The following is a 70569-nucleotide window of genomic DNA, read 5'->3' as shown; positions in this document are numbered from 1 at the left end:
ACCCAAAAAATGACACATTCGTAGATATAAATGATAGTTCAACTCTAAAACTATTGAAACAAATTCAAATCTTGCTGATCCTAAAACATGCTGATGACTCTACTCCGGTCCACAAGTTTGTAAATTCAACTAATAGAATTCTTTCCACGATTTGCTTATAAGAGGAAACCAAGCTAATACACCCATCTCCGACATTTATCCCCAACAACCACCCATATTAGTACCGCTATCGACGGATTATGGGTGGCAAAGATGTATGCATTCTAATCCTTATTCATTGTTATCCCTACTAAAACTGATCCACTGATTCAGCTGATACTAGTAGCAAAGCTGTTTCCAACACACTCATATTCAAAGCATTTTTCTTAAAGGGGATAGTTTAAAGAGGGAAAAATTAATACAAAGTTGACCCCCATTTCCCAAATTCTCCAATGACCCAAATTTTCAATCCCTTCACAGAAATTAGCTCAAAAGTTTCAGGAAACTCCCAATTACATGTCACATTTAAGACATAATAACCCTTATTTTCCTCCCTCTACTACAAAAAAAGGTCTTATAACTTCAGATTTTCAAAGTGGGCATCTCAAATTGTTTTCTCTCCATTTCTAATATTTCAGGTCAATAAATATACAAAACAATCATATTAACATCAACTGATGATCAAATGAAAGACCCATGAAATACCCACAACACAAGTTACAAAATTTCACACAATAATTCCAAAAATATCAAACTAAGAATACATTAAACTACTATAACAATTCCAAATCTAATAACTTTTCTTGCAATGTAAATCAAAACTAACCTCCAGAAACCGCTGATTTTGCACAAACTTTGAACAGATCAATGAGTAGTATTGAATCTTCTTCCTAAGAGTCAGGATTTTGGGTTTTTAAATGCAAAAAATGTGAAAGAATCAGAAATTAAAGAGAGAAAAACAGTTGGGTGGGAAAAAAATAGTGAAGTGAATGAAATTATGCAGCGCATATAGAGTGAAACTTCTTCTTCTTCTTTCTCTCTCCTCTTTCTGCTGGTGTGATCTGATCTCCGTGTTTCAGGAAGATCCAACGGAAGCAACCCACATCAAAAAAAAATCCCTTTATTTATTACTTGTAAGAAAATGATTTTTTTTTTGGAAAATGGTGCTTTATGAAGTATTTTTGAGTGGGAATTTTGTGCGGAAAAAGGCAGGACAAAGAGGAAGGGGTGTGGTAGTATATGAACGTGTGAGATTGAAGTCAAAATTATGAAATTGGAAATTTTAGGTTTTTTTTTTTTACTTTTGCCCTTAAATGGTGGATTTAGGATTGCTAATTGCTATGTTCATAATAAAAAGTAAGTAGTATAAATTAACATGTGATTGTACTATTTTACTTTTGATAAGTATTTTTTGTCTTTGTTGGAAAATACATCTATCATATACTTGGGTGTACTGAGCAGCAGGTGATAGCCGAGTGGTATTAGCATCACCTCCGATCCCAGAAGTCAATGGATCGAGTCTCACCCCTTTAAAAGGAGAGATTCCTAATTTTCGCCCTTTAAAACTTGGGTGTACTGAAAGTGAGAGATAGCCTAGTGGTTTCCCGGTTTCAGAAGATCCTGAGATCGATTCTCACCCTTGACAAGTTGGGATCTCCTTTATTTCTCCAACTTGTTAAGGTTTATTTTTACCTTATTAAAAAAATTATATATGCTTTGTAATAAGAGTTTTGAGCAAAATAGTAGATTATGTTGTATATTTAAAACTAGATCATACTTGATTTCCTTCCTTAAAAAAAATATCATAGTTGATTTTTAAATTTATTAATGGAAAAAGGTTTAACTCTTAAACAAATTATTTAAAAACTGGCCCACTATTTAGATTAAAGATTGTGAAATAGCCCACTAATTAGAAAAAAAAATGGCCCACTATCGTGTAGATTTTAGAAAGGGATTGTGTTATATATTGGCTATTTTGTTCTTTCAAGCACAATGCAATTCAATCTCGTGGGATATAATTATGTGAAAGTATTGGGTCAAACCGTCTGACCCAATACTTTCCGTCGGACGAGCTGAGCAAGATAATGTCCTCGACGACCTTCCATCTGCAAATAGCCGCCTCTCCTCTTTCCCACCTTTTTTCCTCCACTGCCATTCTTACACTCACTTTCTTTCTCTTTCTTCAACCTCTTCAATAAATTGTTCGCAGGATGTACATTATTGCTGTTGAGATTTCTCTTTCTTCAACCTCTTCAATAAATTGTTCGCAGGATTCTCATATTATTACAGTTGGTATTTGGCAAAGAAAGCAGAACATCTCTACCATCAGGTTCACACTTGGCAAAACATAAACTAATTAAAGTTTTCAAATGTCATAAAACTTTAAAGAGTGGAGTATTGAATAACAAATTCGTTCATTCATGAAGAGTAATAAAAAAAAAAAAAAGATGTTAGAGAGAGAAAATGCTCCTCAGCCCTTGAACCCTAGCAAAAAGCCCCAATTTAATTTTTCCCCAAGTCATGCTTCCGATCTCCTCTTCTTCCTCAATTTTTCATCATATATCTTGTCTGCATCTTATCTCTGTAAGTGCAAACGTCTAGTTTTTTGGTTGCTTCTCTTTGCAACTCTTAATCTTCTCTTTAGTCGCCCTAGTTATTTTGCCCCAAATCAATTTTATAGCTTCTGGGCTAATTCATCATCATCTCGAGTCTCGAGGTGTAATTATGATCCTATTTGGAGTGTTAATGTGTTTAATTCATCTCAAGTTATCTCTCAAAAGTCGTTTAATTGGATTAGAGGTTTTCTTTTTCTCGAATTTATCTTTAAATCCGTCGGGGAAATTAGGGTCCTGAGGAGCTTTGCATTTAATGCTTGTGAGTGGTCTTTTCTTTTTTCTGGTTTGGTGTGCTGCAGTAGAGTTTCCTCTGCTGTTATTGGGCTACTTTTGGTGTTTCTAGGGTGTTCGTCTGCAGACCTACTGTTGCAGAGGAAGTTCGGTAGTCTCTCTTCGAGTTTGCTTGCATTAATTGTGATGGATTCACTCATTATGCAAGCTGTTGCCCAATCCCAGGCGATTACTCAAGACAGGTATATCATCAGTTCTATAAAAGGTATGATTTGGTAAGAATTGTATTCATTCATTCTATTCTCAGTTTTTTCTTCCTTAATATGCTCTCTGTCCACCTTAAATTCTTTCAGAATTCGTTCTCATTTATTATGGCTACTCCCCCCTCCTTTAAAGATGTTGTTACTTCTAGCCCTAATTCTGCTCCTGCTGATTACTTATTTTCTGAAAAACCTTTAACTCCCCCCTCTGAAAACCCTTCTGGTAGGCTGTCTCTTGCCTCTGACCCTCCCCCCCTCCTTCCTTTCCTGAACTTGTGGTGTTAGATGATCTCCCCCAAGTCAAACTTGATATAGAACACCTCTCAAAATCATGTTTGTTTGCTAAAATGCTTTCGGCCCCTCTTGATGTGCGTACTATTAGAGCCCGTACAAAATCTGATTGGAAGTTCATCCAAGGTGAAGTTGATTACCTTGAGATGGGCAATAATTGGCTGCTTTTGAAGTTTTCTAATCCCTCTGATGTGTCTCTTGTCTGGAACGAGCGCCCTTGGCATGTTCAGGGTGATTTGCTTATATTACAGCCTTGGAAACCCTTTTTTGATCCTTATCTTGAGGAGATAAAATGGGTTGACCTGTGGGTGCGCATTCCCCGCCTCCCAACTGAGTTGCTTAATTATGATTCTATTGCTAACTTATTATCTGCTAATGACATTGGGGCTCTGATCAGGCTTGATCAAAGCTCTCTGTTGAAGAATAAGATTCGGTTTGCACGTGCATGTGTGCGTGTGAATATCCAAGGTCCCCTTTTGGAATTTGCTGAAGTATGCAGGGTTGGTGATCTTGTGCATGGGTATGTCATTTGGTATGAAGATTTTTCTTCTGGTTGTTCCTTTTGTGGGGAATCTTCCCATGAAATTGATATTTGTCCTTTGTTGGTTTCTCCCAAGAAAGAAATAATGGTGCAGTTGCTTAAAAACCCTAAACAAAAAGACTTATTTTTATCTATGGCTAAAGCCTCTGGGCAAGCAATTCATGAGTCCACTGCTGAGCAAGCTAAAGTGGTTCATGTGCAGTCTAAACATTTTAAGAAGCACCATGTCCCTTCTTCTCTGCCTAATTCTAAGTCTGCTGTTGGTATTCTCCCTACTCCTAAGACTACTGGTATTGTTATTAAAGATTCTGTGCAAGCTGTTCATGTTAATGCAGGAAACTCTCTCCCTCCTCCTCCTATTCATGGAAAAGGTAAAGGCAAGCTGATCTTTGTGAACCCAGTAATTTCAGATGATTCCTCTGATGATGAGGCAACTATTCTGGCCCCTCTAGTCCCTCTCCACCGCCCGCAACCTCCTGGGCTTGAGACTGAATATGCTGGGGAGAGTCTTTCCCCCAGTTGCTCCCCTACTCCTCTGCGAGTCAACTGCCCCTCTGAGCTGCTGAGTGAAGCCCAGCTTCAGGCTCACCACTACCTTACTGAGCCATGTCTGGGACTGTCTGCTACTGGTAAGGATGATGATACTATTTTTTTGGTTGACCCTGCTGGCTCAGGAAGTCTTGGTGAGCTTAGTCCCCTTAATGCTGGTTCTTTTCACTCTCTTCATTCTGATAGCTCCATTGTTAAGCATATTGAGCAACTGGGGATGGATCCCTCTCTCCCAGTCATTCTCTCTTCCCAATCTGGTTCGGTCCGGAGGAGAGTTGATGACATGGAGAGTGATGATGCAACCTCTGCTCTGAAGAGGAAGAGAAATTAATCTGGGTAGCCTCCTTTTTTGTCAAGTAATCATGATTTAAATAGTTTAAATATGTCGATTGCTTTTTGGAATATTAGAGGTGCTAGTAGAAAAAATGCCATCTCTGAGGTGAAGGACTTTTGTAAGAGTTGTAATATAAAGATTATGGTAGTTTGTGAAGTTAAATCCCAATCCCCTCCCTCTGTAAGCATTGCGCACCAAGCTGGTTTTCATAATTTCGATTTCATCCCCACCATAGGGTTCTCAGGTGGGCTTTGGCTTTTTTGGAAGTCTTGTAATATTAATCCCTTTTCTTTATCTGTCGTTTTTAAGTCTTCTCGTTTTATTGCTGCTACAATTTCGTTATCTAACTCCCAGACTACTTTCATTGCTGTGTTTATTTATGCGCCTGCAAAAAAGAATTTTAAGCCTGAGTTTTGGTCTGAATTAGAAACTTATGTGGCAAGTCTTTCGTTACCATTTGTGATTATTGGAGATTTTAATGAAATTGGTTCCCCATTAGATAAGCTTGGGGGGGCGTCTTTTTGTCAATCTAGATTAACTGTACTAAATCAGTTTTACTCTCAAGTTGGCTGTGTGGATCTTCCTTTCTCGGGTGCTCGGTTTACATGGAGGAAGAAAAAAGCTGGTGCTAATAATATTCTTGAACGTTTGGATCGGGTAGTTGCTAGCCCAAGTTGGTTAGCACTTTTCCCACAGGCTAAAACTTCTCACCACCCATTTTCTTCCTCAGATCATTGCATCATTTCTCTTAATTACTTTACTTCCCAGACTCATAAGGCTCCTCCATTTCGATTTGAGAAAATGTGGTGCTCCCGTAAAGACTACGATGTGTTAGTTAAAAAAACCTGGTGTTCTCGTTTTTCTGGCTCTTTTATGTATTGCCTTACCAAAAAATGTAAGCTCCTCAAAGAAAAAACTAAATGTTGGAACAAGAGCCAATTTGGCAACGTGTTTCGTCAGCTTCGTATGGTGGATGATAAATTGGCTCTTCTTCAAGCTAGTCTTCTTCATAATCAAATGGATGAACAACTTAAAGTGAAACAAGACCTTTTACTTCTTAAGAAAGAAAAATTATTAGCTTTTGATCGAGAATATTGGAAACAGAAAAGTAAAACTTTGTACCTCTCTAAAGGGGATGCTAACACGAGTTTCTTCCATGCCCATGCTTCTATCCGCCGAAATCGCAATCAAATTAAAGATTTTATCACTAAGGATAACATCCCTCTTTCGGCTCCGGCTGAAATTTCCCGTGCAATCACATTAGAATTCCAGGCTCGATTTATTTCCAACCCTCAATGTCACTTTAATAGACAAACGGATTTCTCGACCATTTCTCCTATTATTTCGCGTGAAGACAACGATCTTCTTGTGGCAGATGTTACTGGGTTAGAAATCCAGGCGGCAACTTTTGATTTAGCCCCTGATAAGTCTCCCGGCCCTGATGGTTTTCCGCCGTTTTTCTTTCAAAAGTATTGGACACTCGTCGGAAACTCTGTCATAAGGGCGGTCAAAGCCTTTTTCCATTCTGGAAGAATTCTAAAGGAAATTAATCATACCTTCCTTGCGCTTATCCCTAAAATTGATAACCCTGCCTCAGCTAATCATTTTAGGCCAATTAGCCTTTGTTCCACTATTTACAAGATTATTTCCAAAGTCATTACTAATCGCCTCAAAGGCGTTATGGGGAAGATCATTCACCCTCTGCAGGGGGCTTTTGTCCCGGAACGTCTAATTCAAGATAACATTCTCCTAGCCCATGAAGTCTTTCACTCTTTTCGGAAAAAAGGTGGTGAGTCGGGTTGGATTGCAATTAAGCTAGATATGGAAAAAGCTTATGACCGTCTAGAGTGGCCTTTTATTCTTGAAATGCTTGCCCAACTGGGTTTTTGTTCTCGCTGGATAGGATGGATCAAGGAGTGTATCTCCACTACCTCCTTTTCGGTGCTAGTGAATGGGGTGCCTGGGGACTCCTTTCAAGCTTCTCGGGGGATTCGTCAAGGTGACCCCCTATCTCCCTATCTGTTCATTCTTAGTGCTGAACTGTTGGCGCGTCAATTAGCGCTGGCCAGCAGTCATCGGGATAAATTAATTGGTGTTACGCCTGGTCATTCGGGGATTCGCATCCCTTTCTTGACTTTTGCAGACGATACTATGATCTTTGCTAAAGCCTCGGATGCTAGCTGTTCACTGATTAAAGATATCCTTGATAGATATTGCTCTCAATCCGGGCAACTGGTTAATTTTCATAAATCGTCCTTTCAAGTCACAGCTAATGTGTCTGAATTTGCCAAACGTAATTTTGCTACCATTCTAGGCATGGATGAATCGCAGGACTTAGGGGAATATTTGGGATGTCCTATTATTTCCTCTCGAGTGACAAAAGAAACTTTTGGTAAAGTCACTTCCCGAGTGATTAATCAATTACCTAAATGGAAGGCCAACTCTCTTTCTCAGGCAGGCAGAACAGTCCTTATCCAGTCCAATCTGGCCACTAAAGCTAACTTTCAAATGCAAAGCTTTTCATTACCTAAATCAGTTCTTTCTTCTCTTGACAAATCTTATCGGAATTTTTTCTGGAATAAGGATCCTTCCAATGGCAATTCTAACCTCATTGGTTGGGATAGAATTTGTAAACCTAAAAAGTTTGGTGGTCTGGGTCTTCGAACGGCTCGTGTTAATAATGTTGCTTTACAACTTAAATTGCTATGGAAATTATTAAAGGATGATCAAAGTTTATGGGTTAAGCTAGTTTCCAAGAAATATATTAAGAATGGGTCGCTACTTTCTCATAGAGTCCCTTCGCTAGCCTCTTGGCAGTGGAAAAATTTGATGAGATTAAGGGAGGTCTTTTCCCAAGGGCTTCGTTGGCAGCTTGGGGATGGTCGGAGCATTAGATTCTGGGAAGACAATTGGATTTTTCAGTATCCGCTGGCGTCCATAGTTCTCCCTCCCCCGGGCTCTTCTAATCTTTTGGTTAGTTCTTTTATTTTGCCTTCTCGTTGTTGGAATCGACCCTTGTTAACTAACTTCCTCCCTAGTCATCTAGTGGATACCATCTCTGAGTGCTTCATTCCCGTTCATTCTCATCCGGACTCTCTGCTCTGGCGCTTGTCAGCGGATGGTGAATACTCGGTTAAATCAGGGGCTCTTTTAGCCCAAGGCGCTTCCTCTGTCACTCTTGTTCCCATTGATTATGAGTGGATTTGGTCGCTTTCGGTTCCTCCCAAGGTTAAGTTTTTTCTTTGGAAAGCTTGCAATGATGGTCTCCCCACCAAAGATCGTCTTGACAGGAGTCACATCTTTGTCCCCCAAGATTGTCCTTTTTGTAATCATCACTCTGAAACTATTATTCATCTCTGTTTCCTTTGTCCTTTTATGTTAGATACTTTTGCTAAGTTGCATGAGGCCTATGCGTGGCCTGCTCTACCTTCTATTGACCAAGTCCAGACTTTTGGTTTTAGCCATCTCATCAACCATTGCTTTGCTAGTTTATCTGCTTCTGAGTTTAACCTTTTGGCAATTGGATGGTGGTTTATTTGGTTTTTTAGAAATCAAGTGCTCTTTCAGGATTCCTCCTCCTCCCCTCTTTCGGCAGCGGTTGTTATTCATCGCTTCTCTCAAGGGTGGTTGCGATCGGGGCTTGTTGATGGTGGCTCCCCTTCTCGTCCGGGGACTCGGTTGGTTAAAGTCCCCCGTTCGGGTGATGCTGTCATTTGGTCCCCCCCCTCTCCGGGTTGTGTTAAAATAAATTTTGATGGTTCGAAGCTGCGCAATGGCCAGGCTTCTTTTGGTTTTGTTATTCGTGATCATCTTGGTGAGGTTCAGGTTGCGGGAGCTAAGTCGTTAGGTATGTCTTTGTCGATTCTGCAAGCTGAGGCCTGGGGTCTTCGGGAAGGTGTTCGTGCAGCTCTGGCTCTTGGCTTCTCTGTTATTATTATAGAAGGGGATAATCTTGCAGTCATCAATGCCCTCAAAAAGGCTTGGAATGTTCCCTGGGAGATCGCTAATATTATTTGTGATGTAGATGTGGAGCTGCGGCGATTCCAGAGTGTGCAAATTTTTCACATCTTTCGGGAGGCTAATAGAGCGGCGGATTTCTGGGCCAACCGTGGTCACGTTACTCCTTCACTCGTGTACTCTTTTCCTCCGTATGATGTTGATTTCTCTCTTATCATCCGAAAGGATGTTTTAGGCTGGCCTCCTGATTAAGGAGGTCCGTCTAAGTTTTCTTTTCCTTATCAAAAAAAAAAAAAAAAAAATTCATGAAGAGTAATGAAGAAGAAGGAGAAGGTGAGAGGAAAGCAGAGGTTAGTGTTTTTTTTTTAATATTAGTTAGTTGTTAAATGAAAGAATAATAAAACTAAGAATCCAAATTACTTTCATTTAGACCTAAGTTACTTTCATTTAGACCTAACTTACTTTCATTTAGACCTAAGTTACTTTCATTTAGACCTAACATACTTTCAGTTAGACCTAGGTTACTTTCAGTTAGACCTAACTTACTTTCATTTGGACCTAAGTTACTTTCATTTAGACCTAACTTACTTTCAGTTAGACCTAAGTTACTTTCAGTTAGACCTAAGTTACTTTCAGTTAGACCTAAGTTACTTTCAGTTAGACCTAAGTTAATTTCATTTAGACCTAACTTACTTTCATTTAGACCTAACTTACTTTCAGTTAGACCTAAGTTACTTTCAGTTAGACCTAAGTTACTTTCAGTTAGACCTAAGTTACTTTCAGTTAGACCTAAGTTACTTTCATTTAGACTAACTGAAAAAAATGAAGATTAACTGAAAACAAATGAAGACTAACTGAAAAAAAATGAAGACTAACTGAAAAAAAATGAAGACTAACTGAAAAAAAATTAAAACTAACTGAAAAAATTAAGACTAACTGAAAAAAAATTGAAACCACCTGAAAGTCGTCCGACCAAAGATTATGGTCGGACGAGTCCGACACAATACGTTCTCTATAATTATATAGGCAACTTAATTTAGGATGGAGGAATGTCGCGTATTAAGTGACTAACTTAATTGAATTTTATAACTCTACAATATGCAGAGCTAATTGTGAGATTAAGTTTGATCAATTATATTCTTACATTTATTTAATTTCTAACAATTTTGATAGGTGTAACCCTATAGAGTAACTATAAGCGTTAGAAATATCTCATAATATGGTCCGTATTATTTTATAAGAACTTTATTTAATAAAAAAAATATTGGAGAAAGATAAACATATTGAGTAGGATGTAACTCATAAAAACAAATTTACTATAATATATTGCACTCGCTCTGGAAAATTAGACTATTGAGGTCAAGTGATTTACATTCTTCCATTATGCAAACTATGTGTAAAAAAAAAATTGCAAACTAGGCTTAAATTAGGTATTAGTTCTTATTGCATCAACCAGAAGATAAACAAATTAATAACCTTGTCAAATGTTATGGTGACTAAGTCAATTATTATGAACTTAGGTTAACGTTGCAAAATTCCTAAAATATGGAAATAGTATAATCCATCTCATATCATTATGCACAAACAAAGCACGATATGCAATTGGTCAATATATAATACTATCGGACATACTACTCAATGACTTCTTCAATTCACACACAAAAATCTAGTTGTTTCATAGATTGTACACATATAAATCCTTTCATAATTCCAAAAATCTTCACTATCTCTCTCTAAAAAAGGAGACCATCTCTCTCTAGAATTCTAAATTCTATAGACGAGTGCAAAAACTTCTATACACACCCAGACTTCACATCCTCTTCCTAACACCATCCACAATGGATGATCCTTACCTTCCTTTTTACCCAAACAATAATTTTGCGCCTAACCCACTTAATGAAAACGGCAACCTTAGAAGAGTAGGCATTCAGATCGAATCGGAAGATAACGATACTACGCAGGAGGATTACATTCTCTATAACTCTGTTCTAGGAAAGTTTAAAGATTTGCGAGAATTCACTGAAGCCAAATATCTAACTGGGTAACGACAAGTTGGTTAACCCATGATGAAGTCACAGTCAAGAAAGTAGGAAAAGTCTTCTTCTTCCTATGTGTGGATGATAGGGATAGAGCTGGTCTCATTGATATGGGAACAGCTAATTTCCAAGGAGCCTTAATCCTGTTCACTAAATGCGTCCCATATTCATCCTTTGATTCTCACTCCTTCCAAAGAGCTTCTATATGGATCAAGGTGGAAGGTTTACCACTCCTATACAACAAAGAAGATACTGCGCGAAGAGCTCTAGAGAAAATAGGAACTATCCTCTACTTCGACGAGGAATCTTCTCGCGAAGGTTTTAAGGACTACTTAAGGGCAAAGGTGATCATTCCTATCAACAATCCACTTGTTCCAGGTATTTACTTTAATAGACAAGAAGGTCCTAGAGTTTGGGTGGATTTCCGATACGAAGGAGTTTTTGTCTACTGTAACAAATGTGGTAGAATTGGGCATAGGAGGCCGAGATGCCGAATACCCATGGCTATTGCACACAGGCATTTTGGAATGGTCCTGGAAGATATTGGTCAAGGTGTGCACCCTACCATTGTTTCACAAGTTGCTATTCCGCTCTTTACAAACAAGATGATAGGTTTAAAACGTGTTGAAAGAAATAGAACCACCCAAGTGAACCTGGTGGATTCCTGATTCAGAGGGATAATGAGGGTGATAGCCTCTCGGAGCGCACCTTAAGTGATGATGGATCAAACCATGATAACTCCGATTCAAGTGGTTCATCAGGAGCAGATAGTCCACCAAATCAAGACGCTGGGCACCAGGAGGAGCCAAATAATGGTCAGAACATCGATCACCAGAGTCCACCTGTTAGTAAGGAAAATAATTGTCCGGAATCTTCCAAAAGGAAGAGAAGCCATGATAATGATCATGATCAAGGAAGAAAGAAGACGAAAATGGATAAATCAAGATGTCTCAATCGGGGGAGCAATACACAAGTCAAGACTCATGATGAATTTTCCTCGTTCAGCGCGAGCCCCTCTGTCCTTTTCCAGACAATGGAGACCGAAGACCAAGAAAAAGGGGCACTTGCATTTACTCATCAACAACCAAAGAGGAAATGCTCTCCTACTGGCAATGAGTTTAATGAGGAGTTGGAAGAGTTAAGGCGGGAGAAGGAGAAGCGACGGAGGATAAATGCTAGAGAAGTGCCCAACCACCTGCATGGAGAAATGAGCCTCATCCCTACAGGTAAGTTTTTCTCATAGCAGTATGCATTTTGATTTTAGGAAATTACAATAATACCCACTACTCTCATGCAAAGGGTACTAAAGTAATTTCCTATAGTAAGTTTTCGAAAAATTGCCCTGAGTTTTACTTCCAGACTGCTCTTAGAGTTTTTCTCCTGGCATGCTGGGCTAGAAAGAGAAACTGGACTGCAAATTCCCTCGCGTCAGTACACTTAAACTCTGCCATCTCTTCTATTTATACCTCATCTACCTCAAATATTGTACTTCAGAATCTCCTCTCAAACCTCCCAAGCGAGCACCCAAAAATGGCAAACAACTCAAAAAATTTTCCTACACCACCTTCACCTTCTACAAACACCATTAACCCTTTTCACCCCCACGAAGAAGTTAATCTAGCGATCTCTTCCTCAATGTCCAAATTTCGGAGAATGACCGTCTGCAGTTTCCTAATGATCCTTTCAATGACTTCTCTTATACCTTTTGGCTCAATACCCTACTTCGAAACCCTCAACCACATCTACTACTGATTTTCAGGAAGGCCTATGTTCGAGGAAGCACTACGCTTCAAAAACCCCCCAAATTCTCCCTCTCTAAATGCTGCTCTACCAAGTTCCGACCGTTTGATCCTCTTCTGCTAAACACTTTTACATTTTCTTCCCAAACATCACACAAATCTCGAAAGATTGCTCAAGGAAAAAACTACTGTTCACGAGTCTACAGGTCTGTCATCTTTCACCACTTCGAATTCTCCTTTACACACTCGTGCGGATTTTGAACCCACGAGTGCATCCTCGTCACAAAAAAGAAAGTGAGGGCCACATCTCTCTCCTTTTCGGATTGGGATGAGAAGGCAGTTGGTCAAACTGGACCCCCATGTTCCTTTTGACCAAAGTCTCTCGACCCAACATGTTGTGCAACCCAGGCCCATAACATCAACTATAAAAGCTTTGATACCACCAATCTGTCCACAAACTCTTCTTCTGATTCTCACTCTCTTATTATACTCCTCCAATACTCCAACTTCACAAGGTTCTTTTAATTCACACTTCCGATTTCCCTGGAAGATTGGGATCTTTCCATAGAAACATGGATCTTAATGCCTTGTGGAGTTGGAAGAAATAAAGATTCTCCAAAGAATTGACCCTACGCCCACCCCTTTCATCAAAAGAAGGAAAAGAAAGGTTTGGCAGCATAAAGGCCTTATAGCCCAAATATCTGAAATCTTTCGAAGCTAAGGCCAAAAAATTACTGCTGCGCAACTCTTTGATCTCAACTCTCCACCTTCTGATGATCAAACTCCTTCTGAACCTCCAAGGGTTAAGCGCCTCAAAGTCCAGAAAAAAACGAAAGGAAAGGCTACTCTCAAATTTGGGCTCAGTGACGAGGACTTTTCTGATGGAAAACCTACAGACGGAGAGGGCTCCACACTCCGAAGGGAAAAGTTTCAAGGCTAATAAGAAAACTATGCTGAAGAAGAAGATATCAGGTGCGGCTGACCAACAGTCTTGCTTCAAGATATGAGTCTTCTTAGTTGGAATTGCAGGGGGCTTAAAAACCTTAGTTCCCATAATTTAGGTTTTATTTCCAGCATAGCTAGTACTAATAGTATTGATTGTATTTTCTTGTCTGAAACCAAGTGTAAGGTTTCTGTTTTAGAGCCTATTTTCAGTAAGCTTGGCTTTCATGATTGTAAGGGGTTTGATGCGGAGGGCACGAAAGGGGGGTTATTTCTTTGCTGGGGTAAAAGTGTGGTAGTTTCTTCAGTTAGTATCTCACAAAACTATGTATGTTGTAATATCCAGGATATAACTGGGTTGAATTATTACGTTGCCTTTGTTTATGGTTCGCCTGTTTTTGATGATCGTTCGAAAGTTTGGACAAATCTCACAACTATCATGGAAAATAACAAAGGAAAATGGTTATTGATAGGAGATTTCAATCAAGTGGAGAATAAAAGTCAAAAGTTTGGAGGGACTAAAAATTAGGGGAGCAACACAATTCATAAATTGGAAGTTTACAAACCATCTGTTGGACATCCTTATCATGGAGTAAACTTCACTTGGACAAACAATAGGTCTAAATCAATGTCATTTATGAAAGATTAGACAAAGCCTTTTGTAACTCAGAATGGATGGATAAGTTTCCCGAGGCTGAGGTTTGGAACCTGCCTATCCTGTTATCGGATCATAGCCCGCTTATTCTCCAATTGCACAAACAAAGCACTGAAAAAAGGAAAAGGCCTTACAGGCTTGATGCCTGGAGCTTACACCACCCAGAAGTCTGCGACCTGGTTAAGAAAGATTGGGAGAAAACGTATGAAGGATCGCCTGCCTTTGTTCTCCAAAGAAAGATTCAAAATTCACTAAGAAGCATCAGAGGGTGGTGTCTTAGTTATAAGAAGGCAAACAACATTAACTGGGGCGACGTCAATATCAAACTCACAGAACAACAAGAAGGTCTTGGATCTTTTGATCAAGCTCAAACAGAAAAAGAGTTTAGAACAAATACTTTGAACACTATTGAGTTAAAGGCTGATATTGGAGACAAAGAGCAAATCCAGATGGGATGAATTGGTGAGTAGTCTACAGCTTTTTTCTACAAAAGTGTCAAGGGTAGAGCTGCGGAAATGAAATCAAGGCGATTAAGGATGAATTAGGAAATTGGATCTCGAATCAAGCACAAATAAAAGATCTTTTCTTGGAAAGTTTTAAGCAAACCTATCAATGTGGTAGGAATTGTGGAGATTCTCTCCAGCTTAATGACCCTTTCTTCTTGCCGGTTGCTACTTTGTCCCAAGCCCATATTAACTTGATTAGTAAGCCTTTCTCAAATGAGGAAATTAAAGCTGCGTGCTTCAGTCCTAAACCTCTCAAGTCTCCAGGCCCGGATGGCACTCCACCGGCTTTTTCCAACGGAATTGGGAAACTGTGGATCAGATGTAATAAAAAGTGTCAACTCTTCCTTTCATCAGGTTTCCTGCTTAAGGAGCAAAATCGAACTTTCATCACTCTCGTACCAAAGAAAGACCGACCGCAAGATACGAAAGACTTCAGACCAATAAGCCTTTGTAATTCTTCGTACAAAATTATAGCCAAAACTCTTACAAATAGGCTTAAGTTGATTATGGGAGATATTGTTGATGAATTCCAGAATGCCTTTGTGCCAGGAAGACAAATGGCGGATAACTGCTTCATTCCACCGAGATTATTAATTGGGTTAGAAAAAAGAAGAAAGGTAAAAACTTCGCAGGGATCCTTAAAGTGGACCTAAGCAAGGCTTATGATAGGATCAGCTGGGAGTTTGTGGAAATTATGCTACGAAGGATGAACTTTCCAGAGATTTGGGTAACATGGATCATGCAATGTATAACCACAGTGTCCTACTCAATATTGGTCAATGGAGAACCGTCAAAAGTTTTTCGACCATCAGTTGGCCTCAGACAAGGAGATCCTCTCTCTTCTTATATATTCATCCTTTGTATGGAAGTTCTTTCGCGAAATCTTTCTCAGATGCAGAGAAACAAGGAGCTCAATGGGTTACAAATAGCTAGAAATGAGGCCTAATCATCACACTTATTCTTTGCTGATGACGCCTTGTTCTTCTTCAAAGCAAACCCCAAAAACTGTTGGGCGATAAAAAATGTTCTCAGTACCTTTTGTGAAAAATCAGGGGAGAAGATTAACTTCGATAAATCATGTAATCTTTAGCCCTAATACTCCTCCGAGATTCAGAAGGCTCCTCAGGAAACGCTAGGAGTTAAGGACAAGAAAGAGATAGGATCCATTTAGGTTGCCCGATGGAGGTCGATGGAAGAACCACCTCAGTCTTCGATGATATTACTGCAAAAACGGCAAACAAAATCCTGACATGGAAATTCAGCATGCTCTCCCCAGCGGGAAAGCTTATCCTTATCAATTCAATCCTAGCCGCTCTAGCCTCGAACATCATCTCTATTTATCTTCTTCCAGTAAAAACCACGAGAAATATTACCTCTTTGCTACTAAAGTTCTGGTGGTCGTCTTCCATGGACAAGAAACCGATTTATTGGAGGAAACGAACTTCTTGAACAGCACAAATTTCTAGGGGGTTTGAGTTTTAGGAATATAGCCCATGTGAACAAAGCCTTACTCTTTAGCCAAGCTTGGCGGATACACAAAAACAAAGACTCTCTCATCCACAAACTATATGTGGCAAAGTACAAAAAAGACCCAATCAGAATGGTCATGGATAATGAAGATCCGAAGCAAGGGTCATATGCTTTTCGCAGCCTTTTCCATGCTAGCAAAGCTTTCAAAGATGGCCTGTACAAGAAACTCGGGAATGGGAAGTCGATAAGAATAGACAGTGATAGGTGGCATGTGAACTTTACGCCTAAACCTAAGGTCCCGGAATCTCATGATTCACGTCACCAAATTACCTGGGTCTCTGACCTTATTGATCAAAGTAAAAAGTGGAAACCGTCGGTTATATGGGAACTCTTTAATGCTGGTGATGCAAGAGAAATTTTTGCTACCCACATTCCTCATCAGGAGATAGAGGATGAGATAGGGTGGACGCAAACAAAATCAGGGGGATATACAGCTAAATCCGGGTATTGTTTCTCAACAAAGGGGCAAAAAAGAGCTTAATGCCCTCATCGAACGCTTGGGCTAGATTATGGAAATCAGATATTTTTCCAAAATGGAAGTTTTCTATGGAAAATTTTTCCATAAAGCTCTTCCAACTGCTGAAAACCTGGGAAGAGGAATATACAAGGTATCAACAACATGTGTTGCTTCTGTAAGAAACAACCTGAGTCCCTCGAACATCTGTTTAGAGATTGTCCTCTCTCTCAAAGAATCTGGAGATGCAATTTGGGAATTGTAGCTACGAACGGAAATCACCTAAAGCTCCAGGAATGGATCAAAAATTTTTTGAATCTGTTCAAAAAGAGGAAGGTGGAGGAAGATGGGCGTGTCGAAATTGATTTTATAGCAACCTTGTGGGGTATTTGGATACACCGGAATGAAGTGATCTTTAAGGGAGACAACGCAAATCCGATGAGAATACTGTCTATAGTCAGAGATCATGCGTTACGAGCCAGAAATTCGAATAAAGGTAATAGATCAAATCATTTTTCATTCCAAAGGGATACAAGCAATGGAGAGGAAGGAGCGAAAAATCTAGAATGGACGATAGGGGATAGAATGATTCAAAATGTTCAAACGTTAGTTGTTGATGGAGCTTGGAAGAAGAAAGCCGCCTCTAATGAATGGCAAGCAGCAATTGCCTGGAAGAATACAAATAATGATCCGGCAGAAGAATCAGCGCATAAGATTTTCGCTAACTCTCCAGTTCAAGCGGAAGCTTACGCAATTCTTCAGGCAATCTCGGATATGGCATGGAGAACAGCGGGGCTAATTATACACTCGGATAGCCAAGAGGTCATTCTTGCGTTAAGAAATAAGGAATGCTCAAATCAAAACATAGACGCCATTGTTAGCGATATTAAGAGAATAGCGGAAGGATACCTTTTTGTTTCATGTAGAAAGGTTGCTAGATCAGAAGTTTCATTAGCTCATAAGCTTGCTACGCAAGCAAGAAATAGCTAATTCTAGTTTGTTTCTTTACCTTTTGTCAAAAAAAAAAAAAAAAAAAAAAAAAAAAAAAAAAAAAAATCCTTTCATAATGATGGAGTCATAAGTAGTTGGGAATATCTCCATATAATGATGGAGTCATAAGTAGTTGGGAATATCTCCATATAATTATACTTAAAGCCATGACTACGAATAAAAAATGACTCAATTTATATATATATATATATATATATATACATTATATATATATATATATATACATATATATATATATATACATATATATATATATATAATATACATATATATCTATATATACATATATATCTATATATATATACATATATACATATATATATATATATATATATATATATATATATATCTAAAACTCAAGACAAACAAATGTCATGATGCCACATGTACTCTTCCATCTTCGACACAATTAAATGAGACAATAAACCATACAAATATATGTTTCAAGACTTGAACACATAACCTCTTTGTTATGCTAATGTACTTACCGACTACACTACAATGCTCATGTTGGTTTTTTTTTTTTTGGGGGGGGGGGGGGGAGACGTCATTAAATAATCCAGAGTGTATGACTCGAGACAAGAACTAGTATTATACTATATGGCATGATCACTAGATCAGCTATGGACTTGTGGTTTACTGATTGGTAAGTTAGGTAGAAGGAAGAATCAAGGTTACTGTGTGTTTGAATTGAATGAGTAAAAGTTGATGATTTAAGTGATAGAACCATTAAGATATTTCTCACAAGCACCAAATTGGAAGCTTATACGTCTCCCTCAATTACAATTTCATGTACTCTTGACTCGTCATGTACTAGTAATATTCAAGCAGCAATAAATGATTGCGTTTTATATTGGTGCTAATAGCAGCTATATTGATTTCAAGCAAGTTTCTTCAATGAAATATGGGCCCATTAAGGTATATATCCACTTCACCCAAACAAGACAGGCAAAAATGGTTCCACTTCACAAACAAAAGTTGACTTGGAAATGGAAGTATCCGAGGTGTTCTTTGTGGTTTTGTACCCAATCATCCAAGTAGAGATGCAATCCAACGGACTGATGTTGATATTCCTTTCTCATACGGTTATATTTATACCTATTAGGCAATTTATGAGATATACTCATTTTTTCCCCAGAATTAAGGTTAGCCTAGTGGTTGTAAGACCCTCCTTCCACCCCTGTGACAGGGGTTCGATTCTTACCCCTTGCAAGAAAGATCCCAATTTCTCCCTCCCCTCCTTCCTTGCACGAGAATTCTTCTTACATTTAAAAAAGAATACTTAATGTTTCCCATACATTGATATATTCAATTACAAACCGATAATTAAGATTGACCTAGTGATTGTGAGTCTTTCTTTCAACCCCTGTGACAGGGGGTTCGGTTGAACGTATAGTTATAAAACCAAACTCTAAATTTTAATGTAACTAATTAAATATCGGTATTAATTAACTATTTTAGATGTACTCGTTTCATATCATCAATCGATATATTGGCATTGCATATAAAATTTCGTATAAACGTAAATAGTTGAGAGTGTAAAACATAAATCTAGGATGGATATTATACTATTGAAAAGATTTTGTGAGTTAGGGTCTGTTCTCCCCAGCTTATTTTCAGTTCAGTTCAGTTCAGTTCAGCTCTTGACAATACTTTTACTCTCACATATCACTATTCATTTCAGTCCAGTTCAGATCAGATCAGTTCAGTTCAATTCAGTTCAGTTCAATTCAATTCATTACAGTTCAATTCAGTTCAGTTCAGTTCAATTCAGTCCAGTTCAGTTCAGTTCAGTTGTTTTATGCCGAAGAGAACAGGCCCTTACTCCCTTCGTCCACTAATAGACTTCTCATTTCTCCTTTTCACGCTTGTCAATGTATATTTTGTACCACTATGATCTTTAATTATATACTTCTATAAGTTAAAATTTTAAAAGTTTGATTTTCATATTTATATATTGAGACAAATTCAATATGATCCAATATGTTTATGTTTTGTTTTATACTACCTCCGTTTCTTTTTAATTGTTATGGTTTCCTTTTTAGACCGTTTCTTTTTAATTGTTACACTCTTACTTTTTCTACATAAGGTAAGTTTGCAATCATTGTTACCCACTATTGGTCCCCTTGTGGTCCCCAACCTTTAATCTCAACCTAACATGTAGGCTATGTTTAGTTCACCTGAAATTTTCTGATCTGAACTTATCTGATCTGATCTGAACTTATTTTTTCTGATCTGATCTTATGTGATCTGATCTGATCTGATCTGATTACAAGATCTTATCTTTTAGATTTCTCTCAATATATAAGAAAAAATATAGTAATGTGGGGTCTTGTTTGATTCGTCTCACTGAGTACTTTATTAATATTCAATTATTATAATTTTTACTAATATGTAATGAAAGATATAATGATTTTTAAATATAAGCATGATCTGAACTAATCTGATCTGAACTTATTTTTTCTGATCTGAACTTATTTTTTCTGATCTGAACTTATTTTTTCTGATCTGATCTGATCTGATCTGATTAGATCTGAAATAAGCAAAAATAAGGTGAACTGAACATAGCCTTAATCCCAACATTACCCCCCTCTCTCCTACTTTTCACCTTTTTCTCTCTCCTCCATAATTTTTTATTGTTCTTTTGTACTTGTATCTTTCTACTTTTCAGAATTAGCCCCTCTCTCCTACTTTTCACCTTTTGCCTTGGTTCTAATGAAAAGCAAAGTGTAACAATTAAAAAGAAACGGAGGTAGTATATTGAAAAAAATGAAAAGATTTTCCTTATATATAAAATTTTAAAAGTTTGATTTTCATATTTATATATTGAGACAAATTAAATATGATCCAACATAATTATGTTTTGTCTTATATATTAAAAAAATAAAAAGATTTCCTTCGTGATTTGAATATTAAAAAAAAATGCAATTATATATATGAATGGTGTCAAAATTAGAATCGGAAAGTTTATCGAGGGACAATGGAAGGCCTAATTGTCCGATTGCAAAAAGATATATTGAAAGCTCACAAAACAAGCAAAATGCGTCTGCCGGGAGTCGAACCCGGGTCTATTGCTTGGAAGGCAATTATCCTAACCGTTGGACTACAAACGCTTGGTTATGTTTTTAGAAAAGGGAACTTGCAAATATTATTCAGGAAACCGTGCTCCATTTGAAATGCTGTATACCTATGTAACTAGTTTGACAAGACCACAATCATTCAACAATATCTAACAAGACTCCTAATTATATTTTTAATGCAATTATTTATCAAAGTATGATGTATTGAGGGAGAAAATCTATAAAAATATATTAAAAAAGCGTTCATATTAAAGAAATGGTACCACGTGATACTTTTCTTAATCTTCTAATTCACATGTTTATAATTTCATTAAAAAAAAATAGGGTTTTTCTACGTTATACCCTTATATTTTTTCAATTTTTACGTTGTACCCCAAGCTTTTCAAAATTCCACACAATACCCTTAAACTTATCTTTTTCAACGGACAATACCCCTACCCCTGATTATACATCATTAATTTCGTCTACTTTTTATAATCCGGTGAAACAAATCTAATTAGTGAATAACCTTCTAAGGGTTAAACTATGTATAAGTCAAATTAGTTCCAATAATTTTAAAAAAATAATGAAATTAATGACATATAATCAGCAGTTTGGGCATCGTGCATTAAAAAAAGGTAAGGTTAAGGGTACCGTGTGGAATTTCTAAAAAGTTGGGGTAAAACGTAGAAATTGAAGAAACACAAGGGTATAACGTAGAAAAACCCAAAAAAATATTAAGATACTAAACAGTTTTAATTATGATACTTAGTCTAATTATTTTAATTTGGTTACTTCATTCTTATGATTAAGTTATGCTATACTAAATATTCTTATCTTCACACTTTTGTGTCCAATGTTCGCTATATTTTCTCAAATAGCTATATATATTTTTTAAAAATTTTGTTCTATTCACATATTTTTATTTGGCCATATAGTAGTATACTTTAATCATTGGAAAACAAATTATTATATGAAGTGTTGTTAAATATATCTCTAAGTATTTCAAGAATTTATTGCTCTTTATTAATAGCTAATCGAAGATTAAAAAAAAAAGTCAAATTGTACTCCCAAAAATATAAAAATCAAATTAGATAAACTAATGATGAAAGCATCTAACAAAGGTGTTTATACTACCCTTTTAATTCCTTGTAATTTGGTTTTACTTTCTTTCTAAGTATTGCAAAGGTCATTAATAATTCAAATAGTAAGTAGTATGTAAACTCTCTTTATTTATGCAAATTTTCTCCATGTTGAAAAAAACAAAACCGGAAGAAATGGACGAAATATACATCGTGCTCTAAGCCTCTAATAAGTTTCTAAGTTCTGACAAAGAAAACTGAAATTTCCAATGGGCCTTATTGCAACATTACTCCGTATTAAATACTGTCCCCAAACTCTAAGACACGTACTTGAGTACAGCTCAACACACAAGGCCATAATGGATAATGGAACCCCACTAGTGTGGTTTGGGCGAAAATACACAAAACATTTTGGAGGTGCTCTGAATGATAACTCAAGAGATTATAGGTTCGAATTTTTCTATCTTTCTTTGTACTTTGTATTGCTTTCGTGATTCATATGAATAAAAAAAAATGAACGACTTATTCAAAAAATTTAAAGAAATAAAAGCAACAAATATGTAGAAGATAACTGTTTGGTAATTTTGGTTAAAGTATTTTAAGAGATAAATATGGTCACCAACACTCCTTGGCTCGGGTGGTTTTGGAGGCTGACAATGTAACACCCCCACGACTCCTCCTTTTATAAACTAGGAGAAATTGCGGGAGTTGTTATGCCACGCATGATAATACGTAAGGCTAATCAGATAATACAGCGGAAGTCTTTTAAAATAAACTGAAAATACTTTAATACAACGGAAATAAGAAAGTATGTAATTGAATTACAAACTCCGAGACTATCCCATACTAGTCCCATTTCAAAAGTCAAACCTTGACCCCATTAGTCAAGTAAAGTCAAATATAAAATTCAAGATAACTTAAATAATAAAGTACTCGTGTACGGAAAACTCCCATTCGGATACTTATGATTTCCATGCACGTCAAGAACTTGTACCTGCAACTTCTTCTCTAAACTCTGCTCACCAAATGGATCATCACAGGGTTGTTGAGGAAAAACAACAACCAAAAGAAACAAAGAACACATACATCAGCAACGCTGAGTACATAACACAACTAACTAATGCGAATAATAATGCATGCAATCCTCAATCACTTCGGCTTGCTCTTCTTACGACTCTACATGCGACAAGCATATAACTGAACTTACTAAATCTTTTTTTTTTATTATTATTTGGCAATGAACGGGCACCGTCCTCCTCTTGGAGTCATACGGGCTACTATTACTTGTGTAAGAGATCCCACACCTCTTACTAAAGTTCCATGAACTTTAAATAACTTGACTCGAGAATTTTAAGCTTGTTAGTAATGAACGAGGGTGAGAGTGAGCCTCTAGACTCAACATCTCAGAGATAAAGAATACGAGTGACACCTAGTCCACTCAAAGATCTTGAATAATTGGAATTCCATAAACTTGCTTGATAAAATAAAAGCATTACATCGTCATGCTAAGCTATATGCAGGAGTATAGTTTCACACTAACTCCCCCCTTATGTTCAATACTCATGGGGATCCATCCCAAGAGTTTTATTGCCAAAGCCCATTATGTGAGACACAATCACAATAATACATCTAGCAAATAAATTAATTTCTTATCTTTCTTTAACAAGTGAATGCAACAAACACCATAATTAACTCAATTCTAAATTCTTTGAGACCTTGCTCATCTTATTACTTTAATGACTCCATGAGCCTTTTCTTACTTTCTTAAGGATCCATGATCCAATCAATTGAGTCATTGCTCAATGATTCAACTACTTGTGAGTCCTTGCTCAATAACTTTAATTATGAGACCTTGCTCAATAACTTGATAACTTATGAGACCTTGCTCAATAACTTGATAACTTGTGAGACCTTGCTCAATAATATATAAACTTCTAATGAGACCATGCTCAATAAAATATATAAACTTCTAATGAGACCATGCTCAATAAAATATATAAACTTCTATGAGACCATGCTCAATAAATATATAACCTCAATGAGACCATGCTCAATAAAATATTCATAGGCAAGCCATAACTTCACAAGTAACTTTAATAACTTTAATCATGCTCAAAGCAATAATCATCAATCACATGCTTTTCAAATATAGGAATAACTCAAAAGTTCCATTCCTAATCTCCTTTCTAAGTTCTCAACATATACTCAAACAATTTCAAGGCATAAGCCTCTCCTTACTCCTCATGCTCAATAAAATATATATATCCTTTGAAACTACTAAAGTCAAGGCAAAGTGTATGTACCTTGATTACACAAAAATCAACAGTCAAAGTTTGACTGGCTTTAATTATTCTTGAAACCTACCAACAATAAAGTACTATCAATTAGTACTTCCAACAACAATTCAAAGCTACTTAATAATTAAAATCAGCATTTTAAATATACTAATAAAGCTGATTTTTCTTACAAATGCTTTAAAAACTATTTTTAAAGTCATAACTTGAAAACCTTTACTAGTAGGCAAAACCCACATAAACTAATACTTAAAACTTCATAAAAAATAATTATTAAAAATTAATGCTGCTGTAAATTATTAAAATAATAACAATTTTTTTTTTTTTTTTTACAAGTGGTTCAAAAACCACAAATCTGAAAAACTAACCCAACCGGCGCCACCACAAGCACCACCCCACCACCACTGACGCGACGGTGGCAGCGGCGCTCGTGCCCAGTCGCCGGTCACCTACTGCTGGCCGGCAGTGGCCGCTTCTCCCGACGGAGCTCGCCGGCGAACCACCACCGTGGTGGCCGGAATCGCCAACAAAGAGAGGGCGAGAAAGAGAGAAAAATATGGAAGAAACCCCAAAAATTTCAGAAAAATCATTACCTCTTTGCTTCCCTTTGATAATTGCAAGATCTTCCTATAAATTTCAAAAACAAAACTAGATTAGAAGCTAGAATTATTGAAGAAATTACTTGAAGAAAACTTACTTGAGGAAAACTGAGTTTGAGAGAAAAAACTCCTTACTCCTTTTTTAAAGAAGTGGCTAGTGAAAAAGATGGGGAAACTTTAGGTTTTACCCTTTTTATAGTGGTAGTCATTTTGGGTAAAAGACCAAAATGCCCTTACTCATCAAATTGCCAAAATACATTTGATGATAAATTTCCAAAATAATCTTCCTACTAATATTAACAAAATACTTTCTTGAAAATACTAAAATACTTCTTTGTGGAAATACTCAAATACTATTTTGGTAAAATGACCAAAATACCCTTCTGCTCTTAAATACTGAAATTAAATAGCTTTAATAATTAAAAATGATTAAAACTATTTAATTAAGTATCTTAAAAATATGGGGGATTACAGACAAATTTAGGATAGATGGTTAATTGTGTGGCCCTCATTTATTCATCAATAGGTAGATTATTTATACAAAACCTAAGGTAACATAAGATAAGAACAAATCTTCCTAAAAGATATAGGACCATAATCATAAATTATTCATACACATGTTAAAATTTGGATATTTTGTATTACAAAATAAAAGAAAATTGCATTTATTTAGGATTTGTTTGTCATCATTGTCAGTTTTCGGATTTTGGTTTTATGAATATAAAAGTCATATGATATAGAAAATATAATAAATTGAAAATTAGTCATACTTATATTAAATATGTTGATTTTTACAATTGGAAATTTTGTATGGTCTCCACATTGATGGGACTTGGGAGAGGGGACACTAAAAGCAAAAAATAAGATAAAAAAAAATCTTCCTAAAAGATATAGGACCATAATCATAGATTATCATACACATGTTAAAATTTGGATATTTTGTAGGGTAATGTTATATGTAGCCCTAAGGGCTACATATAAGCATTAAATACATTTCTTTAAATGGAAACAGTTTAAGAATTCAAGACACATTTTCACATCAACTGAGGTAATAAATGCTTGATTCAATATTTTATTTCCATTTTAAGCACCTTATACATAGCCCTAAGGGCTACATATATCATTTTCCTATTTTGTATTACAAAATAAAAGAAAATTGCATTTATGTGAACTTAGGATTTGTTTGTCATCATTGTCAGTTTTCGGATTTTGGTTTTATGAATATAAAAGTCATATGATATAAAAAGTATAATAAATTGAAAATTAGTCATACTTATATTAAATAAGTTAGATTTTTACAATTGGAAATTTTTTATGGTCTCCACATTGATGGGACACTAAAAGCAAAAAAGAAAACAGCAATTGCGTCTGCCGGGAGTCGAACCCAGGTCTATTGCTTGGAAGGCAATTATCCTAACCGTTGGACTACAGACGCTTAGATGACATTTTAGGAGGTAATATTTAATTCTTGCAAGTTCAACGCAATTGTTAACTAAGAAAAAATTACTACTTAACACCTGGACCTATAATTTACAAACAGTTATTCCAGATTATAGGCATCATTGAAAAATTCCTTAAAAATTCTTTTACTTTTATTAAAAACACCCATAGATTTCCTGTCAAAAAAAAAAAAAAAAAAAAAAACACCCATAGATTTTTTACTTACTACTGCCTCTATTCTATAATATACTACCTCCGTTCTCTTTTAGTTGCAACGTTTGACAAATTGCACTATTCATGTTCTCTTATTTGACCACATTTATTGATCTATATGTTAAACAAAATATAGTCATGTGGGGTCTTGTTTAATTCGTTTCGATGTAAGCTTTCATAATATCAAATTTTTATAATTTTTACTTACATACAATTAGAGATAAAACGATTTGAAATTGTACATTGGCAAGCGTGAAAGTCAAAACGTTGCAACTAAATAAAAACAGAGGTAGTAGTATTTTGTTTCTCTCTCTTAAGGTCAAAGTTTAAAATCTTTGACCAAATATTCTCATTAATATATACAAAAAATATTCATGTAGGATCTTATTAGGTATATCTCAATGTGTATTTTTATAATATTTTTTTTATTTTTTTATTAATACGGAATTGAAAATATTGAATGTCAAGGGCATTCCTTGAAAACCATGCAAAAAGAAAACAAACACCGTATTATGATACATAGGGAGTATTCTTTAATCTTTCAAACTAATTTCAGTCATAATGACCTCTACTCATGTGATAGATTATTATGGAAAACACACATTTTTGGGCATAACTGCTACACCATAGTTTATAGTGTAACAACCCAAAATCACCGCTTGTTTCGTAAAAAAGAACTCAACTGACATGAAATAAATGACAAAATGACATGTGATTCATATCATTATTTGTATAGTCCATGTCATTCTTGTTGGAATCTATTTCATTATGCATGTTACATCCAAGTAGGGGTGGCAACCCAGTTTGGATCCGACCCTAGCCTGCTCTAATCCGAAAAGATAAAATTGGAGTCGACTTCGACAAAAAAGTAATTCGACTCCGAGTCGAAGGAGGATCGGAGTCGGATCTCATACAATAATCCGACTTCGAGTCAATCAATACTTTTTTTCTTATTTATGTTAATGTATTATTTATGTATAACCTGACTTTGACTTTCAGGCAATTGTATTATATAGGATATTCTCATTGAATAAATGATTGTTAAAAACAATAGTAAATATTTAGATTATTTGGACTATGTAAGATTTCTATATGACTATTAGATTAAATTGTAATGATTAGATTATTGTATTGTAGCGTAGAAGACTATTCTATTATAAAAAATGGACAACAAAATAAGTCGGACCGAGTTCAGAATCGGATGTTCGAAGTTGTCTTTTCGGGTATTGAGGCGGGTCAGCTTCAAAGTGTCAGAGTCGGATATCAGACTCATACTTGAATTTAAAATCTGACTTCTTGTAGGGTCAGAGTCGCAAGTCCGACCTATTGCCATTCCTACATCCAAAACACACTCTACAGTGAATCATGTGGCACAAACATAAAATTGATTCTTAATTGATCGATATGACATGAAAATTGTTTTTTATATTATGAAACGACAACTAATTAATTTTCAAATATGAACAAATCCACAATCCAAAATATTCTAATGAAGGAGTCTAACATGACCAATAAAAAAACATACATTACATGATTACTAATCTAAAAATTTACTTATTTTGTTTCTACACCATTCCACAATTTGCATTTTAGTTAATTATATGAAGTATCACCCTAAATCATACACAACTTTGATAATTATTAATTCTATGGAATATCACCCTAGGTCACACACAACTTTGATAATTATTAATTCTATTTCTTTGATTAGTACTGGTTCTCGAAATAAAGATGATGAAACAACTCATATAATTAATTATAAAAAGAAGTTAATTTCAGCAACAATAAACTCAATTTTGACAAAATAAATAGAGAATCAACACACTCCTAGTCATCAATGATTCAGTGTATCACCAACCTAGAATCAATTGATTACATTTTAAGCAGAAGATATATATAAGTTTGTAATTATTTGTGTTCATCAAAGCCCGTCTAGCTCAGTTGGTAGAGCGCAAGGCTCTTAACCTTGTGGTCGTGGGTTCGAGCCCCACGGTGGGCGCAAACAATTTTTTGCACCCTTTCAGTTATTGTTATTGTTAGAAAGTATTCAACAGTATTTTGTCATACAATTGTCAGTATGTCCGAGTGGTTAAGGAGACAGACTCGAAATCTGTTGGGCTTTGCCTGCGCAGGTTCGAATCCTGCTGCTGACGATTTTGGAATTATATTTTTCATAAAAATCATATTTTATCTTTTCTACGAAAAGACAGAGCACGAAGAGATAGAATGACCGACGTTTATTTGGAATTTCAAATGACAAGTTTTGATATTGGATTTCAAATTCTCAAATATGGACTTATGTTTTAAATAGGTTTGAATTGGGTCAATTTCAAATCCAAATGTTTGGGTTATCCAAACATGTTATTTGGCCAAATCCAACATTTTAAATGAAATGTTTAAAACCAAACAAGCCATTAATTGCATTTACATAATTAGTTACCGACTCTTTTTATTCCTAATACCATTGGAAGAACTAAGACAAGTTCATTTATCGCATTGGTATACTTAATACTTTGATCAATTTTCTTATTGATCTCCAATCAAATAATGAACTTTAACTATTAATAAGCTAACCTATGTAATCAATGTAGGATGGAAAAATATTGAAGGAAACACATAGAGTTCAAACCTATGCCATGCATTTGGGTGTACCTTGCACTCAAAGCTATTTATTTTACTCATTCATCGTCTTATACTCATTTTGAGCTCTAGAAATGAGAAATAGCTAAGCAAATAATTACTCTTGAGTTTATGATATATTTGATTGTAGAATAAAAATTGCACCAAGTGTTGCTTGACAACTGGTTTATACCAACTATTTTTTGGGGTTATAGCTTTTAGCTTCTATTGTTATAAGAAGTTTCAAAGTAAATATTTTTCAATAACTAAAAAGAGATTTTCACACTATCAACAAAACTTAAGTACTCAATTGAATATTTTTGTTTGGGTGGTAGAGCCCTAGAGGTAGTATTGTTTAACCTTCTAAGCAAATAACAAAGACATGCATATTTACACAACTTAATCAAGAGTATGTTCTTTATCCTATATCCCTTTCAGTTTTTTTTTCTTTTGAAAATTAATATCAAATTATGGAAGCTAGCAAAAGCGACTTTGATTTTTTCAATATAAATAATATGACTAATTTGAAGTACATTGTATCACCTGTCACATGTTCTTTTTGAAAACTCAAAATCAATAATCATCAAAATGAAACTGATATGTTACAAATCTCAAACAAACGCAGACATTTTATGATAATAATGAATTAAAATAGCTAATACAAACTGCTATACTACAAGTAATCCATAAAAAGTATTTGGATTAGCTGGTAACGACTTATTCTAACTTTATAGTGATCAATCCCTCAAAATTACACAATTAATCAATTTTTTCCTTTCCAGAAAAAGAATTAACAAAAATTTAATACACTCTAGATTATGGAATGTCTTTCTTTTCCAAAGGGAACCAAAAACAAGTGAAACACCCAGAAAAGGGTGATAGCTCAATGGAGTACCATCCCCAATTTCTGGACATTGCTTAGGATTCAAATCTTATCTTAATAATATCTTCGAGCATTCATTTATGGTGGCAATGAGCCTTTACACCTATTGTCTTATACGTTGTTTTGTCTTTTTCCTAACCTCTAAACTGGTCTATTCAATAGGCTAATAATCTAACAGAAATTGATTTTCGAAACAATTATCTTTAAAGAAACAAAAACAAATGAGGCACCCATGAACCACCCTCCTAATTTTTTATTTAGCTGAAAAGAAAGCAGTCAACTACTTTCTCAATCCTTAACCCCAAAGAAAAAAACCAACAAAAAACCAAATCTACGTCCTAAATTTCGATAAACAGAGCAAAGGAAAAAGGACCACATGTCACATACTTTTGCAGTTCGATCATTCATCATAGTACTACATTTACATTATTAGTACTTACTATTCTGAACTTCGCTACCAATTTCTCATAAAAAAAATCTCATCTCTCTCATCTCAACTTCTGACACACCCCACGCTCATCGTAACTGAAATTTTTTCACCCAAACCAACAACAAACAAACTTCCATTTTCTCTCTCCTCTGTTTTTCTCTCAACAACATCAACAATGGCGATTACAACAACTTTTCAATCATTCCTCCATGAAAAGAAATACTCCTTCATCTTCATCCTCTCTCTCCTCTTCCTCTCTTTCACTCTCCTCCTCATTTCAAATTCTCAATCCTCTTTCTCTCTCTTCTCCTCTCTCACCTCTCTTCCTCAACCACCTTCCATCATTTCTCCAGAAATTTCTCCAGAAATCGCCGTAACAAATTCATCTCCGATCATCGCAACATCTCCGTCGTCGGAATTAGGTTTCCGATCATCTTCTCCGGCGAAATCGATCTCCGTTGGTGTGATCGATTTCGATAAAGATCTTCTCAAATTGAATTTTGAGGTTTGTAAGGGAGGTGTAGCTGTGGATTTTATACCTTGTTTGGATAATTTGAAAGCGATTAAATCGCTGAAATCGAGGAAGCATATGGAACATAGAGAACGACATTGTCCAGAACCTAATTCTAGGTGTTTGGTGCCGTTGCCGAGAGGTTATAAGATTCCTATTTCGTGGCCTAAGAGTAGGGACATGGTGAGCTTGTTACTTGCTTATATTATTGGTAAGATTTTAGTTTATTTTAACTACTTTGATTGATCAACTCAGCAACATAGGAAAAGTATTATTTTATGTCAGATGCATGGATTATTACAAGATTAATTAATTAGATCTGTTTCATAATCATGAAAAGATTATTAGAAAGTACACATAGATCATAGGAAAATGTGGTGTATGAAGTTATTATATGATTTATTTTAGTTATTTGAGGTAGTTGCTATAATTATATGGTAGTTAATCGATCTGAGTGTATGTTGATTAAAATAGTAATACGGTTGTAAGCTTGTACTAGTTGTAGCTCAGGATTTGTACTAGATTTGGTGAAACCTTTTGCCTGATCATTAGTTACTTCTGTATTTAAAAAGTATAATGTCAGTGTTGGGAATAGATTAGTTAAGGTATGAAAATAGCTTGTCAAATATTTTAAATGAAATATTGTAATCTTGAAATATAGTAGTGTACAGTGAACTGGAAGAAGAGAAGAAACGTGGAGTTCTAGGTTCTGTTTACTTGGACGGAAGATGGAAAATTAGTTTTCGTTTGTTTGGTTCCTCACGAGGAGGATTATAGAGGAAACCAGAAATGAAAATGAAAGGGACATGACGGATGTGAGAAGAGTGAGAGGAACCTGAGGAACGGGGGGAAGAAAATATGGCATATCTTAGTTTGGAAAGGAAAACTTTTATCACCATTTGGAAAACTATTTTCTACCTTCAGGAAAGCTAATTATCACCACTTATTTCAGGAAAAGTTTTCCTCCTAACTAACACTTTCTTAATTACTTATTTTGACTTATAAGAGTTGTTTTAAAGAAGGATGATTGAAAGGTTTGTAGATATTATAATCACATAGAAATTCATCGTGACTTTTACACAGGTCAGATGTTTTAGGTCATGATATATTTTGATCAGTTGTAATTGTGAAGTAATGTTTCTCGTGTGCTTTTCCATGTATGAGCTATGACTAGCTACCTTGAATAGAAATGTTTTGCTTACCAATATGATACAACGGCTTAGAGTTGAGATCTGAGAGTAGAAGAAATTGAAATTTTGTACTCAGTTTTTCTCCTTGCCGCTGTTTTTCCCCCCTTTCTTGTTCATGGGCTCTTTACTTGCATTATAGGACATGTATATGATAATTGTCTAATAATATTGCTCAACAAATCTGCTTTTGACACAGATCTGGTATGATAATGTCCCTCATCCTAAGTTAGTGGACTACAAGAAGGACCAGCATTGGGTTGTCAAGTCAGGTGATCATTTTATATTTCCTGGAGGTGGAACCCAATTTAAGGAAGGTGTTACAAACTATATCCAGTTTATTGAAAAGGTACACTTCTCAATTATGTCCTGATATCTAGAAGCATTTATACGTCACAAGTGCATGCATTTGGCGTCTGATTGATTGCTTTATGGTAGAGTAATTTTTATAAATGGGAGTTCTAATTTTTTCATTTTATTTTAGAGATGCATCCTTTCATATATTTGAGCAAGTCTTAAATTAGATCGGAGGACACTAAATTTATTGTTTGACATCAAGAAGCTATCTCCCCTCCAAAAAACAAGAACGTAACATGTCACCCCTGGAATACCTTTTTTTAAACCTAGACTCATTATAAGTTATTGTAAGACAGTCTCGTACAAGATTTTGTGTGTAGAGTTGTGCGTTTTGTGTAGCATAAGTCTGCAGAGTTTGATCTGAAATAGCGCCAACTTGTAGAATCATACGCCGAAATTTCCTCTTCTGTATATTGATACTACTTGTGGCTTCAATTTTTTTCATACGACTCTTGTTTAAATCTTTTATAGGCTATACCCGTTGTCAAATGGGGTCAAAACATTAGGGTTGTTCTGGATGTTGGTTGTGGTGTTGCCAGCTTTGGAGGACATTTGTTGGATAGAGATGTTCTCACAATGTCAATGGCCCCCAAGGATGAACATGAAGCTCAAATACAGTTCGCTCTAGAACGTGGAATACCTGCCTTTCTTTCAGTTATTGGAACTCAACAGCTAACATTTCCAGACAATGCCTATGATCTCATTCATTGTGCAAGGTGCAGGGTTCATTGGGATGCGGATGGTAATTCCTGAGAACCACCTCACATTATTGTTTAAGTTCTGTTATGTCTATTATTATAGTATATTATGTGTTTTTCTATAGTAATGACTAAGATGTGGATAAGTTAGATGGATCACACATTCACACCAGAGCATGCTCTGTGTAGTAAATTAACTATGACTATGAGACATTATATTTGTGTAAACCTTGCATTTAGCAAGCCCTTGTTGTATGCTCTTGCTATATAATTTTCTGTTTGTCAATATGGAGTATTTCACAAAACAGTAGCAGAGATTTTAGTTCATTTCTCAGAATATAAAGTACGATTCTTAGGGTACACCGTACATCTATAAGAAGAACTAGGTCATGGTACTGGGATGTTGTTTGCATCCATTGAATTGAGTTGACAGAAAAAGTGCCAAAAATTTATATCTTGGTGCTCAAGTATAGCTGTTGCTCATCCTCTATATATAATGTACTTACTAAATTTTTGTTTGCCTTTTACAATGCCTTCATCTGATTAGGCTGATTTAGAAGAGTAAAGGATGGCTTATTTTCCTTCATTTACTAGTTCTTTTCTTCACATAACTGATGAATTTTATTTAGAGTAGGGACAGGCAAAAGGAAAAGGAGGCCTACAAGTTTTCTCTATATCTTGTTCCTTTGATCTTGTAGGAAAACCGACAAATTCTAATTAGGTCCCCTGTTTATATCTTCGCCTCCAGTCTCCTGTTCTCTGTCTGTTGTGGAAGCTTCTGCATTTGAGTTTATATGATTTTGTTCCTGACGAGCATAGGCGAACTTTGAGCTGAATTGACAGATATGAGAAGCAGAGTTTGTGGTTATGTCAGGTGACCGCTCGGTTATTTGGTTGAGCATTATATCACAGTTGCACTTGTCCGTCTTGTATTGTTTTATTGATTAACATGTCTGCTGTGTGCACGCTAGGCTTTTGTATGATGTAGTAATTACCATGCTTTGTTTAGCTACGCAATCAAGGTCTCATAGCTTGCAAATCAACCTTATGTTTTGGATAATACTTTATCGTTGCAGGCGGCAAACCCTTACTGGAGCTTAACAGGATTCTCAGGCCTGGAGGATTCTTCATCTGGTCTGCCACACCAGTCTATCGCAAGGATGCAAAGGATGTGACTGTATGGAACTGTATGTAAATTTCCTAATTCGAAAATTTATGGGAAGAGATGTTGAATATATCAGACCTGTGATATCTGTTGAAAACTTTCTTGCAGCCATGGTAGCTTTAGCAAAGTCAATGTGCTGGGAGGTAGTAGGTAAGACCATGTCATCAACAGGAATTGGACTTGTGGTGTATCAGAAGCCTGTCTCACCATCCTGCTACAGGGAGCGTGAAAAGAACAACATCCCAATGTGTGATATGGGCAGAAATATGTCCTGGTATTGCTTCTAGTGGGAATGTTTTGAATTTTTGAGACCAATCAGTAACTTTTCATCAATGTGATATGTTCTTTTTCATCAATAGGTACTCACCTCTCCAAAAATGTCTTCCCCATCTTCCGCCTGAAGCCTCCAGTTGGCCTCCTCTTTGGCCGAACAGGCTCACCACAAAGCCTTTAAGCCTCCCTTCAGCTCCCCTTGTGGAACAAGCGTTTCATAATGACACCCGTGATTGGCATGCTCTGGTAGCAAATGTTTATATTGGTGGCCTTGGAATAAACTGGTCAAGCGTGCGTAACGTGATGGACATGACTGCTGGTCATGGAGGGTGAGAATCTTTTACCAAGTGACTATACCTCCCCCTCTCCCCTTTTTGGTCAAATAATGTTTGTCAAATCTTACAGCAGAATAGCATTGTCCAGGCCATCAATTTTTTTTTTTGGCCTACTGTCAAGTGTTGGATGCGTGGTTGTTATCCTTGAATGCTTACAGCAACTGATGAACTTTGCAGTTCAGGCAGGCAAGATCAAAATTGTTTTAACTTTCAAATAAAAGTAACATTGCTTTCTTTCAGATTTGCTGCAGCACTTATTAATATGCCGCTGTGGGTGATGAATGTTGTCCCAGTCCATGAGCCGGATACACTTCCCATAATATTTGACCGAGGGTTGATTGGAGTTTATCATGATTGGTGTGAATCTTTTAACACTTATCCGCGGACATATGATCTCCTACACTCCACTTTCCTTTTCAGCAATCTTCCGGATAGGTAAAAATTGCAAATTGTTTGTTACCTTCTTGTGTTCAAATGTTTCTAGAAATTTTTGTTCTTTGTGATTGAAGTTGCTTCCCTGCAATCAAGTGAATCAGCTCAATCGTATGTTCTTTCCCCTTTTTTATTATTCAGGTGCAACATCATTGACGTGGCTACGGAAATTGACCGCATCGTCAGACCAGGTGGATGGATATTGTTCCAAGAAACCAAAGAGATGATCAACAGTATAGGAGCAATTTTTCATTCTCTTCAGTGGTCTATGACTCTCCACAATGATCAATATCTCGTTGGCCATAAAAGCTTTTGGCGCCCACGGGGTGGTCGTGTGCAAAGATGAACTATAAAAAGAAAGTGCAACCTTAAAATGTAGTATAATTTCTCTATGCAGTTTCTTTTACCATTTATTTTTTGATGCCACAGCATAATAGCATATGCATAAGTGATAAGTGTATAGGGATATTCTAAATACCTTCCTTTTTAGAGGTATTTGCGATATTATGTATAAGAGAAAAAAGGAAATTTTGTCGGAGGAAATTTCTTGAAGGAGTTTACCACATAAATTACAGCCTGATTTCACGTATCAACTTATGTCAACCTATGCCTTGAACATAATATCTTCATTGAACTTATTGGCCTTGAATTTAACTACTTAAGAATTTATAGACTTATAGGAGTAGTTATGAATAAACTTGGGCTAGCATATCTTAGCCTTATATGTAACTAGTTCTTCTTGAAATAAGTGAAAATATGATGAGGAGAACAAACTCACAAATTTTAAGGGTGCATTTCCTTCACCTAAATTCTCCTTAACTTATCTTAACTGAACGTAGTGGAACTTAGAAAGTTTATATTAAAGGTGGTAAAACTTTTTGAGCTGAACTTATATTTTTAAAGATGAAAAATCGCACCCCAAGTCCGTTTAGTGTAATCCTGAACACACACTCGCTAATCTACAAGAGACAAGAGAGTGTTCAACACAATACTCACAACTTTTTGTTTCCAAATTGAGAGAAACGAAGAGAAGCAACGAGAAAAAATCCAGTCAATCATATAAAGAGCATACTACACACAAGAAAATGGGAAAAAAGCAGCAATGGCAACAGATGCCTCCACAATACTTCATCCCTCAAAACCTCACAAATTCTCAACTATATCGAAACAAGGTAAGAATGACAACAAAAATTCTGGAAAAAACAATAGCACACTACACACATGCATACAACACAAAAACTTCTATACAAAAGAGAATAGAGTATAGCTAGCTGAGCACTGGCCACATGGACATTATTGTTCTACTGGTAAAGCCTTTGGATCTTCCATGGATATGCAAAATCATGAGTTCAGGACTCTGAGTTTAGTCTACCAGCTCAAATGAGACGAGCAAACAGATGAGTCGTCTCTGAGAAGCTCTCCGCCAGCTGTTTGAGCGCTCCTCAAAAAGCAGCCAGATTGACCCTTGTAGCTCAAAGTTTGATGAGTTTGAGCTGTACCAGAAAGAACTGAATGATCCTTTAGCAGCATTGAACCCCCTGACTCTTGAACGTTCTGAAATGATGTTTGCAAATTACCACTAGTAGATTTCTCTTTCAATTCATGTGATATGTTTGTAATCATCGAGCTCGTATCCTCTTCCGGCCCAGGAGTCGTGGAAGTTCTAATTTTAAGTGGATACTCCCGTTTCAAACTTCTCGAAGAGATCAATACACCCATATCTGATACCACCTTTACTTCAGTTTTCACCTTCACTTTTTGCTCAACAGTCTTTTGTGTACCAGATTGTTGAAACTCGATTTTGTTCTCGAATTTCAATTTCTGAGCTACACTTGTGGTAAAATTGCCCAAACTACAATTAACCCATCCAGAAGTATGGCTCTTTCTCTCAATTTCAAACTCAAAAGATCCATCCAATTGCTTGAACTTCCACTCTCGTTCGTCTTCATATTCAGTCGGCTCAATAGCACCCATTCCTGCCTGAACCTCAGAAGAATTCTTGTCCATCCAAACATGCAAATTAGCATCAACCAACCAAAAACTAATAGCATTAGCCACCCCAAGCTCAATCTTATGACTTTTTCCATCCAAAAGGGTACCCAAATATGGAGTCAACTCAACATCATATGACGGCAAATCGAACGCTCCGATCGCAACAACAGGCTCCCACGACAACGGATTGATTCCTCCGGTAAAGATCACCGGAAATGGCACCACAAAACCCACCAATCCCCCATCAATTTTAACAGAAACCTCCCTAAATGCACCATTCCCTCTACTCGTAGTCAAATTATTCATTTCAATGTATTCAGTCGGAGGATTTGAGTACCAAAACTCATCATCTCCATGATGTGAAACATACAATTCAAGCACAACTCTCTTAGCATTAATCGGAATCTCAATACTTCTCACAATTTTTTCAGATTCACTCTCAATCCGAAACCAATAATCTTGATTCCCATCATCCGCGATCGGAATCACTAAATCAGCTGGTTCTTCATAAACCCCACCCCCCAAATCCCCAAATTCCAACCCAGATCCTAACCCTAACCCTAACCCTAACCCTAATTTCCGACTCTTAACATTCACAACCTCCTCCGCATCTTTATAAAACAAAATCGAAACACTCACATTATAAATACCAGTAAATTCATCATTAACAATATTCTCAAGCATCATAGAAAAACTAACATTACTCTGCTGTAAAACGGACATATACCTCGTAATATCCTTCTCAACCTTCCAGAAAGTTCCATTCTCCGATGGTTCAGGGGTACTAGTCCGAAGAATCTCAACGCCGGAAACCCAAACTCCGGCGATCCGATCGTACTGTTCGCCGGAAATCTCGCCGGAAAACTGAAGAACAGCGTGAGACCATGGAGGAGGACAATCGAGTGGCGGAGAATAAGTGACATTGAAAGGAGGTTGAGAATACGTGTAAGCAAATGAGTGGTTGAAGACAGAGAGAGTACATTCTGGTGGTGGGATTGGGAGATTTGTAGTTGAAAGAGGAAGAGTGAGTTCAATGGATTCTTGAGGTTGAAGATGAAGAGATGATGATGGTGGTTTCAGAAAATGGTTTTCTGGTTGAGATATGGTGGTTGAAAGTGAGGTGAAGAAGATGATGATGAAAAAAGAGTAGTGGAAATGCATTTTTAAATTTTTGAGTTTAAAAAGTTGTTGTGTTTGTATGGTGAAATGTGGAGGGAATTGTATAAATAAGGAAGTTATGGTTGACTGGGAAATTTTATACTTTTCATAGCTCCAAAAAAAAATAATTGCCATCTTTGAAATATCTAAAATGTATTTACTTAATGTATAAGAAAAAAATATTGAATTTAGGTACTTGGGAATTTTACTTCAGATCGATTTGTTTAATCTCGATTGAAACTTTAATTTGGGCGAGCTTGACAATCTAAGAATAATGGTGCAGCTTAAAAGTCAGAAATCACGTAAAGTTTAGTTGCATTAAAAGCACCCTGAGCGGCCGAGTCCATCAAATATGCATTAATGCAATTTTATTTTTAAAGATAACTAAAGGGATCTCAAATCTTTAATAGTCTAAATAAAATTAAGACTTTTGATAAAGTAAGAAATGTTTTCATTAGTGGCAACTCGTTATTCAAACTTATTGGTGATGGTTTATTTAAGATATGATCGAGTTGACTTAGAGATTTTTCTTAAACTCAAGCTCGATTTTTTGATTTACTCTCACTTTTCATTTTTGTAAAAAGCTTATATGGACCTGGTTCACACTAAATTTGTGTGAACCTAATGCTAATTCATGTGATTTATGAAAAAAAAAATTACTATATAAAAAATAGATATAAAAGATGAGTAAATATCGATTGTAAAATTTGACTATGTCAAAAAAAAAAGGTTACTATGTTACAACGTGAAAATTTTATCATGACAAACTAATGTAAGAAAGAGTATCAATATATATATATATATATATATATATATATATATGTGTGTGTGTGTGTGTGTGAAAGAGTGACTAAATTAAAATAAAGGTTACTATGGTAGATCGTAACTATATACTACTCCCTCCGTCCCATAATATAAGTCCTGATTCTGTTTTTACGCGGGAATTAAGGTTAAATGGAATCTTTTTTTATTTGAATAAAAAAAATTATTTTTATTGAGAAACACTTACATTGCTTTTTTCTTTTTAACAAAAAATAAAAACTGTCATTTAATGTTGCATGGTTTAATGTGTAGAGGAGTTTAATGAGGTAAAAGATTCCATTTTGTCATTAATAAGGTGCATTGGAAGCTGAAATTATGATGACATTTTGGGAATTAAACTATTTTCATGAGGGTATTTTGGGTATAATTATTGATTGAAAATAGAAATAAGACTTATATTTTGGGACACCTTATAAGGAAACAGGACTTATATTATGGGACGGAGGGAGTATAACTTAAGATTTTAAAAGATTATTATATGGAAAAAAAAATATCACTGTGTTAAATAAATGGTTTTGGTCAACAATAATATTATTCCGATTAACTCATTCTTTTGTATTAGTTAGAATTCCAATTCAAAGTTTTGTCTTATCCATAAAGAAATTTCCTCTATATGTAAATTAATATTGAGTTATAAAAAGTTACTTTAAAATGAAGCTCAAACTTGAACCTGGCTAAACACGTTAAATCATTTTTAACAAAGACAGTAATAGCAAGCTAGTTAGTTAAAAAAATTGCCAAGCTAGGAAATTTCATAATTTAATTTATCTAAACCATCTGTTAAAAGTAAGTGTCATATTTGAAAGGGAAACTTACATGTAAAAAATGATGATTGTTTCATGGATGTTAACAAGAACGATAATATAATCTTGTTTATTGACTAGTAATCATAGTAGACTAGAATACTAGATGATGGTTTCTAGTCGTGTGAAGCACTTTGCACGAAATTTCTACGAAAACTCGGAGCATTCCAGGATTAATTAGTGCATTACCATGTCATTAGGGGTGTTTGCTCAAAAGTAGCATCTATATTATTACCAACACAAAATAGTACCCTACTCATTATTACTCTACTAATTATTATTTTTTTGGATCTTGCTAACGGACGCCCCGGGACGTTAGATAAGAAATATATTGTTGTACTTAATTACTCATATTTATACAAAATAAAATAATAGAATAATGTCTAATTTCAATGCAAATCATTTAATGTTTTTCAAAAGGAAAGGGGAAAACATTTCACAAATTATTATAATAGACGGTCTAATTTTAATATAAAATTAGACAATGCAAACCTATGTTCTCCTAAGAAGCCCATTCAATTTCTCTCTAACCTAACACTATTTTTAGGTATTTTGCACCATCCTAGTCGTCCATTCTCTTCTCCTTCTTTTATTTCCCTTCTAAATTTTGAATTAGAACAAACAATTTTTAAAAATAGTCCGTCAGTCTTACAAAATGGATTAAGCTAGTCACTAAATGGATTAAATCAGTCACTAAATGAATTAAAGAATGTTATTAATGAATAGATTAAACTGGTCACTAAATAGATTAAAATGGTCACTAAATAGATTAAAGTAGTCACTATATTAAGAAATATGATCTATTCTCTTCTTAATATTGGGCTTGGGCCGCGCCTACTTTTAAATTAAAAGTAGACGGTCTCTTACAAGACCAACTGAAAACATTTAATTCAAATGCATTGCATTGAAATTATACATTATTCTATTATTTTGTATAAATATAAGTAATTAAATAGAATGATATATTTCTTATCTAGCGCCCCCGGGGCGTCCGTTAGCTTTTGTCCTTTTTTGACATATTCCTATTCTTATTATGAAATTTGTGGTGAGAATCTTTTATTCTTCCTCCGTAATTAATTACTAGCCATAATTGAATATTTTATCTTTCATAGATAATACCAAATATTACTAGTAATTCGTTACAGAGGGAGTACTTACTACTTAATTGTTTCTTTTTTCCTTTTCTTTTGACAGATTCCTATTCTCATTATGCAATTTGTGGTGGGAATCTTTTATACTCCCTTCGTAACCAATTACTAGCCATAATTAAATATTTTACCTCTTGTAAATTATACCAAATATTACTAATCATTCATTAGATGGAGTACTTACTACTTAGTTTTCTTTTAGAATACATGGGAAATTTAGTTGGTTATCAAGAGGTGAGAAAGTGCTATAAATATTACGCTAGTGACCCTTATGTCATTGGTTCGAAGATGCATCAGGCCATTTCCAGCTACCTATATGAGGACTTAAAAGGTCTTAAATAATTTAAATGGTCATCAATCAATATGCTGAGAAAATGTCTTCAACTATAATATGAAAGAAATTTCTTATCAATATTATAATTGTTTTACTTCATTCATGACTCATGATTGATGATGCTTAATTAGTAATATTGTTGATGAACTTAGCTACTATATATAATCCATAATCTTTGTAGCGGATATTTAAAGTCTTGAGTATACAAACACACTCAAACGTGGAAGGATGTACATGGGAATACTTCCTCATTAATTGATAATTTTAAAAATATTATAAGTATCTTTTTACTAAGGGTTATGCTATATGCAGCCCTTAGGGTTGCATATAAGACATAAATACACTACTTAAAATGGAAATAAGTTGTGAATTTATTGAAAATTTTTACATCAACCGATGAAATAAATGATTAATTAATGCAACTTATTTCCATTTTTAGCTTCTTGTATATAGTCCTTAGGGCTGCATATAGCTTTTTCCTTTTACTAATACAATGAAAACAAATAAATGTTATTGGATTAGTTTTAAACTCTATTTTCAATATATCAACTTTTTATTATTACTAGTTATGAGATAGCAAAAAAAATATTAAAAACCTTTAAAACTGTAAATAATAATTTCCTAATAACCATATAAGTTAAAACATTAAGGATATGAGTTAGCTCAAGTGGGTAGAGCGCTCCCCTTGGCCCCTGAGGTCAGGGGTTCGATCCTTATCCCCAACATTATGCTGGGGTATGTCCTTAGCATGCTATGCATGCCTTACCAGCCAATGTACTGGTGTTTCCTATAAGTTAGTAGCCTTGTAGGGATTAGTCCTTGGGCTATAAGTTAAAACATTACAATTATTAGAAAAAGATCGAGGATATATGTCAATCAATATTATGTTACAAAAGTATATATAATTAGTAAAAAGCACAACCTAGCTAAATAAATCTTGTATTAATCAGAGGCATAGCTCAAATTTAGTTACTATTAAATCTACAATCACTAACTTACTACAATATCAATAAGTACTAATCCAATATCTTTGCAGTGAGCTTTGAGCACAAAAACAACCTAATACAGCAAACATAACACCCAAAACATTCCTGCTATTATTCATGATCAAGTCCCTAATTACAATCCCAGAAATCTCAGCTGTTAATTTCTTACCTTCCAACATCAACTCCTTCTCTCGTCTGCCAGAGCAGCTGAGCAGCACCATGATTGTGATCCACACCACCACCATGCCAGGGACTAACATGGCTAAGGTTAGAGCTACGAGGACCGCCCCGAAAAACACCCATACATGGAGGATCCCTGTGGAGGGTGACATGATGATTGCCTTGTGCCAGCTTAAGATAGAGTAATGGAAGAGTTGTTTAGTTGATAAGTACCTTAGAATGATGTAGGTCAAAAAGAGGATGCATATTAACCATCTTTTGCTCATGTTTTGGAGTTATTGTTGAGTTTTAACAAACATGAGTTTGGACTTTTCAAATGGGTTACTACTTAGTACTTACTACCATCCTAATATACCAAATCATACATGTTATTAATTGCAATTTGTAAGCCTGCAACTCCTTCTTGAGTTGACAAATTCAATAGATTTTTGGTGGAATGGTAATTGCAATTTGTAAGCCTACAGCTTTTGCATAAAAGAAATATATTTAGGATTATTCTAAAAATTCTAAGAAATATCTACGATTTTTTGTCTCAAACTATCTTTAACTTTCAAATTTTTTCGAGAAAGTACTTGATAAATAAATTGTTTTTTTTAAAATTTTTTTATTAGAAAATTAAGTCAGTCCAAGGGCTAACCCCTACAAGGCTACTAGCATGTAGGAAACACCAACACATTAGCTGGTAAGACACGCATAGCTTGTTAAGGAAATACTGCAGCATAATGCTGGGGGCAAGGATCGAACCCCTGACTTCAGAGGCCAAAGGGGAGCGCTCCATCCTCTACCCACTTGACCTAACTCCTATCTTTTTATAAAAAAATTGTTGTCCTAAACTACTTTACCATTTTGCTGTTGACAACTACCTTATGCCAGTTTCCGACGTTGACTTTTGTTTTTTCAGTTTAAAATTGTGGGAAAAACAAAATTACCATTGTGGAAATTGAGGAGAGTGATTGTTTTAATTTTAGTTTAAGTAGAAGAGGATTTTGATGGTGGTACAAAGTGTCACATAGATGTGAGAGAGAAAGCACGCGCACAGGGAAATGGGGAAATTAGGGTGGGGAAAATTAAAAAAGGGTTTGAAGAGGTCAAGTGATATAATGTGACATTAAAAAACCGGAAAAAAAAAACAAAACTCAACGCCGAAAACCGACATAAGGTAGCTGTCAACAACAAAATGGTAAAAGGTAGTTTGGGACAACAATTTTTGTAAGGTAGTTTCTCGCATAGAAAGCACACGTATGCAGGGTGGTGGGAGGGTGGGGGAGGGGCTACGGGGGTGGTGGGTTAGAGTTAGAGGTAGGGGGTAGGATTAGGGTTAAGATTATAGAATTAATTAGGGTTTAAATTAAAAAATTAAGGTTAATGACTAATGACAATTAACGTCGTGGGTCATTAAGGGTATTTGAGAGTACCACGTGAATTATTATTTAAACTTCGGAATACTGTATATTCTGAAAAATTAAAGGGTATCACGTGAATTTTTTGAAAAATTAAAGGGTATCACGTGAATTTTTTGAAAATTCAGAATATTTGGTGAAAAATCCGTAAAAAAATATAAAAAAAATCAACCCTTAACCAAAAAAACTATATAATATTGATTTTTTCCAACTAATCCGAAAAGACGTTTTAGGTTTACCTCCTCGCCCTAAAGCCTTCATAGCTTTTTCTCTCCTTGTTAAACAAAAAAACCCCTCGCTCAAAAAGACAAAAACCCACTGCCTGCCTCTTGGCGGGTATTCTGTTACATACACCAGATTCTGACACAGTGACACTCCACTTCCTCCTTCTCTCCCCTCTCTCTCTCCCCCCTCTCTCTCTTTTCCGCCATTAAACTTCCATTAAAGCTCCTCCATAGCTGATTTTCTCTCTCCTTCTCTCTAAACTAAAGTAAAACTTAAAATTCAGCGACAATGTTCTACTCACATCAGCTGCTTGCTCGAAAAGCTCCTCTAGGTCAAATATGGTAACTATTCTTTATCTCATTTTCTCTGCAATTTCATCTAACATTCAACTTCTCTTTCGCTTCATTGATTTGTTTTACACATTCTTTCTGTTTAATTGAAGTTCAAATTTCTAGTGATGTTATTCTGTCTATACTCTGTTTTCGTAAATTCACCAGAAATTCGAGTTTCTATTTGCGTTGATTCCTTGATTGATTTAGTTTATCATCTTCGACGAAAATGGCGATGTTCTAGTATATTGTTTGAAGTTTTGAATATTCACATTCTGAATTTGAGTGTGCGAGTTAATTTAGCTCTATTATGGAGATTAAGTGAGAAATTCGGTTTTCATATGCAATATTTCATCCGATTGAACTTACGAGAATTTCAAATTCTACTAAATTATAGTCTCCAGTAGATCATTCTCCATTTCGTACCAAGATACTTAGTATTTGACTCTGTTTCTACAAAATTTACTTGCATTTTTCATCGCTCATTGATATTAGCTCTAGTGCGAAATTAATGTTGCAATTATCAATGGAAATTCACATTTCGACAATTTCTCTCTCTGTATATAAGGATGGCAGCTACGATGCACGCCAAGATGAATCGGAGAAAACTCGATCAGATCGACATTATCAGAATTTGGTTCTCTCTCTCTCTCGATAATTTTCTTTCTCTCTCTTCTTTAGCTCAATGTTGATTTTCTGTTTTCTGAAAATGAATTTGTAAAATTACAGTGAAGAAATCTTAAATCCTTCAGTTCCAATGGCGCTCAGACTCTCTGGAATTTTAATGGGTATAATATACTTGGCAAACAAATAACCAACTCTTTTCCTCAATTTTTGCATAGTTTTTTCTCTGAATAGTTTTCTTGTCGATTTAATTAGGTGGTGTGGTAATCGTTTATGAACGCAAAGTTAGACTCCTTTATGGTGAGCTTAGTTTCAGTGATTTATCAGTTTGTTTGTTTTTAAATATTTGAATATTTAGTTGCGTTCAATATACGGCTAATTGTGAATTTGTGATTTAAACAGATGATGTAAATCGTCTACTGGTATGTTAAATTCCACTTTTAACCCCTTAATTTGTTACTCTCATTATATGGTTTATTATAATGGTTGAGTTCGAAGTTTGTTTGTTCAAATTTTTCCAGGTTGAAATCAACTCAGCATGGAAGGTGAAGCCTGCTGTGGACCCCACAGTTCTTCCCAAAGGCAAAAATCAAGCCAAGTGGGTCCCATACTGACATCACTTCCCCTTTTCTGAGTTTCTGGGTTTTAGTGGGGGTTTAGTTGGTTAATGTTTCTGTAATTGTGTCATGCAGGTTTGAAGCTGTGACATTGCCTGAGAACAATGCAGATGTTGGTGATGTTGAGCAGTCTATTGACTACTCTAACAAGTTTACTGGTAGTGCAACATTTCAGCAATCGGCTTTCTTTGCCATGGTAAATGAAGCACTACACCTTACTTTTGTCGCGTGTGATCAAGCTAGATGTAATTCATTTACTTGCTGTATGACTGCAATTCCTAATAATTGCGTAGTATGTTTCTGAATGTAGTTGTTGCTCACCATCGACAATATCACTTGGACGTGTCATAGAGATTGCACATTCTGTAGCGTAATTAAAATCCCAGTATAAGAGACCCATGAAATTGCCAATTGCAACCTTTGGACACACTGATAGTATCAATATTGATTATTGAACTAGGACAGTTTGAATTGGTATGAGTAGTGCATATATGATTACAGCTAAAATGCTAAATATTGTAGATCACATCACACATAATGGTGAATTGTATTCTTAAATCTTCTATGGAAATTGTGATATAATGACAACTATTGCAACTTTGCTGATAAATGAACCCGCGTGAAAACATCCAGAGACTGGATACTATTGATGAGCTTACAGAGAGCTTCAGAGAAAAAGAACCAGATGCTGGACACCATCAAGGTTTTCCTCTAAACGCTAGTGCACTAAGTTCTATTCTTAAACTTTATGTCTAAAGGCTCAAGAAGGTGTCTGATAGTGTTATAGTGGATCATTTCATGCGAGTATCTATAGTTGGAGCATGTAATTATTTATATGCTTATACCTTTCCTGGCTGGTAAACATCTAATCATCCTGCATATTGTTTTCTCAGCGGAACCTGCTAATATTACCTTAGATGAGCCATTTCATTCATTTCGAGTTGACACAGGTCTCTACAATCGCTTTGAAAGGTAAATTCCTGTAGCAATGCACAATGCTAGATATGCGAACTTCCTAGCCAATTGAAGAAAAAAAGACTCTTGTGCCTTTCTGCATTATGTTGTTAATCTGTCATTTGAACCTTCGGAGTTGACAAATGTTGTCTCTCTTCAGATTTGATATTGAAGGAGATGAAGAAACACAGAATAACTTCCCTTCTCAAGGGTACACAGAAATCCCACCTGCTAATGTACACTCTCCGCCTCCAGAAATGGAGCAGCCACAGAAAGGTCAGTTGCATGAGAGGAACCAATGCAATATATTGTCCTTTGAGTTTCACGTGTACCAATAATCATATGCATTTCCTGAGGCATGTAGCTCTATTAATCCATTCTGCAGAATATTACTTGTCTTTTAAAGATATTGCAATTCAGTAGCATAATGATCTTTGCTGGTGTTACTCTGACACTACATGTCAAGTGTTTTTGTTTTCTTTTTGGTATCTGATTCTTACATGCTATATCCCCCCCCCCCTTCTCCGAGTACACATATCAGAGGTTTGAAATTACCAGCTTCCGATGACCCCACTAAGCCCCTCAGTTTTCTGTCTCCCTTCTTACTAGCTTAAGAAATTGCCCGTCTAACACTTAGCATGCATATATTAGGGCTTAATTACAAAAGGAGAGTAATTTAGAAACTTAATAATTTGAGCTACAAAAAGTACGCTAAGGCTCAATAATATACAAGATAAGGATGTGGGATGTTTAAGTAAAATGGTGATAAAACATCCTACTTGTTCTGTCAAGATTTCACAAATTGTAGTTAACGAGCTATTTGGATGCAGATGGTAATATCAGAAATCTTTCTTCAGCAGATGATACTTTTGATCGACATCCAGTGAGACAGGCTGATCAATCTTCTCCTCAACTCAGGGAGGCTGGACAAGTAACTATTCTAAGTTTTGTCTTCGATGGTCCTGTCAGTAAAATAAATGCTCACTAACAAGGATTTTAATGAACGATTTCAGCAACCCCAGCGACATTTACAGAAGCGAAAACCAGCAAGAAAGAAATCAAGGGAAGCTCCTTGTATAATGGATAATGAACAAACCATGATTCCGAGTAACTTGTACCAAACTTGGCTCCAAGATTCAGTTGATATACGGGTCAAGAGGCCCAAAATTACAGAGGTTTGTCCCTCATTTAACCTTAATAATCCAGTTCATCTAGCCTTCCAAAAACAGGCCTGCATACAGTGTTACTTACGCAGAGTGTTTAAAGCAAAAACCTGCTGTTTTGAAGCTTACAGTGCAATCTACTGTTCTGCAGCATGCCAAAGCAAAATCAGCTGTGAAATTAGCCAAATTAGTAGACCTGCCACCAGTAGCACTATCTTGTGGGTTATTCGGAAGAAACCATGAAGTCTATTATCCAAAACCGCTTCTAAATCTGTGGATAACAAGTATGCAGCCTTTGCAAGATTCACCTTCTGGTTCTGGTAAGTTGGTTACTCTCTAATAAGAAATTTCTTTGTTGTGTACAAGTCATGACGATTTGAGTTTCTCGTGCAGGAAGGACTAATTCTCCCCATCCACCAGAACCATCATCATCCTCACCTCCTCATGGACAATATTATCAAGATCCACCAGAAATGGTAAGACGTCTTTCATCTAGCTAGCTATTGCGGGAAACAGAAAGCATATACATAGGATTTAACTGACTTTGTGTTCTTGAAGCCAATGGGGGATGTTGGCAATAGAGTCAAATCTAATAGAATAGCCTCACAAGAAAAACTACGAAGCAACGTGGCCACAGGAACTGAGATACCTATCAATGAGTTCAACCTCATGTTCAATGGTGTGGCCACATCTAATCCAAATGCTGCAGCAGCTAACTCTGGTATACTGTTGCTACACCTTCTGATGTTCTTAGACGATAAAGTTGCCTTATTTGCAAGAGTATATTAGATTCAGGTGAATCATTTGAGCTATACGTGCAGGAACCTCTGTTAAATCATTCTCGGTTCCCAGCCCAGGTCCTGGACTTGACTTCTTGTCAAACACTTCAGACAGCTATTCAGAGCGGTTAGTACACAATACAACACAAGTCAGTTGGGTTTAAGCAATATTGCTTAACCTTTCTCTATGAGTGCCATTATTTTTTGAAAGAAAAATGAAATAATGAAAGGGAAACAATTTTAAAAGGATTTTGAGGTTATTGAAATGTTATTATTCCTAGGTTAAGAAAGAAAAGGCCCTCTTCAACCAAATTCAACAGTGCTGGCCTTGAGTCACTAGATGAAGAGAACCAGTGGATACATGAAGCAGCAGAACACAATCTTCCTGGTTTTGGTGAGCCAGCTCAACCAAGCTTCAAGATACCCAGACATTCTCGGCATGGTCCAACCCCTGATCATGGTAATTTAATTATACTTCATATATGAGCTTCCTGTTCATGTAGTAGCTGCATTTGTAAGAGCAAACTTCCAATAATCTTATTAATGCTTATTTGCAGAACTGCTGATAGAAACGGGAACTACTCAAACTCAGCGCGCTGCAATTGATGAGGAAGCTGAGAGGATGGCCAGTAACATCACAACGTAATGCCAGCCCCAGAGGTCATTTCAGATTCTTTAGTACAGAGAAATCTTAGCCATTGTAACTTATTTCTATTTGAATGCTTATTCAGGCATCTAAAGACATACTTCGAGACCCCAGGAGCACCTCAGACAGAATCATTAAACCAGCTAGCTTTTGGAATGAACAGGAAACAAGCTGCTCAGCTTTTCTACCAGACTTGTGGTAAACTTCCATCACCCAATTTGTTACATGAATTACATTTTTACTTTTTAATGCAAGCTTTACCAATAGCAAGTTCTCTATCGAACCACTGATGTAATAATGTCAACTGCCTTGCAGTTCTAGTTACGCGAGATGTCCTCAGAGTGCAGCAAACGTTAGCATATGGAGACATTACCATATCTAGAGGAGCAAAGATGTGAAAAGGTTTGCCATAGAGATATTACATTCACTGACATTCTAAAGTATGCAACTTAGGGAAGTTCAATTATATAGGAGATAAGGGTTATTATATTCCTTAATATATCGCTACTCCATCAAACACATACTAAACTGTTTGGTCTAAATTCATATTTGAGGGGATGTACATGTTTATTGAAACAGTTGTCAAGAATGCAGCCTATATATTATATATAGTGGCAATGAATATATATATACCTTCTAGTTTCTTCAATGTTTTCTTCCCAAGTATAAAAATAGTCACCTTTATTAATAGGTTCCAGTATCCCAAACTTGTAGGATCTGCTTATTAATAATGTCATTAGCAATGTAAATGGATCTCCCTTAGGTGTGCGATTATGATGGTTCCGATAAATGGCCTAAGTCGATCAGCTTATATAGTTTCTGTTGATTTGATCATGTTTTATTAATCCCTTTAATTCTAAAGCACACATTTTAGTGTGCCTTTCTATAATTATTATATCTGTGATTCCCTTAAATCACCCCTTCATAGCTCATACAGAATAATTATGAGTATATAGCAAAGAGATATGCTGATCTGGATAAATTGAGTAGAAGATTCAGCTTAATTAGCTGATACGGTTTGAACAACTCATTCTCCCTAACTTCTTGCAATATATTATGGGCACCTGTTTTAGCTGTCTGCACATGCTCCATTCTCTGGTGCATTAACATTTAAGTTTAAGCTGCAATTCTTGAATATAGTATTCTCAGTTCTTACATTCACATGTACATAATACATAGTATACTTATATACTTAGAAACTTTGAACATGAAATTCTTTTTTCTTCTAAAAGTTAATCAAGTAACGCTGTGTTGCTGTTGATCTATGTAAAGCAACTAAAAGTTATTACAATATGACAGCTTTACAAAATATAAATGCTTGTTGTGGTACTCATAATTGATGGTTTTGGCTTACAGTTACAGTTTGTAATGATGGTAAAAACCTAATTATGAATCTCATAATCTAAAAGATATTACATCACATGTGAAATGCTTGTTTCTCTGCAGCTACTCTATCTATTATCACTCTCTTAAAATCTGTAATACCATAAGTAGAAGTCACTGATGCATATTTTTCCTCTCTAACTTACCAAAAGTCATTTTTGTTGAAGACATTGTAGATCAGAAAAGTTATTAGTAAACAAGTAAGTGTTGGCCCAATGGTGATGGGAACTGGTTTTGGTAGGACGGACCCGTGTTCGAATCCCCGCAACATCCTTGGGAGAGGAATGAAACCTAACCACCCCGAACTTGGGCCTCGATCGGGATGTAGCCCGAAGGATGAACCGGGTACAAACACCCAAAAAAAAAAAAAGTTATTAGTAAATGATAGCATTTTAAATTGAGACTGTAAGCTTCTGTTGCAATTGTTGCTTTGAAAATATACTGTCAGAAATCAGGAGTTATTGAAAATTTCAAACTGTGGGCTTCTGATTCCAATTTTGCTGAGATTAGCGATGTGTCGTCTGCTTAATCACCAAGTTCGTGTCATCCGTACCAAATAACGAAAAGGTTATTGCAATCAATACATATTTGCTCCTCTTCTAGGAATTTTATTAGGGATTTCCCCTGAGTTTGTATTTCATGCATTAAATTTCTGATTATATTCCTGAGAGGAAAATGCGGAGAGAATAGAGGAAGGAGCAATGTTCTAAACTTCTACTACTGATTAAATATGTTTTTTTTTTTGTTGAAACTATGTACTGCTACTTTCTTGCAAGACTATTCAGGTGATTGAGGTGAATTACGATCATGCTAAAGTTGGTAACCCAACTCCACTTAATTTCACTTGAGTTATGAAATGGGATAGAAATGTAATATAATACTCTATAATAATAATAATAATAATTAATTATAATTATTATTAATAATAATAATATCAATATTAGTCACTGTATCTATTAAAGGGGAAGCTCTTAAAATAGGTTGTCGGATAAAATTGTTTTAAACATATTTTTCATATCAATTTTTTTGAGTAAATGAGGAAAATTAAGACACCCCTTCTCTAAAGAGATAAACACATATTCTTCATACTTGTATTATGTTAAATTCATTCAAATTGATAACTAGTTTAATTAATAGTAGCATTAGAAATTACTCCTCCATTATAATTAGATACTATCCCATTATGTTTTTTTTTTCATATACTGATTCTAAATTAAGTATGGCTTAGGTACTACCTAGAGTAGCAACTAATATATAATGGGAAGTATTACAATAAATTTGAAAAGATTCTTTTTACATCTACAAAATATTACAAAATAAGAAAGTGAAATTTCTTTCCTTCATAGTTCACCCACTCTCTTTCTACACCTTTAGATATAAGTAAGGTTTATCTCTATTATATAAGTGAAGGAGGAGGAAGATGGTGTCCTCTCATAAAAAGTCTAATATACCCTTAATGAAATTATATTGTCATATATATCTTTTCTTCTTCCTACTTGCCACATATATTGAACAAGTTAATAATGAAATTGAATTTGAAAATTTCAATTAAATATTAAATTAAGGAGAATGATTTCCTATTATTACCTACGTGTGAAAAAAATTTATTCAAAAATTAACTTGATAATATAACTTGCAATTGATTGACACGATTAGAAGAAAAAATTATAACTTGAATTTCATATTAATAATTATACTCATAATATTTTATAGCCTAAATCTTGATTATTCTTCGGTAATATCTATTATATAAATCAAACTATTTTCGACAATCGAACCTGATATACATAAATTCTTCCACTTTATTTGAGCAGATACTTTCTTCTAATGTATATTCCTTTCTCTCGATAATATATTTGAATAATGATGAACAAATAACTAATAAAACCAATGAAAAATTGATTTAAGAAAAATATAGTAAAAAGTTAACAATAACTATAAATGTATTTTCGAATCAAATTTTCTATAACACTGATGAATAACTAATTGAGAAAAACAAAAAACATTAATAGGACACGCACGCATAACATACAAAAAATGCTATATGAATTGAGTGATGAGTGATGGTACCATTGATATATAATTGAGTTTGTATTGTAAGAGACGGCCTACTTTTAAATTAAAATTAGACAATGATAAGTCCAATATTAAAAAGAGAATTAACCCAATAGTGACTAGATTAATTTTTTTCGGTGACTAATCTAATTCAATTACTGACTAAGTCTACTTTTATATTAAAATTAAACCGTCTCTTTTAATAATTTTTATATATAATTATACTTTATCCTATGTGTTCAAGTTTTGAACAAACTGTTTATCAGATTGTTTTTATATATTTAAATTTATTCCTAAGAGCTCCTCTTTCAACGTATGTTTCTCATGATCCATAAGCTATTTGGGAACTAAATCTCACCTAATATATTACCATATTTTCTCATATTATCCAAGATTATCATTAATACTCCCTGAGTCCCTATGTACTACTTTTAATATTTGTACTTTTTATTATGAACAATCCTTTTTTATTTGCTATAATTTTCTCTACTTTTGCTTTAAACCTGAATAGTGTATCGTATATGTGTTTTTTTTCTCTTTACTATTTCACTCTAAAAAGTAATGGACGTAACTACATTTACCCACTCCTAATCGATTATTAAAAAAATAATTAACGTTAAATTGAATTTCACCTTATATTAAATTATATTAATAGTGGGTAATCTACCCAATTTATCCACCAAGTTTTATCCTAAAGTAACAAGGTAAAACCCCTCATGGCCAATGATGAAAAGATTATGTAGAGCTTAATATAAGAATTGCCTTAGAAATTAAACACACACTTGTACCCACGACTAGTCAACAAAACATAAAGAGTCAATGGGTCACAACTCACATGAGAGAGTATGACACACATATGGCGCAACCTCTCCCATTAAGCTAGCTAAGCACATCAAATTTTATTAAGAAATCTAAACAAATTAATAATTAAATAACCATTTTCAAAATAATTAATGCTTTGCACGCACAGTTGTACCATTGTCACGAGAAATATGAAACCCACTCGAACTTACTCATAAATAAATACTTACATTTTCTTTCCTAGTACGAGAAGTTTTCCATCACTTTCGACGAGCAATTAATTTTTTTACAGAAGTTTGTATGGGAACCTCAACAGACAGCATCCCTTTTGAATTGTGATTTTTTTCATATTCAAAACTCGAATTCGAAACCTTGATTAAAGAGCGAGAAATCCTTAACCATTCACGGCTTCACGCCAACCCAAGTTGATATAAATCAATACTTATATACTAGACCATTCCTCTTCCATTACTCCCCCTTTTTATCTGTATCCATCTCTTTTCAACCTCACTCTTCCTTCCATATAACCCCTTTAAAAATCAACCCTCCTCTCTCTAAAACTTAAAACCCACTACAAAAACTCAACCAAACTTCATGTGGATTCCATGGGTAAAGAAATCCCCTGCTCAAACACCCACCAAATCACCCACTTCCACCACCTTCTCCTTCGACATCAACCCTCCATTATCATCACCAATTCATCACCATTCTCCCTCCTTAAAAGACATTGATACCCTCCTTCACAACCCTCCTCCATTCAGCCCACTCCACAAACATTCTCTCTCCTCAAAAGACATCCCCTTCTCTCCAGCCCGAAGCCCGGCCCATTACTCCGCCTCCTTCAAAGACATACATTCACTCCTCTATGAAGCCCAATCCCCAGCCCAATCCCCAGCCCGAAAACCCTCTGTTTTCCACCGTGTTCGTACTTGGGCCCACCGACAGGCCCACCCACCTCCAGACGCTCAAAACAGGGTAGTAATCTACTACACTAGTCTCCGTGTAGTAAGAAGAACGTACGAGGATTGTAGAGTCGTTAGATCGATTATGAAGGGATATCGTGTTAAAATCGACGAACGAGATTTAGCGATGGATGGAAGTTATGTGGAAGAGTTGCAGAAGATTATGGGTGGGAGGAGAGAGAAAGAGAAAAATAATGTAGAATTGAATATGAGTTTACCAAAAGTGTATGTGAATGGAAAGTATGTAGGAGGAGTTGAAGAAATTCGACGATTGCATGAAAATGGAGAGTTGAAGAAGATGATACAAGGATTACCAGTAGCTGATGATGGAGGTGTATGTGGGATGTGTGGTGGATTTAGATATGTTGTATGTGAATGGTGTGATGGAAGTCATAGAGTTTTTGTAGATGATAAGTATGGGTTTAAGAGTTGTTCTTTGTGTAATGTTAATGGGTTGATTCACTGCAGAAATTGTACTACTGTTGTGTTTTGATTTACTGGATTCTGTCTTCATAGTAGATGAAAGAAAGTGAAAGAAAGTTGGGATTTAGTGGATGATTTTAGGGAGATAATATGAGATGTAGATTTTGAGAAAGTGTTTAGGCTTACTTGTGATTTTGTTCACAGTTTCTTATGCTAGATTTTTGTAAGTAAAAGCTAAGAACAAGAAATTAAATGTGAAATACAAATGTTATGAATCTCTTTTTTCTAGTTTGTTTGTGAATTTTATTTGCTTCAAATTTGTTTTGTGTAGCATCTAATTGGAAGTTTGAGTACAATTTGTGGATTGCACTCTGTTTTTGTTCTTGTTTTTAAACAAGATTTTCTGGTCTTGTTTTTCAATGTGTGTTTTTTTGCTTTGAATTTGGCAATTTTATAGGGAGTGCCGAATTATGGTGAGAAAATTTGCAACATTGGTGAAGTTACAAGTAGGTTGAGTATGACTCGTGAGTCGTGAGAGTTGTTTCAAATGTTGAAATAAGAGTACGAACATTATTTTTACATAGAAAGAATAAGTTAGCATTGATTATGATTTATGCATAAGTTTGTGGGTTGTTCAGCTTATTGATTAGATAAAACTTCAGTTACAGATGTATATGTGTTCATTTTATTGTGTATTTATTTGTGTTCATTTTCAAACAAAGCTAAGCTCATGCCTCATCCTACTATTCCTACCTCCGTTATTTAAGAGTTGTTCTGTACTTCTGTGTGTAATGTCAACGGCTTGATCCAGTGCAGGTATCCAACCGTTTGAGTCTCTTAGGGGACTCAAACGGGGGTAATTTGGTCATTTTATGCGTTGGAAGATTTCACGCGCGTGTGGTTGACATTTGCTTGGTACCAATGCTAAGTTATAATGGTACCATTCTCCGAAAATATTGATACATTGGTACCAGTCCTGATAACAATTTGATACCAATGTCAGGTTATAATGGTACCATTGTATTTTATTTTGGGTGTTTGAGTCTTTTTTGGACTCAAACCGTTGGTTACCAAGCCTTTCTCGGTATTGTACTACTGTTTTGTTGTGTTCTGATATACTGGATTTTGTCTTCACACAAAAAGAAAAAGAATAATATGAACATTGGAATTTAGTGGTATATTTTGTATATAAAAAATGTGAAAATGTTAGCTATATGAGAGTGAGAAAGAACAATAGATCCTGATATAGTGCTAGGCTTGTTAGAGATTTCTTCGCAGTTCCTGTTACTATAAGAGGGGAATTAAATGTCAAATACAAGTGTTATTTTCAATGGTTCTCCCCTTAAGTATAATCTCAATTGCTTTGTGTTTGGCAAATTCATAGTCCCGTAGGGAGTGGAGAAATTTGCAAATTCGGTCAAGTAGGGTGAATATAACTCGAGATACAATGCCTTTTGTTTCAACTTTCAAATGTTGAAGTAAGAGTAAATAGCTAAATACTAAGGACAAGGGAAAAATTGTATCTACCCATTACCCATTAATAATAAGTGGAGTCCAACGTAGGAGGATTATTTATTTTTTAATTGTCTATTTCTAATGGGCAGTTGAACTTCTAATCTTCGCCCTAAAATTACTTAAAATTGCCCAAAAAACCATTGAAATTACATTTATAACCTTTCTCTTTTTTATTCTTAAATCACCACCACCACCCACCTCCTACTAGCTGACACCACCACCACTCACCTCCTGCTGGCTGCCACCACCACCCTCACCTCCATTGAAATTACCCCTCTCTCTCCTTCTTCAACACCATATGCGTACCACCACCCACCCACCTCACTCCACCATCCTCACCTCCACTTCCTTAGTCGCACACAACCACCAGCACCTTCGCGTCACCACTGTAGACCCCATGCAAAACCGTCTGAAATTTAAAAAAAAACAGCGAACGTCCAGCCCCATGGTCAGAACGTCCAGGACGTTCACTATTTTTTTAAAAAAAATTCAGACAATTTTGTGCGTGGTGGAGTGAGGTGGAGGGAAGTAGAGGATGGTGGTGGAGGATGTGGAAAAGAGGAGAGATCGCAGGTAGTGGTGGTGGGGGTGGTGTGGAAAAGAGGAGAAGGAATAGCAGTGGGAAGGTAGGTGGTGGTGGGGGTGGTGTGGAAAAGAGGAGAAGCTGAAAAGGCAGTGGGGTGGTGGAAAAGAGGGACGGGCAAAATGGTCTATAAGGGCGATTTTAAATAATTCCAAGACGATGTTTAACAATCCTTATGGGGTAGATGCAGCAATCTCCTAAGGACAATTATTAACATAGAAAGAACAAATTGCATTGATTATGCATAAGTTTGTGGGTCTGGCCATTGACTAAATCGCATTGACTAAATAATTATACTCTGTTTCATTTGTTTTGACTTTAAAGCTTAACGGGTGGACAACTCTTATCGATCACTATTTGCCAATGATGTATCTATACAAATATATTAAAAGACAAGAAAAGGTAGTTATTAAAAATCGAACACATGATAACCATTGATCCACCATAAATCAATGCTTAATGTTTCAAAATAAAACATAATAAATTCTTATAATTATATGTAATTATAAAAACACTTTGTTTTAGTTATTGCTTTTTTTATACACCTCATACATCAAGTGTAAACACCAACTGTTTTGGAACGGTTATTTCACAACCATCTTGCTAATAAAATCCAACGTAATTCAAAATTGCAAATACGTTATTTTGAAGTGCGTGCCGCGCACGTAGCCCGTAGGCGCACGATGCAACAACTAGTTACTACAGTCTACAAAAGGCCAATCAGCCAATAGTTAATGCACCAAACTTAGGCCAGATATAATTAGTTCAACAAGAACGCACCGAAACGACTGCAAATTATTATAACAGCAAACATATCAAGTTTAACGCAGTAAATTGATCATAAAAGTTTTGTATGTTATGTCTCCCTTATTTGCTGTATATCGTTAGGATCAACTCATCAAACTAGAGAATGTTGGTTCAGAAAATGAGAATGGATAAATTCACTTCCTTTAAACGAGTCTTCTTCTTCCTCGTTCTTATGGTAATGACATCAAGACATGCACAAGCAGCATTAGTTTCTGTTGCGATTGGTTCAGCAGTTATGATTGGTTATGGTCTTGCTATTACCATTATCGGGATGAAAAAACTCCACTGTAACTACAAATGTATTCTAAATACTAATACTACCAACTACAATCACACAGATCATTACATGATTTACAACCAGCGTTGGTTAGGTCCAGCTAACTTCGGTGATTACAGGAAAGGCGATCATCAGGCTTATAATACTAAGCCATTGCTCTGTCGTGACAGCCCGGCGAAGGTCCTTGGGAATCGGTTACACTTCTCTAGACATTTACGGTACTTCTAAATGCAAGTTCGGATATAATTAGCTTAATCTTTTAGGGGTTGTTTGGTTAATATTATTTAACATAGGAAGTTAGAAATCCAAGGAATTGAAATTGTTTGGTGTTAGTTTGGTTGATAAATTCATGGGAAGTAGAAATTTCTAGGAAGTTCCACAACCCACAAAATGGAGGAAGTTACTTACCTAGGGGGGCCTAGGTAAGTGGTAATTCCCATGGAAATTTTCATTTCCCTTGAATCACCAAACAACATCTAGTAATTCCTAGGAAATACAATTACATGGGAAGATAATATTCCAAGGAATTTGCACTTCCTACATTCAACCAAACGAACACTTATTTTCCTTTAATAATAAGAGACCTTTTAGAACTTTTTAACAAGCATCACTAATAATCTTGTCAAAAACTCTCAAAACCCTTCTTCAAAAAAAAAAAACCATCTTCACCGAAAACCCAAAGCGGTGAGGGGCTCGGCAACTTCCGTTTTGCTAGTGGCCGTCGAGCCCTCTTCCCCCTCCTTTTGTTAATTTTTTCTTTCTTTGTTTTTTATTTCGTTTTTTTATGGTTTCAATAAGTCCTACTGTTTGTGTCATGGCTTTTGTTTCCTTCATAGAATTTAGAGTCACCTCCTTCATAGTGAGTCAATTACTTCTGGTTTTTTTTATTTCTTGTGTATGGATCCACGGATATAGATTTCGAAGTTTTGACTTACGGATTTGTGGAACTGGTGAAGTATCGTTTTGCAGATTTGAGAAATCATACTCTCCGGCTGAAAATCAAGAATATCGAGATGAAGGTCAGATTTCAGGTTACTATTACATCAGGCTTTAAAAATGTTGAGTCGTCTAAAATCAATTATATATGGTTGGAATGATACCATATCATGACAGCGGTTTCGAAGCGTCTACATTAGTAGCGTGGATGACAACTTTCAGATTTATATTTTAGATTATCTTTATGCAAGGGTTATTATGATTGTAGATATCGTATGGTGTTTTATTAATGATAATTTCCCCATTCCCATTCAAAAAAAAAATCTTGTCAATAATTATAGTGACACAATCACATATTAATAAACTTACATATATTCCCTCCGTCTCTTTTTAATTGTTGCTTTCTATTTGCAGATACTATTCACACGACAACTTTGAGTCTTTGACCTTCTTTAATTTTACATATGTAAATAGAAATATAGTCATGCAAAATCTTTTTGATTCCTCTCAATGTGTACTTTTTCAAATATATGATTTTTATAATTTTCTCTTATACATAACACAAGATATTAAGGTTTGAAGTTGTGTCTCAAGAACTATGAGAAAACATAATATAGCAAAATAAGAAGAGATTGAGGGAGTATTCCAATTGTTTTGACTCTGTGGTTAGCTTGCTTGCTCATGGCTCCTTAGGACCCTATCTAGATAATTTGATGGTTGCTCTCATGGCAATGATGGATTCAGTGTGGGTTCAGTGGCTTCAACTGAACCCACGTGAATCTAGGACAAAAACAGGAAAATAAACTGGGAAAACAAAATATTATATATATTTATAATACAACGTATTATATCAGTGAAAGGAAGCGTAGCTTAACGGTAAAATATTTGTTCTTACGCCCAAGAAGGGTCACAGGTTCGAAACTCGGCCAATATGTTTTGTTTTCTCTAGTAGAGGTGATCATGGGCCGGGCCGGGTTCGGGCCGGGCCGGGTTCGGGCCGGGCCGCGGCCAAAAAAATTTGCCCATTGGCCGGGCCTAAATTTCGGGCCGAATTTTTGTGTCCAAAGCCCGCTATTTCGGGCCGGGCTTTGCGGGCCAAAACGGGCCGGGCCAAAAAAATAGACTAAAAAGTCGTTTTTAGCTTGCCCAAAGCCCGCCCAAAAATTAAAAAAAAAACGACCGGGCCGGGCCGGGCCCGGCCCGCGGGCCGAAAAATTCTGCCCAAAACCCGGCCCAAAAGCGGGCCGGGCCGGGCCGGGCCAAAATGATCACCTCTATTCTCTAGCTCTCTTTTTTTGTTTCATATATATATATATATATATTATTTGATAAGTTAATTCAATTAAAAAGTCTTAATAGTTAATACTCCAGTTTGTATAGCTATGTAGCTTGTTAAAAAATTGATAGTCTTTCATGATTATAAGATTTTCTTTAAGATTAAATTATGTAAAAATTCCAAGTAGTGAGAATGATAAAAATGAACAAAAATAGCAACAATTAATTAATGTTATTTTCTTTTCCTTTTTCTTTAAAAACTTTACCACCTCCACTTTTTTTTTTTACTTGCTATATTTTCCTTAAATGGTTGTTTTTTTTACTTGCTATATTGTTTCAACTTTCCTTATTAGGAGATTTGGTCCACCAAAAAATAAAACTATTATATTTGTTTCTCTGTTTCTCCACCAAAAATTAATACTATTATATTTGTTTATCTTTTTTTTCCTCCCAAAAGTGCTATTTTTTCACCTTTTTCTACCCCATTTATACTAATATATTAAAAGGCGTGCATAACAACGTCGATGCGCCACGTGGCACCATCCTCCTGCCACCAGAATTTTGCCACGTGTCTGTTAAGCAACAAAGTCAACTGGTCATTATTTTAAAAATAAATATGCTGAAGCTTGGGCTCGAACCCCTGACCTTATGTAAGGGTTTTCAAAGAATCACTATCTCATCTAACTTCTCTTGGTGATCCATGTTTATTCCACAGTTAATGTTATTAAACATATCCCTTGCATCCTTAAAAATAAATAAATTTGCATGTTCATTAAAATTAATTATGTATGCATGATACCATTTGAAGAGCAGTGTTGACCACTACAGTACTACCCTTAGGGAGTTTTAGTTCATGTAATGTAATCTATGTACAATAAAAAACTTTAGAATTCCACTTGTCTGTTAAGCAACAAAGTCAACTGGTCATTATTTTAAAAATAAATATGCTGAAGCTTGGGCTCGAACCCCTGACCTTATGTAAGGGTTTTCAAAGAATCACCATCTCATCTAACTTCTCTTGGTGATCCATGTTTATTCCACAGTTAATGTTATTAAACATATCCCTTGCATCCTTAAAAATAAATAAATTTGCATGTTCATTAAAATTAATTATGTATGCATGATACCATTTGAAGAGCAGTGTTGACCACTACAGTACTACCCTTAGGGATTTAGTTCATGTAATCTATGTACAATAAAAAAATTTAGAAATTGTGTAGTATAGGGTTTGATCACGAGACCTCAAATACATATACTAAAGTCTTAACCACTAGACTAAGTTGTGTTTATTGTTATTATCATAAAGTATTATATTAATAAATAAAATTTTTTCTTACCCAGGGCATAGCCCGGGCCTAATAACTAGTTTAATACTAAAAGGGTCAAAAAGTACACCAAAAAAAATTGAAAAAGACATTTTCTAAAAACTAATGAAAACAACAATATAGCAAATAAAAGAGTAAAGGGAATATTTAAATAGCTAATAAAAAGCTTTTAACTAAGGTAGAAAAGACATTACCAAAATGTTACCATTTAAATCAGTACAAAATATTAATCAATGTTTTGATTATTTTATATAGTTTTTATATCATTTTTGACAAAATATAAATTTTTGCGATTCTAAATCGTACCCGCTTTCTAAAATCTTGATGTTGGCGTTCTTTGTCCCGTATCTTTTTCGATGCTACATAGTCTACAATTGTGAAGTATGCACCCCGAACTGAAAATTTTGGATCCGTCACCTTATATGGGCAATATTCAGGGAAATATTTTTACTTCCAATGAAAAGTGAATTATTTTCACATCATCATCTAGGGAAAAATCTCCATAACAGAAAACGTTTATATCTGTTGCAAAACAAGGACAGACAGGGTTTTAAACTTATTTACGACTTTACATTCCCCACAAAACAATGTATGAAAAAAATGTAACATCCAGCAAATAATATATATAATGCAGTAATTATTGCTCATCTGAAGTGTTGATATCTTTCTGCGTTATAATACAACATTACAACTAATGTCAATGTCTTTCTGCGTTATAAATGGGGCGGTATGTGAGGACGTTTGTAAAGGATCGGAGAAACTCAATGGGTAAATCAAAATCACAGACGACATTGTTCTTCTGCTTTCTCGTCTTTATTTTGATATCAGCTCAACATGTACAGGCAGCATTAGTAACTGCTGGAATTGGCCTGTTTCTTTTTAGCGGCCTCACTATTGTTGGTATCATTTACCGTAGAAGTATTAAAGTGAAAATAGTTGAGAATGTCAAGAGTGCCGATTGTAACATTTCATATCACGGGTATCGTAGATTTGGCAGCACAATCGACAGTCAGTATGGGAGAGACAGACACTCTATCCACGTCATGCCATTGGTATAGTTTATAGGCAAGTTTCGGTGCCCATAGTACATAGTTGATGATATTCATATCCATCGCTAAATTCATGGTTTCTTCGTTCTCTCGGGTAGGGCTGATTAACATACCGGGTCGAGTTCAGATTCGGGTTGAACATATCACAACCCAAACCAAACCTGTTTATTAAATGGGTTGAAAAACTCAACATTGAGCCGACCTGTTTATTAAACAGGTTGCCCATATAACATGTTTAGCGCATCTACATATTTATTTCTAGGGTTTTTTTGGTGGGAAAGGAGCAATTAAAATAGGCTTTTTGTGGGGAAACACCACTTAAATTTATTTTTTTTGGAGGAAAGGACCGAATAAAATACTTTCATTGGCAGCTAAAAACCACATTACGATATTTAGGCAAAATTGTCAACTAAAATGTCATGGACCCCACTATGTTTTTTTTTCATTAAATGTTGATCCATTTTCGTCGAAAAAAAGAAATGAAAGGGAAAGAACAGGTGTTCACTTGAATAAAAGATAAGTAGTAATTAACGCAAAACAAACTTATACAAACAAAAAAATCTAATAACAAACCCATGTATAAACTCTTCAAACATTATTAAAAGAGATGGTTTAATTTTAATATAAAATTAGACCTAGTCATTAAATGGATTAAACTAGTCACCGAAAGAAATTAACCTAGTCATTATTGGGCTAATTCTTTTTAATATTGGGATTACCATTGCTTAATTTTAATTTAAAAGTAGGCGATCTCTTACAAGACAAACTCTAAACTCTTAAATTTGTGGCCTGGTGCAATCATTACCAAACTCATAAATTTCGAAAATTGAAACCAACAAAGAGATATAATTAAAAATAAAAAATAATTTAAATTATAAAAAACTTAAACCAAAAAAAAAATAGTTAAAAATAAATAAATTTTATACATGAGGTCTACAATTTTAACCTACTAAGCAGGTTATCCTTGGAGTCGGAACAATATTAGAAGATAACATCCGAATTTGAGATTATTCAGGGGAAAACGATACTTGAAATTAATGGTGGAAGACTCCCCAAATTTTGGATTATTTTTGGCAATTTTTCCAAAGATATAATTGGACATAACAACTTATCTCTATTATATAAACCAAGAGGAGCTATGGTGTCTAACCTATGAAAAGACTTTTTAACCCTTAATTCAACAAAAGTTATTACCTATTAAGATATTCCTCAATCATACCCCTTTCTGATTTAAAATATGCATATCAAAAGAAATTCAAAGTTGCTAAAATAAACTATCACAAACATTTGTGTAGTGAAAGAAAAAATTTATGATTGAAAAATAATTAAATAAATTAACATAACTAAAACAATATTCAAATTAATTACACAACCAAAGACATAAAATTTTAATTCTACCTAAACTTTTAAATGCAACAACAATACCAACATCCATTAGCAAGTGATAAAAATATCGAGAAAACGAAGAGGATATTCTCATCTTTTTAGTTTTCGTGGGTCAATAATTGTCGTGTGTGTCAGTTAGTATAATATGTCTTTTTTTTAGGAATCGTAGTTCTCATTTGTGTCAGTTAAGATAATCTTATCATTTTACTTTTTAGAAGAAATATGTTATGATTATTAAAAATATAAGCTCATATGATCTCTATATAAAAGGCAAAATAGGTGTATGTGGTGTTTACTTAAAATTATAGTAATATAACCTTCCTGTATATTCAGTACTAATAAATGAAAAGATCAATAAATTATGTCACTCAATACCATTGCATCATATCATGTGCGATTTTTTTAATCAATCGCAAAGTAATATGCAATCAAAACAAAGTTACGAAAAATATCTCACAAATTAAGCAATGACAAACTTAAAAACCTTCAAAGAATTTTGACATAAAGAACAAAATAATCAATCAAACAAAAGAAAAATCTTTCACAGAGAATAGGATTTTACATCTAGATACATATCACGATTTCTGAACACTAAATACAATCTTCTTTCTTTGCTTTCCTATTGAAACAACTTCTTCATTAAGTAATTTTTTATATTTTGTATTTATACAACATGATAATTTATTATTGAGTAGTAATGATGATTTTAAATTAAATCCTTCAAAATTACATATAAATGAAATTTAATAATAATCGTTAAAAAATATCACGCGATTAAAGCTAGTTTTAATGTGTATGAGGTTGGGTATTCGAAAATATGTTTGAATTTTGAGTTTAAAATCGCTTCAAACTTTCATATGAATTCAACTAAAAATCACTATCCTCCTCCCTTCTTTTATGCTCTTAGAATGCCAGAGACAATGAAACACCATTTCATCTACTTCGAAACAGACGCACGAGTAAATAAAAGCCGGATCTTACACGAAATCAGTAAGGGGGTGTTTGGTTCATATAGTGGTATGTGTCTGAAATCAGGAATGAAATCAATGTGGTATAGGTTTGGAACTTGATACTAAATACCATATATTTGGTTTTATTTAGGAATGAAATTTTTTCTTCTATTTAATACCAAGAGGTATTGGTATGAGCCAAACCCACCTCCCTTCTTAAATTGCTAAATCCCATACTTTATGGGTTTGAGGTATGAGTTTTAAATCTCTAGGTATAGGTTTTGCTAATTCTAAACATATACCTCATACTAAAATCGTATGAACCAAACACTCCTATGTTTATTGATCGATATTCTTTTACGACTCCTTTATGCGGAGAAGGAATGGAAAAAATTATAACAGCTCACGAACGTGCCAACGTAATGCACTAAATTGCTCAATAAATGTAGGAGAATTGTTCTTCGATATATGTATGACACAACATGAGAGCGTTTGCCAAGGCTGAAAATCACAATGAGTATCTGCACGTCCCCAAAATGGGCCACAACCTTTCTCTTACTGATGGTGTTATCAGCACAACACATACAAGCAGCGTTAGTATCCCTTGGAATAGGAGGAACAACTTTTACCCTCATGTGTTGGGCTCTTTCCCTGCATATGAGAAGGCATAACTTCGACACAGAGTATTCTCGAATAATGGACGCGGCCAATCTTAGCCCTCTTGTAACTTATCATTATCGTAGATCTGGTAAACCTGACGCGGGTTATTATAAGCTTCATGGGAGGAGTAAAAATACTTCCTTTGTTCCATTTCTACATAGTAATTCTTAGCACAAGGTATTTTTTAAACCATCTGGTTGATCTGAAGGTTTTAACTAATGAAAAAATAGATTCATCATATCGGTTCTTAGCTCATTTATATTAGGGATTATTTTTTTCTATCTTTTTTCGAAAACCTCCTAAAGTTCCAACTAAAAAATGAATTTTTACTATCTCAATTGAAGTAATGAGCCTTCCATAGTTAGAAGGCTCATTACTTTTACTATATGTCCGATATAGGAATAATTATGTCGGGAGATGAACTTAAAATTATGACGATATATTTCGTCATAATAATATGATAGGTGAAAATATTTTCCTCACTAATTTCGAATTTTATCATATTATTTGTGAATTTTGGATAGTGGTTGCCTTGATATGTAGCGCCCTTCCGGCCCTCCGTTCCAAGTGTGGGGCTAATTGGAAAATAGTTCACTATTGAAGCCTGAAGAGGTAAGAGGAGAGTAATTTTGTGGATTTACATCATATACGCTTTCCTGTGTAAGTAGGATGAGTATCTTGTGGGAAACCGGATGGTACTTCCAAGCAAGTAACTATACGCTTTACTACAAGAATTTTACCGACCCATTATGATCAACAAGGTTCACGGTAAACTCCTGTGAGATACGAAGAAGATTCAATGAAGTTTGGTTGATGATAAACTACATTCACTACAATGTGTTTGAAGGAGTGTGTTTTACTTTGAACAAGGAGAGAAATCTAGAAATGAATCTCCTAAGGAAAGTTATGGAAAGAGAAAATTAGAAAGAGAAGGGAGAAGATTTTCACTCTTTTACTTTATTCCTTATTTGGAATTTTTTCTCCTTGCTACCCTTGCATGTCCCTATGACCTATCATATGATCCACCATTACATTATTAATTCAATTTTACGCTCTTTCTCTCTCCTACTTTAACCCCTTTTTATTTCTTTATTTATCTTATCCCCTTTCTCTCTCCTACTTTACCCACCACGTACCCCACCCAAATGGATCTTCCTTGGTATCTGTAGGAACAGTAACAAGGAAGATCTTTAGGAAACGGATGTAGTATAGCTTTACTTATTATTATTACTATCATTATTAGGAGGAATAAGGTTTAGATCAAAAGCACAAATAAACTCATGTTTTTTAGCCCATAAACCAATCAAATTGCGTCAAAACGGGTTATAATGCAATTTTGCGCAGTCCGACCCGATCGTTATTTTTATTACTAAATATTATTATATTATTAAAATAGTAATATTATTTACTTCTTAGATATTATTGTTATTATATAATCATCGTCAAGTATTAATTATCATCATCAAGTATTAATATATTAATACAAATAATATAAAATAATTATTATTAATTATCATTATTATCATTAATTATGATATTATTATTATTATTAATTTATGATTATTAATATTATTATTAATTTATGATTATTAATATTATTTATTTATAACTATCATTTAAAAATATCCAAAAATACTGTTATTATTATTCATTTTTAATTATTCATTATTATTACTTATCATTATAATAATTATTTAATATTCATATTATTATTGTTTGAATATTAATTATATATTTATTACATTCAATCTAATTCAATTCAGTTTAATTCAGTTCAGGTCAGTTCAGTTCAGTTCAACTGTTTTATGCCGAAGAGAACAGACCCTTATTGGGTATGTGGTGATGTATTGTTACCTTGTGCTGCCCGCCCAATCCGGGCCATGGAGCCTTGGGCCTTGGGCCTTGGGCCTTGGGGAATAACTTAACTAAATTGTTTTTTTGCATCAATTATTTGTCATCATTTAATGACCGTTTTAAATCAATAATTGTCGTTTTTCTCTAATTTCTCTCTTGATTTGTTGTAATTAGCTTCTCATTTTTGGGTCAATTATTTGTCAGTATTTAATGACTGTTTTTAATTAGTAATTACCGTTTTTCCTAATTTCTCTTTTGATTTGCTGCCATTAACTTCCCCTTTTTGGGTCAATTATTTGTCAGGTCGTTTTTAATCAGTAATTACCTTTTTGTGTCAGGTATTGATATTTCCTAGTAATGCCATTCATACAAATACTTCGATTCGATGTGGGACTAGACCTCTCCATATACCTTTGACGGCATCATGATGAGAAAGGGCGAGGAGTTTATCTAATTCATGAGTGAATGGTTATGTGGAAAAGAGCTCATATTTATTGTGAGCCCAAATCAGTTCATCATTGTCATCTTGATCAAGACACACGTGATGTAGAAAGGCATCCAGATTCGACTTTTCCATCAAATCTTGAGGACGGAATTCTCTTCGCCACGCAAAACTCCATATGCCAAAACAAGGATCCATAGCCATTACCTATACTCTTGCGCACTCCATTCATCATAAGGGATTTCGCATCAGGGTGAAGAAGGATGGCAGCGCAAATCTGTTTCCATGGACCACCCTTCTTGGGGATGGTTAGATCCGAAATAGAGAAAGACGGATCATATTTATACTTGCCTTGTATGACCTTGCACCAAAAAGAAGATGGATCATGGAAGAATCCCCATATCCACTCGAATAATAATGTTCCTACTAAGTTTCAGTTGGCAGATATGTTAACTAAAGCGTTTGGTAGGACTCAATTTAAATTTTTGTTATCCAAGTTGGGCGTTCGCAATTTGCTTGCTCCAACTTGAAGGAGGGTGTTAAGATTCTATATATAATAAGTATTAGAAATAGAATTGTTATTCCGAGTAGGACTCCTCTAAATAAGCTGCATAACTATATTCTTTTTATGAATGAAAAAGATGACGAAAATTGACCAAAATTTAACGGTAACAGTTAGGCTACATTTGGTTGGATGTAAAACATTTTCAATGTAAAATGATTTTTTATGTAAAACATTTTACAATGGAAAATTCAAATACAAATCTAATTTTCCTTTGTTTGGTTCAATGTAAAAAAGTTATAGAAAGAGAAAATTAGAAAGAGAAGGGAGAAGATGGATAAGAGGATAGTAAAAAGTTGCTAAAGAAAAGGAAGGAAAATATGTTTTCCCTTCTTTTTAAAAGGAAAATGATTTTCACCTAAAACTCTCTTGATAGAAATCTTGTTTTACACTCCTAACAAACCAAACAACGGAAAATGAAAGGAAAAGAAAAACTCATTTTCATGAAAAATATTTTACACCCTATCAACCGGAACTCTAATTTTTTTTTTTCCTTCATACCATCAAGGCATCAATGCAGTAAGGAGAAAGTAATGCAATCATAAAGTGACGGATGTTATGCTTTTCACTGTTATATATGAGGCATACGACTCCGACATAGAAACGTATGGTTAATAAGATGGGTGCGTATACTTCCTCAAATCCTTCCCTCTGTTTTATGGTTCTTATGGTGATATCAGCCCCACATATCCAAGCAGCTTTGGTAACGGTTCTGGTGGGGGCGGTAGGATTCTCCGCCATCGGTTTAGTTGTGGTCATAATGAACAGAGACCTTATATTCAAAGGCCATAATACATTGAGAATAGTACAAGCTCATGCAATGAACTCAGTCAACAACTCTATAGTCTCACTGCACCCTTCATATGGTTCTGGTCAATCAGATGACAGAACTTTTCACGTTCATGGGGTAAGTGAAAATACTTCTTACGATAAGCCATTTTGGAGAAGGTGAAGGTGAAGGGATACAAGGGTTGCCAGTGGCTGATGGGGGAATATGTGGGATGGGTGGTCAGAGAGGTAGATGAGGGTGTGCAAGGAGCCCAACAGTATAGAGCCTCCAAAATTATAAAGGCCCATATATATTATTTTGAAAATTTTACTTGAAGAAATCACCCTTGTTTTCGACCCTTAATAAATTTGTCAATGATTTATCTTTAGATTTTCAACTTTCTATCTTTAAAACTCTAACCTTTCATCTTTATATTTTTTTTAAATTTAGGAGTCCAATTTTCATGTTAGAACTGGGGTCCCAAAATCTTCAAGACGGTCTGTGTGATATGTGGTGTGTGAATGAAAAGTGATATAGGGAATTAAATGCTACATAAAAAACAGAGGGAAAAAAAGGCGAGGGAGTAATAACATCTCTTATTAAAGGATAGACGTTATGCCTCGTTCCATTATATGTAAGCTAACTTAACACGAGAACGTCTGTCATGAACATTGAACAGAATGGGTAGTAAATCCAGTATTACTTCAAAATGGAACTTTTTTCTTGTTCTTCTTATGTTACTTTCGGCGCAGTACCTACAGGCAGCTCTGGTATCGATCATATATGGTTCAGTAGGTCTCACCGTCTTTGGTTTGACTCTCACATGGCTTGTTGGGAAAGACATGCGAAAACTTGGTCTTCTAAAATATGCCAATTTGATCAATACTACCAATTGTAACTACCGCAACGAAAAGGGTTCTCAAACTTACGGGGAAGGTAAACGTACTTATCATATGCGGTTTTCGTGTGGATTTGCTTGAAAACTAAACTCTAGTCTCTAGTAAGGCAAGTTGCTTGAGGTTGAGTTCATTCATTGTGAGCCTATAGAATATAGATGATTATACTATGTTACATTAAAATAAACTGATGCTTCAGTCCCAATTAGGAATACAATTGAATGCCGAGAGTGTATGTGAATGGGAACTTGGGAAGTATGTGGGAGGAGTGGAGGAGATTTGACGATTGCAT

At 35.1% G+C, this 70569-nt stretch overlaps 5 protein-coding genes, 1 long non-coding RNA gene and 4 other non-coding genes across 10 annotated transcripts in view; 5 read left to right on the top strand and 5 right to left on the bottom strand.

Moving 5' to 3' along the window:
- The window catches only part of LOC104905972 (probable apyrase 7), a 6482-nt gene extending 5019 nt beyond the window's left edge, over nt 1–1463 (bottom strand). The window contains exon 1 of the mRNA XM_010694645.4: nt 806–1463. The gene's annotated coding sequence lies outside the window, so the exon portion shown is untranslated. The remainder of the gene's footprint in view (nt 1–805) is intronic.
- Nucleotides 1464–20671: 19208 nt separating this feature from the next.
- On the bottom strand, nt 20672–20743 carry TRNAG-UCC (transfer RNA glycine (anticodon UCC)). The gene has a single exon. It is a non-coding gene; the product is annotated as a tRNA-Gly (tRNA).
- A 1799-nt stretch (nt 20744–22542) lies between these two features.
- Nucleotides 22543–24768, bottom strand: LOC125495241 (uncharacterized). Its single transcript, XR_007271914.2, has 3 exons — nt 24659–24768; nt 24075–24131; nt 22543–22786 (listed from the first exon to the last, which is right to left on the bottom strand). It is a non-coding gene; the product is annotated as an uncharacterized LOC125495241 (long non-coding RNA).
- Nucleotides 24769–26027: 1259 nt separating this feature from the next.
- Nucleotides 26028–26099, bottom strand: TRNAG-UCC (transfer RNA glycine (anticodon UCC)). Its single transcript has one exon. It is a non-coding gene; the product is annotated as a tRNA-Gly (tRNA).
- A 2144-nt stretch (nt 26100–28243) lies between these two features.
- Nucleotides 28244–28316, top strand: TRNAK-CUU (transfer RNA lysine (anticodon CUU)). Its single transcript has one exon. It is a non-coding gene; the product is annotated as a tRNA-Lys (tRNA).
- A 72-nt stretch (nt 28317–28388) lies between these two features.
- On the top strand, nt 28389–28470 carry TRNAS-CGA (transfer RNA serine (anticodon CGA)). Its single transcript has one exon. It is a non-coding gene; the product is annotated as a tRNA-Ser (tRNA).
- A 1719-nt stretch (nt 28471–30189) lies between these two features.
- Nucleotides 30190–35796, top strand: LOC104906054 (probable methyltransferase PMT23). Its single transcript, XM_010694755.4, has 8 exons — nt 30190–30943; nt 32147–32296; nt 32776–33046; nt 34079–34189; nt 34276–34441; nt 34527–34769; nt 35016–35210; nt 35349–35796. Exons 1-8 carry the CDS (start codon nt 30425–30427, stop codon nt 35551–35553), a joined length of 1860 nt encoding a protein of 619 aa, XP_010693057.2. The 5' UTR covers nt 30190–30424; the 3' UTR covers nt 35554–35796.
- Nucleotides 35797–36238: 442 nt separating this feature from the next.
- On the bottom strand, nt 36239–38416 carry LOC104906055 (peptide-N4-(N-acetyl-beta-glucosaminyl)asparagine amidase A). Its single transcript, XM_010694756.4, has one exon. It carries the CDS (start codon nt 38358–38360, stop codon nt 36576–36578), a length of 1785 nt encoding a protein of 594 aa, XP_010693058.2. The 5' UTR covers nt 38361–38416; the 3' UTR covers nt 36239–36575.
- A 5539-nt stretch (nt 38417–43955) lies between these two features.
- Nucleotides 43956–50016, top strand: LOC104906073 (sister chromatid cohesion 1 protein 1). The gene is made up of 20 exons (XM_057393117.1): nt 43956–44596; nt 45153–45221; nt 45314–45372; nt 45464–45508; nt 45611–45630; nt 45730–45806; nt 45901–46021; nt 46459–46528; nt 46719–46797; nt 46940–47055; nt 47610–47710; nt 47793–47954; nt 48094–48262; nt 48336–48418; nt 48501–48663; nt 48764–48848; nt 49003–49181; nt 49279–49363; nt 49453–49565; nt 49683–50016. Exons 1-20 carry the CDS (start codon nt 44544–44546, stop codon nt 49763–49765), a joined length of 1932 nt encoding a protein of 643 aa, XP_057249100.1. The 5' UTR covers nt 43956–44543; the 3' UTR covers nt 49766–50016.
- A 4637-nt stretch (nt 50017–54653) lies between these two features.
- Nucleotides 54654–55061, top strand: LOC104906056 (hypothetical protein). Its single transcript, XM_010694758.3, has one exon. It carries the CDS (start codon nt 54654–54656, stop codon nt 55059–55061), a length of 408 nt encoding a protein of 135 aa, XP_010693060.3.
- The last annotated feature ends 15508 nt before the right edge of the window (nt 55062–70569 follow it).

Source organism: Beta vulgaris, chromosome 2 (genome assembly GCF_026745355.1).
Source record: "Beta vulgaris subsp. vulgaris cultivar EL10 chromosome 2, EL10.2, whole genome shotgun sequence".
Taxonomy (NCBI): Eukaryota; Viridiplantae; Streptophyta; class Magnoliopsida; order Caryophyllales; family Amaranthaceae; genus Beta; species Beta vulgaris.
This window is presented reverse-complemented; position numbering and strand designations above follow the sequence as displayed.

Bases quoted from the DNA above. Each gene is read 5' to 3' on its own strand.
- LOC104906054 (XM_010694755.4), top strand. From the start codon at position 30,425: ATGGCGATTACAACAACTTTTCAATCATTCCTCCATGAAAAGAAATAC. The intron at 34,190-34,275 runs GTATGTAAATTT...ACTTTCTTGCAG, and splicing joins GGATGTGACTGTATGGAACT to CCATGGTAGCTTTAGCAAAG. The intron at 34,442-34,526 runs GTATTGCTTCTA...TTTCATCAATAG, and splicing joins ATGGGCAGAAATATGTCCTG to GTACTCACCTCTCCAAAAAT.
- LOC104906055 (XM_010694756.4), bottom strand. From the start codon at position 38,360: ATGCATTTCCACTACTCTTTTTTCATCATCATCTTCTTCACCTCACTT.
- LOC104906073 (XM_057393117.1), top strand. From the start codon at position 44,544: ATGTTCTACTCACATCAGCTGCTTGCTCGAAAAGCTCCTCTAGGTCAA. The intron at 46,529-46,718 runs GTTTTCCTCTAA...TTGTTTTCTCAG, and splicing joins AGATGCTGGACACCATCAAG to CGGAACCTGCTAATATTACC. The intron at 47,056-47,609 runs GTCAGTTGCATG...ATTTGGATGCAG, and splicing joins AATGGAGCAGCCACAGAAAG to ATGGTAATATCAGAAATCTT.
- LOC104906056 (XM_010694758.3), top strand. From the start codon at position 54,654: ATGAAGGGATATCGTGTTAAAATCGACGAACGAGATTTAGCGATGGAT.